Source organism: Eublepharis macularius, chromosome 5, assembly GCF_028583425.1.
Source record: "Eublepharis macularius isolate TG4126 chromosome 5, MPM_Emac_v1.0, whole genome shotgun sequence".
NCBI lineage: Eukaryota > Metazoa > Chordata > Lepidosauria > Squamata > Eublepharidae > Eublepharis > Eublepharis macularius.
Window position 1 is genome coordinate 152,422,538 of NC_072794.1, and position 72,089 is coordinate 152,494,626.

The following is a 72,089-nucleotide window of genomic DNA, read 5'->3' on the forward strand; positions in this document are numbered from 1 at the left end:
TTATGTCTAATCCTTCTTCCTCTTCCCAGAGAAATCAGGGGATAGATCCTCCTGCATTTAAAGTGTTTTTGAAATAGGTTAATTCTCAACACTTCAGTGGTACTAGATAAGCCATTACAAATAAAGGTCTTCAAAACTGTTTACATTTACACACCAACTTCTTGTCTCCAACAAAACAGGAGATGACACCGCTCAGCGTCTCAGAATTCCCCCCACCACATATTAAGCAGAGCTATATCCAATCCAATTCTGAATTTAATAAGAACATCCAATGGGAAAAGAGGCATGCACCAAGTGTTAATATTAATTTGCCTCATTTACAAGGCATATTAACTGAAAAGGTATAAAGGTAATCCTAAAATAACTGTCCTTTGTCCAATTTGTATCTGTCTTTTGTCCTTCATTTGGATCTTTCTGTCTCTAGGGTCCTTTGTGGCCCAAGCCTTTTTTTTTTAATCTTTCACTTTTTCTGGTTCTTTGTCCATTTGGATCAAATTGTGCTTGGTCCTTTTTGGATCTGAGTTTCTTTTTTTCTCTCGGCTCAGGCCCGTCTGCTTGTTTTCTTTTCTCCCAGCATGCCTACTCTTATGTACTCCTTCCCACTATTTTTTTTTTTTGCTTGCCTTCTTCTCTAGAAACATTTTGCTTCATTTTTCTGAGCAACTCACTGGTCTATTTCTGCTCTTTGTTTTTCCTCGCACTATATGAATGCAGTTTTTAGCCTTTTTCCAAGGCTCTGTACATATATGTCTATTTTGAGTTAGTAAAAGTAAACATTTTTATATCAGAAGTTGTAGGTTGTCTAAGTGATTCTTTTGAAGTTGGTCAGATGATGTTAATTCCCTAATAGAACGCTGCCACTTGAGAGAGTTATGATGAGATCTTGCTCTCCTTTGTAAGTGGCATGTTACCCCCAACAACCAGGGATAGCCATTCCAGTGGACCCCAGTATACATGGGAAAGATCCCGGTATAATAGTTCATATGGTAGTGTTGTGTTGGTTTACACTTAGGATGCACTCAAAGGCACACCTCTAGAGGCCTGGGGACAAACTTGGGTAGACATTTGGGTAACACATGAGAGGATATTGCATCAGTGAAAGCATTTGCCTCCTGAATTTTTCCCACCCACTGAAGGGTTGTTGTTGTGTTCTGATAATAAATTTGCTTCCCTCTTGGTTCACAGATGGTGAAGGTAAACCTTCATTTTCCCCCCAGGCTTGAGTCAATTGGAACTGTGATGTCATGACAGCATCTCCCTGCTTTCCTGAGCCCACTTGCTTTTTCTACTCAGGGCACAACTATAAAAGTTCAGCCCAAGGACATGCCTCCATTTCCTAATGCTGGGGAAAACCATTTAAGAGAGCTGTGAGGGACTGATTCTGGTCAGAACCACCACAACACTGGCAGAGGGGCTCCTGTCTGACCCGCAAATGAAGCCAGGGTGTTATATACCAACACACACCCTCAACATCATTTCTGAGTAGGAAAATTGGTGTGGTCAAGGTAGGAGCCCCTCCTTCCCCTGTGCCATGGTGGTTCTGACCAGAATCAGGCCCCTACAGAGCTCTTAAATGGCTTTTCCTAACAGAAAATGGAAGTGAATCTCTGGAGTGTATCTTGGATAGCATCATATCTATTTATGCCCTTAGAAACTAGGTGCTGCCAGGACATACCTCTCATAATGTCTCCATGAGACAACCCACAGAAATGTTGTTCAATAGGGGTGTGTACTGGAAAAAAAATCCATTTCAGTTTCAAATCTGGGGTATCTGAATGAACAATGTACCATTTTTGTTTTTTCTCAAGTGGGGCTTTGCTGGCTTGGATCTAATCCATTTGTTTTTTTCATTATGAGTTTCGGCCCTGTTCTTTGCAGTGAAGGCATCCAGGCTTTTCATGGCAGCTGTTTTTGCTCTTAATGGTACAAAAATCTCACAGAACACAGACCTCTCTCTAAACTATTGACTCACTGAGTTTTTCCTCAGTTACACATAAGAACAATGGACCCTGAAAGAGGTGAGCATTGGCAGATGCGCGCTATGGAGGGCAGTTGGCTGGCAAATATGTAATGGGGTGGTGGTGGCAGCATTAAAAACAATCCTGCTTTATGTTCACCCCCCAGTGGCACTTTTCTCCCAGTGACCACCTGTCCAATTGCCCTGATGTGGATTGGGGAGACAGACCAGTGCCTGGGTAGATCTACAAAACAAACCAAGATGCATATTACCCCTTAAACAGATCTCCTCAGATGTAAATATCATGTTATTCAATAGTGATTACTCCTAAGGAAGTACCTTTAGAACTGCAGTCTATGATTAAAGACTCCCTTCCAAACATTTCCAAAGCTGATAGGTCTTGGCCCTTGTAAGGACCAAGTTGGCAGGGAGAACATGCCATTGGAGTAAGCTCCCAGAGGTTGCCCACCACCGGCAGGCACCTCAGGAATGTGTGCCGCATGCACACTCCCAACTGGTTCAGGGATGTCACGTCCAGAAGTGACATCACGCCGGCCACGGGAATGTTCCTGTGCTTCATTTGGGGCCGATTTGCGTCCCAAGCAGGCTGAATTGGTCCCATGCAGAGCTCGGGACTGCTCTCGCAGCTGGCATGGTGACATCACTTCTGGAAGTGACGTCATCACTCCAGCCCTGAAGCACATGCGTGCAAAGTACATGTGCAATCTACACACTACAGGCACGAAGTAAGTGCCAGGTCCCCAACCCTTCCGATGGGAGGATAGAGGGACCTGGCAGACCTAGTAGGCACAGGGGAAAAAATGCGCTCCCTTCCTGCCAACAAAGATAGTTAATAATTTAAGGGTTCTCTCCGTTTGGGTTGGTTGGTGAATGCTGTTAAGGAAAATAAGATGCTGCTGTGAGGGCTCAGTGTCTGCCTGCCTGCTGCTGCCGCCACTATGAAGAAAGGTCCGAAACAAAACACACAAATTTTTTGGTGGGTGGGTTTTGTTATAATTTGGTTTCCTGGATTTGGTTCACCATTCCAGAAGCTGCTTTAATGAAACAAAACAGCAATTTCCATGTGTATTTCCAGCTTGTTTGTTCCATTTTGCATACTCTTTACTGTCCAATGGTCAAAAACAGAAACAGTGCCAATTATCGATGGTGTAAAAGTGTAATAATGCAATTTTCAAATCATTAAAATGGTGACGACAGCATGCAGTTCAGACATTTTGACAAATGAAACTCTGCTTTCCACATACACCAAAATAACATCATCATAAGGACATGGTGAAATAGTAGTGCAAAGACAGTCCACAAACACCAGAGACTGGGTTTCTATTCTACACAAAAGCAAAAAAAAACCCACAACAAATTAGCTCTTGGGGGGCGGGAAATCAGGACAGTAACAGGGAAAGAAACAGAGAATAGTGACTACGATGTAATCTGGAACCACTGTTCATGCACCAATGATGGTATTTATTTCACATTTGATTGGTGTGGTACCCACCCTGAGATATGTGTATTGAGGAACTGAGAATAAATATATTTTAGCAAGGCATTTCATTTCAGACCAGCTACTGAATAGAATTATGTATAAGTTTAACCCAGAGCCTTCCTTCTGTGATACTGGAACAACTTCTGGCATTTGCATTAAAAACTTTGGGAGCTTACAAGTGACTTTTTGCATTTGAGCCTTGGATTATAATTATTGTTTGATTCACATTTGTATAGCCAGGATTCCATATTCAACAGTGGTGCATTGCTGGCTTTATAAATGGCACTTAAAATACTGATTGTCAAATACTGGAAATTTCCACTCCTTTACAGGAGTGATTTTATAAGCCTAACACATTTTAATACCAAGACCACTTGCATAACACACTAATATGATGAGTCCTTGCAAATGATCATTTCCTGTATAAAATCTCAATAAAGTCCTAAATGCCTCTGTTTTATAAGTTGTCATCAGATTTTTCCACTTTTATCTCATGGTTCTTTTAATAGGCATTATGTATATTGTTTTAAATTGTTTTGTTGCGCTTTCCATCTGTTTACATTACTTTTTGAATCTTTTTGTGCTTTACAGGGTCTTTTTTAGATTTTGTTATTGTTGTAAACAGCTTTGCAGATATTTACTCAGAGGGTTAGGGGCTTAGAGGCTGCTAACAGAGAGGTAGGGTACAAATACGTTAAATGAGTAAAAATAGACAGCACCTCCAAACGCTCACTGGAACACACTTCAGATATTGTTAGAATGCTCATGCTTAGATATCTACAATGCAGTCAGCAAGGAATACTCTTAGGCAATATTACTCATTTGAATAAGAACTCTGGCTTAATTTCTGGTATCTACAGTTGGAAAGAACATAGTGAACTATTTGGTGAACTGTTACATGTGAGCATCAGGATCCAAGCTTCCTTTCTCTAAGCCCAGAATATATTTGTGGTATAAGCCCCCCCCCTCAACATACTTACATACAATCATATTTCATGCATATGGTTCCTGCTGTTTATGCTTAGCAATTTTGTTTCCTTATTTTTAGTGGGTCATAAACTAACTTTGTGGATATGGAAAAGAAGGCTAAAAATATTTTAACTAATTAATTGTTTAGAAACTCTCTGTTCATTTCCCATTATTTCCACTTAAAATGATTATTTATACCAAGACTGGGAAAGATCTAAGGCTGAGACCTTAGATGTGACTCAAAGTTGTTGCTTAACTCAACCCCCCATTAGATAATATACTGTGTAATTTTTGTTTCTTTCTCATTTTAGGGACTTTTTAAAATGAAATGCAGTCACTGCATTGAATCACCCACAGTTTCAGAGTGGTAAATAAAATGTAGTGATACCAATGTTGCTCAGGGGAAAGAGCGGCATTCAGTTTAGGGTTACCAGCCTCCAGGTAGTGGCTAGAGATCTCCCGGAATTACAACTGGTCTCCAGGCCACAGAGATCAGTTCACCTGGAGAAAATGCCTACTTTTGCGGTAGACTCTGTGGAATTATGCCATGCCAAGGTCCTTTTCCTCCCCAAACCCCACTTTCTCCTGTTTTCTCCTGGTTTCACCCTCCCAGATCTCCAGGAATTTCCTAACTTGGAGCTGGCAACCCTGATTCAGTTGCTTCTGGCTTGAGACATTTAAAAATTTCACATTCAAGTTCAAATGTCTATCTTTTTTTAAAAAAGGAAATATTGGTTCCTGGTTTGGTCTGTGCTTCCTCTCTCTGTAATCGGGAGGCACTGCAAGTGCTCCGGTCCTGTGGAGAGCAATCCCTCCCAGCTTTTCTTTGTTATATTAAACTTCATCTATGTTGGGAAGAAATGATTAAAAGATCACTCTGATCTCCCAACCATTTCTGAGCATTGCGCTCCATGTGAAGTCTATTTTTAGAGGAGAAAAATTGGTATTGATAGGAAAATCTGTAAAACATGTGCAAAAGCCGTCAGAGAAATCATATCAAATGCATAACGGATAGACTAGAGAGCTATAAAAACAGCTCTCTCACTTACACGAAGGAAACAGTGGGGTGTCTAGTCCTGATCAAAAGCTGGGGGGAGGCAAACTCATTAATAGAGATAACAGTAAGAAGTGGATGTTTTAACATATGTGAATGCCTAATTCAGGAATGCCACTCAAAAACCCATTACTCATCTCCTGCTGGTGCTGTTATGGAGGAGAAAAGATCATTCACGTAGGCCCAATAACAGTCTCTGAACTGATAACGAAGGGAAAGGATAGATACAGTCTGGAAAATATTTGACCTTCCTCAAACTTTCAAGATGTAAGAGTTTAGAAGCAGCAGATGCATTCTAACAGTTTGAAATGTTAATAGAGTTATTCATTTGACATGAAGAACATCACCAGAATCCCAAACTTGCTTTCATTAGGGAATGTTATTTTTAAGTATTTTGAATATTGAATGTACTGAATAACAATATTTCAATATTTTAGAATACTATTTTTCTTCATTATCATTATCATTATCATCAACAATATTTTATTTATATACCACCCTTCAGGACAACAATGCCACACTCAGAGCAGTTTACGAAGTATGTCATTATTCTCCTCAGGACAATCACCCTGTGAGGTGGGTAGAGCTGAGAGAGCTCCAAGAAGCTGTGACTAGCCCAAGGTCACCCAGCTGGCTTCAAGTGGGGAGTCAAACAAAATTCTCCAGATTAGAGTCCCATCACTCTTAACCACTACACTAAGCTGTCTCTCAGGGAGTCCCCCAGAAATTTTTATTTGGGTCATTAGCAGTTCATATTTTTAGTTAAAGTTTTGTGTTTGTTTTCTTTATTGTTCACTGTTAACTCACCTGAATTATTTTTGTTATTTTGTTATCCCTAGACATCCGTGGATGGACTGGTGGCAGAAGTAGCCAATAATTCCTTTTTTTTCAGTGTAGGCTGGTTTGCCAACTATAGAAAGCTGACCTGGCCCCTCTTACATCTGTGCTTTAGTAACATCTTCACTGGTCTCCTTTAACACACTGTCCAGGGGGCTGTGTTTGAAGATGGTTTCGAAGTAGCATTGTTACGGGGAGAGTAATTTCTTTTTTTAGATATAGACATTGATTCTTCTTATTCTCTTTTATCCTCTTTTAAAGGAGGGATTTCTCTTTCATTCTTCTTTGATTTTACTTTGAAAATAAATAAATATACAAATTCAGCCATTGTAGTTGCTTTATGTTTCTTTCCAAAGGATGTCGCTAGCAGGAGGATAGGATGATTTGGGAATAGGATTGCCAACTCCAGGTTGGGGAATTCCTGGCAATTTGGGAGATTTAGGAATGAAGCCAGGAGCCCGGGGGAGGGCAGGGGCTGGGGACAGCTGGGTATAATGTCATAGAGTCCACTCTCCAAAGCAGGATTTTCTCCAGAACTGCTCTCCCAGAATTACAACTAGAGATCAATTGTGATTCCAGTAGATCTCCAGGCTCCACCTGAACATTGGTAATCCTATTTGGGAAGACATTGCAGAGTGTGCTTAACTTTCACACTCAGTAAAACAAAACACTGACAACTTCTGTAAAATTATGCCACTTGCTTTAACTTTCTGTTTACAGGAGCTGGTGGAGGATTGCAATACAGCCAAAAAAATGAGGTATTGATTCTTGCAATATGGTGGGAGACTTAAATCTCAGGACCAGTGCTGTGCAGTTCAGATGAGTGAACACTTAATTTGAATGTGCATAAGAAGCTCTAAAGTTATTAGAGATTGACTGATGTGCGGCTGGTGCATCAGGACATTGGGCTGTGGAATCCTTAATGAGCAGTGTATCCTGTTCGAATGATACATTCACATCTTTCAGAGCAATAGCCTTAGACAGTGTGTTGTAGAAGGTGCAAGGATCAATTTGAGCCAGGTCTATTAATAAGAGTCTTTACAGAGATGGAGGCAAAAACCCTGCTATCTTTCAAATCTGCCAGAGGAGGCCTTTTGACCTGCTTCAGGGATTGGGTCCTAATGGAATCTAGGCAATGTTTTCTGACTGATTGGGCTCTAATTATGTTGATACAGTGTAGTCTAATAGTGTGTTTGTAGGGATAACTGGTGAGCACCCTGAACCATCAAAAGTATTCCAAACCTGCTGATCATTGGCAGTGAAGCCAGGGTGGGGATTTCTATGGTGCTGAAAGGCATCTGCCAAACCTAAAGTCATTTTACCAAGGCCGTTTCCACATGGCTTACCTGGGCTCGTGACATCCCAGTAGATCACGCAAAAAATGCAGAAGATCGCGTTTGCTCGTGCGAGATTTGCGCGACATCGTGCGCAAGCAAACGTGATCTTCCGCGTTTTTTGCACGATGTACCGGGACATCACGAGCCCAGGTAAGCCGTGTGGAAACTGCCCAAGTATAGAAAGAGAATATGAGACTTGGAATCTCTCACCATTTTCCTGAGTTTCAATCCTGGGTGATGCTGCCCACCTCAGCAGCCAGCTGAACTGCTCATAGCATAGCCCATGCAGAAAAGTATATGCAGACCAACATGGCCAACTTGATTTATTCTCCAAGCATAGTCCGCTCTGAAAAGCATATGCTGACCTTTGAAACATGTCCATTTTTGGGTACCAGGACAATATATTTTTGTGGTTGCAGAGATGGGATTAGAAACTACAATTCCTCGGAAGCTAGGCAAGATGCATATGTGATGCCCATTTGACAGTCTGGCAGCCACAGATCAGCACAGATTGACCATGTCATATGGTACACAGAACTATCTAATGGGTAAGCCTTGTCTCAAATGTCAAACCTGTTTCTTTTAATAATATGCCTCTTAATGCTTAGAGGTTGTAGCCAGTGTTTGTGTGTGTGTGGTGGTGGGGGGGGGGACTGTGGTAATGTGGTGTCTCATGGTGTACTTGTCATGTACGCAGTTCAGCATGTTTGAGCTATTCAGATGCAGCTGAACACTGTTGAATGTTCATCTCAGGTGATCGCTTCCTGTGAGTAGGATGCTCACTGATCCAGTGGATGAGCAGGCATCCCTGATGACCCACTGTTGCTTTAACATGGAGCTCTTTCGTTGCCCCTGATGCTTGGAGAAAGGCACTCAGGAGTCTTTGACACATCAGAAACAAACTACAGTGGCACATTCCTTAAATATCACATGGAGATCTTTATCAGGACCTGAGGAATAAATCAAGGAGAAGATAATGGGAGGTTAACACAAAGGTTAAGTTCTACCTGTGGTTATGAGGACTACGCAGTGCTGCAGAGCCAGGACAAGAACTGAGTAATTTACTCTAGTATAAATGCAAGACCTTCTTGTGAAATAATGTGCAATTTATATAGGAGATCAGCTCAAAAGCAATTTTTAGAATATTTATTTCTTCTTTGAAATATGTATGAGTGGGCTTGCAGGTATCCTTTAGATTGTAAGAATGACTTGTATGGGAGAGATAAATCCCTCCCTCCCTCCCTCCCTCCCTCCACACACACACACACACACACACACACACACAAATTACCATCCATTCACCTATCAGCTAGAAATTGGGCAAATAAAGGATCAAGCTAACAATGATGAGATTTGAAGGATATTGGTGTTGCTTAAGTTCAGACTGGTGTTAATGGAATGGAACTGCTAGTTGAGTAGAATGGACACCTTTTAGGCTGTATCTGTGAGTGGTATTGCTATAAGCAGCAGAGGTAGATATAGGTTGGGGAGGGCTTTGAGGATATAAAGATTTTATCTGAATATCAGCTATTATGCCCTGAGTTGCACAGTCAAGGAGAACAAGCAAGAAAGTTATGTATAGGGCAAGGGCAGAATCCTGTTTGGCACAATGTAAAGATCATTTTGGTTGCTTCAGAATATTTAAAGCCAGTCTTCTAGCAAGCAGAATGGAAGTTGGCTGAACATTCAGTAGCTAAACATTGTTCTTAGTATATTATATATGACATAGAACTGCACATTTCCTCCAAGAAATGCATCCAAGAATAGTAAGATGCATCAGAATGTTTCAAATAAAGATGCAATCCAAAGTGTCTCTACTTTAATAAAACAAGTAATGTAGGTTGAAAGTTGTTTTCCAAGAACTAAGCAGAGACATAAGGGTGTCAAAACAAGAAGTATGAGATCCTCATGATTATGATGGTAGTCAAATATAGGCCATTTCTACATGTTGTTAAAGCAACAGGCTACTTACTCAATGCTGGTGGGTTTTTTTACAGATTCCAGATGCCTCCGATTTCAAAGCGGAAGCAGGCAGTTTGCCTTTCGTCTGATCAGCGTCCTTGACCCGGCACAGGAAAGAGCGGGAAATCCCGGTCTCAGAAAAGATGCTGATCAGATGAAAGACAAACTGCCTGCTTCCGCTTTGAAATCGGAGGCATCTAGAATCTGTAAAAATAAAACACCAGCATTGAATATGTAGCATGTTGCTTTAACAACATGTGGAAATGGCCATAGACACCCTCAAACGAGGGTGATGCCAATAGTAACTGGTTGTCTAATCGTAAAGACTCTGAAATGAATAGAACTGGTGAGGAGGAGGCCATAAAAATCTTGACTTTGTATAAAATGTTCTCGATTGATTTATCCGTCCATTGAAAAGTGTATTTACTGTCCATCACCAATCATTTTGAGTACAAGTAAATGGGAGCAGATAGGCTCAAGCACATCACAGTCAAACTTACATAACTCGAGGGGCAACCACATGAGTGAGAAAATAAAATACTATAATCAATTTTGTATTTTATCCTGACAGAAGCGTGTGCTTAATTGAAGTAGCGTAAAATGAAGCACAAGTTCTGTGTTTGTGTGTTGTTTTTATTCAGAAATCATTAGCATCCCTGCACAACACATGAGCTGCCTGGCATGTGCATACTTCTTCAGTTCTCTACTTGTTCTATATTTTGCTACATCAGACAGTCTATTGGCATTCTTCCACTGATCTACTGAAATATTCTGAGATCGTTTTTGTTGACGTGTACATTTAGATGCCTGTTTTATATAAATTCCAGATACATTACAATCCTGCAAATGTAATACTTTTATCATGATAAAATTGGGATGCAAAAAATTCTGCACATTCTCTGGTATGAAGCAGTTTTATGGGTCAAGTGGGTTCTTTTAAGCTGTGAAATGAAACCATAGCTGCTAAATATGTTAAAGTTACAGATTAACTTTGAAAGAAAAGAGATTAGACATGGGCACGAGCATTACGAATGGGGAAAAAAACCACGAATAGACCATTTTTCTGTTCACGAACAAGCCGTTCGTGAGGCTCCATTCTAAACAAACAAGTGGTTGTTACAAGCCTCAGTTGTTGCCTTTGGGCCAAGCTACACATGACGAATGACACTTGAACGGCAAGTGTATTTCTCCCTGTTCACTTGCCCTCCACTCAATCCACTTGCCAGGCAAGTGTCTTTCGTCATGTGTAGCTTGGCCCTTCGTCAGCCGTTCATCAGGCCAGACAGTCTGGCGCCTTTCAATCAATTCCCCTGGCAATGCAGGCAGGGACTGAACTCTGTCTGAAATCCTTCTGGTTTTCCTTCTGTCTTTAACCCTTCAAAGTACTTCCAGCAGAGAGTCCTGTTTTTGCCACTGTGAAGAGAAAATGACAGCAAAGGGGGGGACCCGTGGATCATGCCTTTATCAGGGTGCAAACTCTCTGAAACTTGGGGGGGTCTTCAGAGGACAGTGAGGTCTATTTCCTCTGCAAATTTGATGGGTATTGGACATTGGGAAGGTCAGTTTGTAACTCCTCAATTAAGTTCCAGAAGACAGTCCAGTTTTTGCCACTGTGAAGAGAAAGTGACATGAAAGGGGGAGACCCATGGACTCTCCTTTCCCCGGCTCAAGTTCAGCTAAGTCCCAAGGGGGCCATTCTGGCTCCCACGAACCTCCAACTACAAACATGTTCATGAGCATGTCATGTCTGTCGATGTTCGTGAATCCCTGTTCGTGGATGGCAATGAACAACAACCATCGCGTTCAGTTTTTTTCCTGTCCGTGCCCATCTCTATTAACCACTACACCAAACTAACTTTGTGAAAAGTACCCTGTCTTAATGGCTAATTTTCATAATCCTCTGTCAACAGATAAAGGAGAAAAGAGTTGCTTTCCTTCCTAATAGGGAAGGATCAAGGGACATGGGTACAAACAGCAGTTCTCCTACTAAGATCCCCTAATTATAAGGTAAATAAATACAATCTCTTCTTTGAATTGGGTTCATATGAAAGGAATGAGATGGAGTTTAGTTTATTACCACAGCACAATTCCAAGTTTAAGAAGATTGTATAGAACTGGGCTGTTTAAAGAGGTAAACCAACTTTTGGTTGTTGTGGGTTTTCCGGGCTGTATTGCCGTGGTCTTGGCATTGTAGTTCCTGACGTTTCGCCAGCAGCTGTGGCTGGCATCTTCAGAGGTGTAGCATCAAAAGATAGAGATCTCTCAGTGTCACAGTGTGGAAAAGATGTTGGCAGGTCATTTATATCTAACTCAGCTCGACATGACTCAGCTCAACCCCACCCCTCCTGAGTAGATATAAATGACCTGCCAACATCTTTTCCACACTGTGACACTGAGAGATCTCTATCTTTTGGTGCTACACCTCTGAAGATGCCAGCCACAGCTGCTGGCGAAACGTCAGGAACTACAATGCCAAGACCACGGCAATACAGCCCGGAAAACCCACAACAACCATCATTCTCCGGCCGTGAAAGCCTTCGACAATACATTAAACCAACTTTTGTTTACAAGTGTTCTATGGGTTCCCAATAGCTTTACATGTAGATGAACCCTCCAAATACACATGCTTGTTACATGGCTCATGGTGGCTGCTGTGAAGGTAGAGTGTGTATACTTGGCATTGCCAGTGAGTTAGTTGTGTTCTCCTGGCTACAGCTAGAGAAGAGTGGAGAATTTAAATAAGAGGAATGGAGCATGCATTGTTATGAAAAAAAAAGTTCCAGGGGCAAACAACAAAGAAACACATCTCTCATATTTATAACTCCATATGAAAAAAGAGGCTGCAATTGAGCAGTGTAATGATAAAGCTTTATGGGAAATGTTCTTACCAGGTTCTGAACCTGAACCTGATTCTTGTTATACTTGAATTCCCGAGAAAAGGCAGAAAGGCCAAGTTAACCAGCATGAAAAGCAAATATCACAGCATATGCAAATATTCTTCCCAAGCCTGTGTGATTTTGACCCTGACCTTTGCCTCTACAACAACTCTCATGGGAAGGAAGCCAGAAATTCTTGGTGAAGCAGGCAAAGAACTTGTAATGTGTGAGTTCATTGAAGGTAAAAACTCATCTCTTAAATAATTACCAATCATGTTAAAAATGCAATTCTAGAGTCTAAGTCAGTTTTTGTTTTTCAGAAACAGGGCATGGTTTTGCAAATGCCCTAGCTATGCATGGTTTTTAGCATTCATGCTACCTCATTTGCAACTGAATGTACAAAGTGCCTGTGGAAAGAGCACTTAAACAAACACGCCATGAAAAGCAATGCAGTTCTTTGGTCTTCTCAGGCCTTTAATAGCAGAATATAGTGGGAAAGTGAAGGGGAGAGGAAGAGGGAACTTATTCACATTCTGTCTGACTCAGGGATGCCAGGTCCTCCACCATGCTCCATTCACCTGGCTGGCAGGAGGCATTCAGGAACAGGGGAAGCAGGCCTGGAGGCATGAATGTGAAGCATACATGTGTGCCCTGTGTCACCCAGCAATGTCATTCTTGGTGTAACCTGAAAGCAACATAGTGACATAGTATATTGTCGAAGGCTTTCACGGCCGGAGAACAATGGTTGTTGTGGATTTTCCGGGCTGTATAGCCATGGTCTTGGCATTGTAGTTCCTGACGTTTCGCCAGCAGCTGTGGCTGGCATCTTCAGAGGTGTAGCACCAAAAGACAGAGATCTCTCGGTGTCACAGTGTGGAAAAGAAGTTGGCAGGTAATTTATATTTACTCAGGAAGGTAGGGTTGGGCTGAGTCATCTTGTAAGAGTTTCCCAGGGTGTGGAATGCTAATGGAGGGAGGCTTAACTGTATCCTGAGGATGTTCTTTTGCATATGGATTGGTGCTTGATATGCTAATCTTCTCTGCAGGTCTATTGTCGGGTATAGAGTGTTTTGTTAGCCTGGTGTTTTTCAGGACTGGAAACCATGCTCTATTCATTCTTAAAGTCACTTCTTTCCTGTTGAAATTGTGCTTACGCTTGTGAATTTCAATGGCTTCCCTGTGTTGTCTGACAAAGTAGTTGGAAGTGTTGTCCAGTATTTTAGTGTCCTGGAATAGGATACTGTGTCCTGTTTGAGTTAGGCTATGTTCAGCTTTCTGAGTTAGCTTTCTGCTATGGATGGTTTCAATATAGGCAGATAAAGGACTTATATAACTCAGATCGTTCAAAAGATGGAATTAAATGGAAAGATTCCGAACTGGAAGAAGTTATACTACAAGAAAGTAAGAAGAAAATTTCAAAAATTTATAAAATACTCTTGAAGTGGTATACAGAGGATGAAGCTGTTAAAGTCCAGATGGTGAAGTGGGCTATACATTGTCAAAGAGACATAACAAAGGAGGCATGGGAATTTTTGTGGAAAAATACATTGAAGATTTCAACTTGTACCAGTATCAAGGAAAATGTTTTCAAGATGATATATAGGTGGTATTTGATGCTAAAAAAAATAGCTTATGGAAATGCTAAGATGTCTGATAAGTGTTAGAAATGTAAAAGTCATGAAGGATCATTGTATCATATGTGGTGGACTTGTGAGGTCGCTAGGCAGTACTGGGGAGATATTTTAGAAGCGATAAATGAGATTTTGCAGATTTCAATAATAAAGAACCCAGAACTCCTGCTGGTGAACTTAAATATGGAAGATGTTCCTACGCAATACAGAACATTGTTATTTTATATGACAACAGTGGCAAGAATTCTATATGCGCAGAAATGGAAAGTGCAAGAAATACCATCTGTTGGAGAGTGGATACAAAAGTCGCTGTACATGGCGGAAATGGACAAAATGACAAGAGAGACCAGAATTCTGAAGAATTTTTCAAGGACTGGGGGAGATTGAATGAGTATTTGGAGAAAAAGTGGGACATGAAGGGGAAATTATGGCAATTTGAAAGTTATTAACTGGGGAAACTACTAGGGATAGGGATCTTTACCATTCAAAGTGAAGTTTTAATTATTGTTTAGTTTAAATTTTTAATAGATTTGATTTTAATGGATATCATTTAGTTTATTAACAAAATAGGAGATAATAATATATAGAGGCAATAGATAAGTAAGATATAGAATAAGATATGGGTTGGAAAGCTGTTGGAAGTCTATGAAAAAGGGGGGAGGGAAAGGGTGGGGGAAAAGTGATATTTAGGTTTTTAATTGAAAATTATATTTGTAATTTGTACTCACCTAATAAAAAATTTTATAAAAAAAAAAAGAGAAGGTGCGGTTCACATATCCGTCTTGCATGGTCTACTAATGTTTTTATTATGCCTCTTTTCTGTCGAGGGTGATGATTGGAGTTTTTGTGTAAGTACCGATCCGTGTGAGTTGGTTTCCTGTAGACCTTGTGACCTAACTGAAAGTTTGCTTTGCGGATGACCAAGGTATCTAGAAATGGAAGTTTACCCTCGGTTTCTCTCTCCATGGTGAATTGTATGTTCAGGTTGATATTGTTGAGGTGGTTTAAAAACTCCATCAATTCTTCCTCACCATGGCTCCAAATGATAAAGGTATCACTCACGAACCAGAACCAGACTGTAGGTTTGTGGGGTACTGATTCTAGAGCTGTTTTTTCAAAATGTTCCATGTAGAAGTTTGCTATAACTGGGCTGAGAGGGCTTCCCATGGCCACCCCATCCATCTGTTCATAGAATTCGTTATCCCATTGGAAGTAACTGGTTGTTAGACAATGGTGGAATAAGGCTGTTACATCCTGTGGAAAAATCTGATTAATAAGTGCGATTGTGTCTTTTACCGGAACCTTTATCAAGTGTCTGGTTTGCAATCCTTCTAATTCAATGTGTAATTGGGATGTATGTAGTTTCACGAGAGAGATGTATACATATGCATTTAAAGTACTTTATAAAGTAAAGTACTTTAATTTAGAACTGTATTTCACAGACAGGAAATAAAGGCTGTGAAGAAGCGAGTCTAGGCAAAACAGGAAAAAAACCAAAGCCGGCGAACCCGTTTCCAATCTCCCGCCAGGAGTGTCCTTCGGGGCAACACGATGGGGTTGGAATACTTCACCACATATAAATTCTGTGGTTTGAAATACGTCTGTGAAGTAAAAACAGATGAGTAACTAAGCTATGGATTCTTTAAGTGTACATTAATTGAGTGTAAACACAAGATATGGATTCTTTAAGTGTACATTAATACGTCTGTGAAGTCAAAACTAGGGGTGTGCAAGCCAAAAATTTTCGGCTATAGCCGAAAGTAGAAAGCCGAAAGAAGATTCTCTATCGTTGAAGCCGAAAGCCGAAACAAGAATCTCATTCGGCTTTCGGCTTTCGGGATTCTTTCGGCATTCTTTCGGCATTCTTTCGGCTTTTTTCTATGGGAAAATGCCTCCGTCTTCCAGGACGCCTGGAGGAGGCATTTTCCCACCGAATAAGCCCAAAATTGGTGGGGACCTTACTCTAACCCTTCTCTAACAACCACCCAAGTTTCAGACAGATTGGACTTTGGGGGGCCATGTTATGCCCCCCCAAAGCAGGTCCCCCATCCTCCCATAAGAAAGCGAAGGAGCAGCATATTGTTAGCATGCTGCTGCTAATCTTTCTTCATTATTTCCTATGGGGAAAAAATGAAGAGGCAGGCTTCCTTTGCCAGGGGTGGCATTTTGCATGCAAAATACCCCCCAGCCCTCAGGGGCCCTTCTCCCACCCCTCCTCCCACCCCCCACCAAGGCTCAGCCTGCTCCCACTTGGGGGGGTCATTTCATGGCCTCCCCAAGTAGGTGCTCTAATCTCTCTACCACTGACAGCTGGGGGAGGCTTGTCTTGCCAGGGGTGGCATTTTGCATGCAAAATGCCCCCCAGCCCTCAGGGGCCCTTCTCCCACCCCTCCTCCCACCCCCCACCAAGGCTCAGCCTGCTCCCACTTGGGGGGGCCATTTCATGGCCTCCCCAAGTAGGTCCCCTCAGCCCCCAAAGTCCACCCCTCACAGCCCCACACAAACCCAATTCCCCCCCAGCTGCCACACACAGACCCAAATCCCCCCAGTAGCCCCTCACAGACCCAAATCAACCCCCACCTGCCCCACACCCATAACCCCAGGAACAGGCTGGCAAAGGCCAGCCCTCTCCCTTTGTTCCCTATGCTGGGAACTTCTAAACTCTCTTTCCCTGGGCAATTCTGCACAGCCCAGGGGTGCCACAATGGTGGGCACACTTCTGAGTGCCAGCTGGTCCCTGTGAAAGAGCACCTGAACCACAGACACCCTCCCTCAAATTCCCCCACCACCTACAGAGATGGCTGGCCAGCCAGCCCCATTGTTCCCTATGATGGGAACCAACTGCACAACAAAGAATAAAACAAGAACAACACAAAATAAAGTTTTAAAAAAATTATTTTCTCCCTTCCAAAGTACAAGTAGGCAAAGCATTATGACACATTACACCAGCAGTCCCCCACACAGAAAAATTAAAACAAAACTCACTTAACATCAGAGAATCACAAAAAACGATTCCTGTCAAAAACACTTTATTTCTTGAACAGCTTTAGGTTACACAGCAGGGGGGAACACCAAAGGGCATGGCAGCACTATCTTACACAAAAATAACACAACTCACTTAACATCAGAGAATCACAAAAGCACAATTCCTGTCAAAAACACTTTATTTCTTGAACAGCTTTAGGCTACACAGCAGGGGGGGGGGACACCAAAGGGCATGGAAGCAGTATCTTACACAAAAATAACACAACTCACTTCACATTAAAGAACCACCCCAAAAAATTGCTGTCAAAAGCACATTATTTCTGTAACTGCTTTAGGTTACACAGTAGGAAGGCACCACAGAGCAGGAAAGCAGTGTACTACACAAAAATAACACAACTCACTTCACATCAGAGAATCACACAAACACAATTGCTGTCAAAAACGGTGAAGTGGGTTGTATTATTTTTTGTAGTACATTGCTATCATGCCCTGTTGTGCCCTCCTACTGTGTAACCTAAAGCTGTTCAAGAAATAAAGTGTTTTTGCCAGGAATTGTGTTTTTGTGATTCTCTGATGTTAAGTGAGTTGTGTTATTTTTGTGTAAGATAGTGCTGCCATGCCCTTTGGTGTTCCCCCCTGCTGTGTAACCTAAAGCTGTTCAAGAAATAAAGTGTTTTTGACAGGAATTGTGCTTTGTGATTCTCCGATGTTAAGTGAGTTGTGTTATTTTTGTGTAAGATACTGCTGCCATGCCCTTTGGTGTGCCCCCCTGCTGTGTAACCTAAAGCTGTTCAAGAAATAAAGTGTTTTTGACAGGAATCATGCTTTGTGATTCTCTGATGTTAAGTGAGTTATGTTATTTTTCTGTGTGGGGGACTGCTGGTGTAATGTGTCATAATGCTTTGCCTACTTGTACTTTGGAAGGGAGAAAAAAAAATTTTAAACTTTATTTTGTGTTGTTCTTGTTTTATTCTTTGTTGTGCAGTTGGTTCCCATCATAGGGAACAATGGGGCTGGCTGGCCAGCCATCTCTGTAGGTGGTGGGGGAATTTGAGGGAGGGTGTCTGTGGTTCAGGTGCTCTTTCACAGGGACCAGCTGGCACTCAGAAGTGTGCCCACCATTGTGGCACCCCTGGGCTGCGCAGAATTGCCCAGGGAAAGAGAGTTTAGAAGTTCCCAGCATAGGGAACAAAGGGAGAGGGCTGGCCTTTGCCAGCCTGTTCCTGGGGTTATGGGTGTGGGGCAGGTGGGGGTGGATTTGGGTCTGTGAGGGGCTACTGGGGGGATTTGGGTCTGTGTGTGGCAGCTGGGGGGGAATTGGGTTTGTGTGGGGCTGTAAGGGGTGGACTTTAGGGGCTGAGGGGACCTACTTGGGGAGGCCATGAAATGCCCCCCCCCCCCAAGTGGGAGCAGTCTGAGCCTTGGTGGGGGGTGGGAGGAAGGGTGGGAGAAGGGCCCCAGAGGGCTGGGGGGCATTTTGCATGCAAAATGCCACCCCTGGCAAGACAAGCCTTCCCCAGCTGTCAGTGGTAGAGAAAAGAGCACCTACTTGGGGAGGCCATGAAATGGCCCCCCCAAGTGGGAGCAGTCTGAGCCTGGGTGGGGGGTGGGGGGAAGGGTGGGAGAAGGGCCCCTGAGGGCTTGGGGGCATTTTGCATGCAAAATGCCACCCCTGGCAACACAAGCCTCCCCCAGCTGTCAGTGGTAGAGATTAGAGCACCTACTTGGGGAGGCCATGAAATGCCCCCCCCAAGTGGGAGCAGGCTGAGCCTTGGTGGGGGGTGGGAGGAGGAGTGGGAGAAGGGCCCCTGAGGGTGAGGGGGCATTTTGCATGCAAAATGCCACCCCTGGCAAAGGAAGCCTGCTTCTTCATTTTTTCCCCATAGGAAATAATGAAGAAGATGAGTAGCAGCATGCTAACAATATGCTGCTCCTTCGCTTTCTTATGGGAGGATGGGGGGACCTGCTTTGGGGGGCCATAACATGGCCCCCCAAAGTCCAATCTGTCTGAAACTTGGTTGTTTGTTAGAGAAGGGTTAGATGAAGGTCCCCACCAATTTTGGGCTTATTCAGTTGGAAAAGGCCTCCCCCAGACGTCCAGGAAGACGGAGGCATTTTCCCATTGAAAAGCCGAAAGAAAGCCGAAAGAATCCCGAAACGTTTCGGCTTTTTTCTTTCGGCTACCCGAAACGTTTCGGCATTCCCCGAAACGTTTTGACATTCCCCGAAAGAAGCCGAAACATTTTTGTTTCGGCATTCTTTCGGCATTCTGAATGCCGAAACGCACATCCCTAGTCAAAACGGATGGAAGAAATCGAGATGTGGATTCTTTAAGTGGATTCTTTAAGTGTACATTGCTTGAGTCAATCCTTTTATATTTATGAATTAAACTGAAGTTGGATTGAAGATTGGGTCTGTTTGGACTTGGTGTCCCCCTTGGTAGTCTGAGATGTGGAAACAAGGCAATAGGGTTATCAGGTCCCCTTACCATACTAGCAGGAGGCTGGGGACCTGGGGCTTACCTCTGTTGTGTCACCAACATACTTTTTTCGTGCATGATGAAGTCACTTCTGGGTGATGTCACTTCCGGGTTTGTTGGAATAGGTGACTCGGCCTGCCTTTGGACACTGGGGTGGGGTGGGGGTGCTGCATGTCTCTTTGAATGTAAGTCTAGCAATCTGCCACTCTCTTGTCTAAGGTGGGAATGCCTACTGACTCCTCCTCTCTTGCCTCGGTGCCTCTTGGGAAATCTCTCTCTCCCTCATGGCCTTTCCAAGGAGCAAGATGTGAATCATCAAAGCTCCCTGGATCTTTTGTCCACAAGCCCACACCTACAACCTTTGTGCCTAATTCTCATGCCGTGGCATTAGAATAGGGAATGTAACTCTTTAGATTAGGATCTTTCCTTTCTTATTACCAGAAGATATTGCTATGGAAGAAATCTGCTACAATAAAACTGTAAGTTCTATCTTTCTATGATTTTGTCTGAAGACTAATAAATTAGCATGTTTTTAAGAGTTTAAACGCTTCTGCCTAAATAACTCTGCTGTTACTCTACTATGTTACTTCGCTAAGTTACTAAACTAAACCAAATTAAATATATATTCCCAATATGGGTGACATCATAGCATGGGAGCAAGAACATGTACACACTTCACAATAGGCCACTTTGGGAGGGCAGGTAAATCTATGGCCCAGCAGAAGCTTCAAGTTCAGAGGACGTATATGTTTCAATAACAGTTGCTTAGGGGGCGTAAAAGGAGGAAGTTTTAGCTTCTATGCTCTATGTGTGCAATCTTCTGATGATTAATCTGAGCAGTAGTGGAAGAAAAAGAAAGGGGGGGGAAGGCTCCTGCCCAGTCACTGGATCTGAGCCTAGTCACCAAGTTACTTAGTCCATGTATAACCTGGAAGAGAAAATGAGTAGCTGTAGGAATTGCTAGAAACTCTATGGTAAGGCCATGTAGTTTTACCATAGAGTTGCTGTGTTTCCTAGAACTACCCATTGTCACTACCCAGAGTGTCACTGCTCAGAAGTAATATAGTAATGTTGCTGATGCCAAAAACCTCTCCCCATGTTCCTAACCCCCCAACCCTCCCATTGGTTGCGAGGCTAGGCCTAGCAACCCTACTTCCCAGGATCACTGCTTGGTCACTGTGGGAAACTGGATGATGTATATTGGTATCTTTTTTAAAAAAGATAGCTGATGGTTTATTGTTACTTTATTGTTAAAAATATGTTATAAAGTCACTTTTCATACCAAGTCAGGTTATCTCAATCTTCTATGGCAATGTGAAACAGGTTTAGCATTAGGTTGTGAATGGCTTGGTGGGCTCAGTTTTCATTTTGATCTCAGCAAAGTCAAACCTGGTGGTCCCTGAGGGAAATGGGAAAGACTTCCTTGAGAGTATGGAAGACCACTGCCAGTCAGAGTAGATTATACTGAGCTAGATAAGTGTGATTTGGTACATATAGTCCCTTTATATGCCCAGACATGTAAGTTACCTCTCTGTCAGATTTCTTTAGAAGTAGGCTGTGGCACAAATATCATAACACTTGTTTTGCACATAAAAGGTCCTTGAAGGTCCACTCTCACGTACTTTGTGCTGTGAGTTAGATCCAACATGTTTTTTATGCTGGTGAAACAAGGAGGACAAGTCCTCTTTAACCACCCCAAAGGGCTAAGCTTTGAATTGTGAGGCTTACGTGGGGAATAGCCAAGTGATACAGGGGCAGTAGAAAAGAGGAGAATTGGGAAAGACTGGTTGGATCCAACTCCATGTGTGCTGGAATTTGTACAATAACACAACACATTACGTTATGTATTGTCTGTTTTTTAAAAGTTATCATATAGCCAAGGTTAGAGTCAAGTTGTGATCTTCAAGTGTGCTTGCTGAGAGAAAATAAAAACAGAAAATGTCACCACACCAGTCTGAGCAAGCCTAAAATAGGAATTGTTGATTAGATTTTTCATGTCTGTATCAGTTTGAGTTTATTGTTTGTGTCTGTGTATCAAGATGCAATAACAAACTTCACTATGGGTCAAAGCCATAGTCTTTACACACGCAAAGCCTTGTATTGATTTAATGTTAAATAAACAATGGAAAAGCTCTAGATTTAACAATTTCCTGTATTTATGAAAACCAAGCTACAAAAGTTGTTTAGTGCCCATAACTTTTGTAAGTAGCAACCTCATTTTAGGGTTATATTATTTTAAACTCCTTTTGACTATATTAGGGTTGCCAGCTCCATGTTGGGAAATTCCTGGAGATCAGGGGGGTGAAACCTGGAGAAACCTGGAGAAAGTGGGTTTTGGGGAGGGAAAGGACCTTGGCATGGCATAGTTCCATAGAATCCACCCCCCAAAGTCGCCATTTTCTCCAGGTGAACTGTTCTCTGGGGTCTGGAGACCAGTTGTAATTCTGGGAGATCTCCAGCCACTACCCGGAGGCTGGCAACCCTAGACAAAATGGTTTTTTACTTCCAGAGCTGCTGGCTGGCTGCATAGTTCAAATCAATGGGTTGGATCTCATGATAGGTTTCTGCTAACAGGAGGAGAATTTTTGCCAATTCCCCCTTCCACTGAAGATCTCCAACTCATTATTGTGGCTGTTCCTAAAGGCTGTCCGTCTTCCTTCAGAAGTAACATTTCAAGGAATAATTTTGGCTCCAGTGGAATGGGAGAGTCAAAAACGTGCCATTTTGCTGATAGAAATCCTTTCTGTTTCTTTATTATGTGAATCAAACCTGTGATTATTTATTTTAATGCATTTTCGACATAATTTCCCCATTTCCCACATAAGATGAATGCATTTCACAATGTTATTTTTGCATCAATAAATCAACATTATATAGTATCTGCATATTGGGCTGGATTCTATGCACATTCTTCCAGTGCATGGGATCTAGCAAACAGCTTTTTGGATCAGATGAAAGTTGCATAGAAACCACTCTGTGGTAAAAACATGTAAAAATAGGGAAACAAGTATATGGACCACTGAGAGAGAGAGAGAGAGAGAGAGAGAGAGGGAGGGAGAGAAGGAGGGAGGGAGCATGTCACACACACACACACACAAACACACGCACACGCACACACACACAAACCCTAATATTGAAAAATGGAGTAGGGAACCCACCAATCACTGAAAAAAGAATGTCCATATATAAAAAAAGAAACAATTGGAGAATATTTGCTTGTCCGTTAATGAAATCTGTTTGATGACTATACTGCCAACCCTGCTAGGGGGCTTGCCCGCCCCTTGAGCAGGTGGCAGCCGTTTGCCCCACTGCAAGGATGGAGGCAGACAGCTACAGCCTCCGGGCATTCAGCCTTGGGGGCGGAGTTTTGCAGCGTTTTCTGCCGCTCCGCCCCCGTGGCTTCAGTCTTGCCTCGTGCTCGGTGGAGGCAACACGTTGCGGTTTGCTCCCCGGCACGAGGCCTTGGCGCATAGGAACGGCAGGATTCATCGCTGCCTGGCTAGTGAAGGCTTGGTTGGGCGGAGGGGTGGAGATTGCTCTCACCTCTGCTCGTGCAGCGACCGGCCGTTTGCCTTTGGGTTGCCCGGTTCACTCGTCCGGCGGGCGGTGTGGATTGGGCGCGGCGGGAGGTTTCATCCCCCCTGCCGTTCTGGTGGCAAGGGGGTCGGCGGGCGAGTCTGTGTGTCTTCCCCCCCCCTCACGCTTGTCCGGTGCTCTTAGGAGCGGGGTGGGAGTCGCGGGGTAGGAGCGGCTTTTCTCCGCCCCTTTTTGGCCTGGTCGCGATTCGGCCCGGTGTACGGGCTGGGCACTCTGCGCGGCCCTTGTTCGGCCCCCGAGGACTTGCCCCATTCCTTGCCGCCGCATTGCTTTGCTTTCGGCGGCGGGGGTGTGTGCGCGGATTTCTCCTCGTTGCTGCCGCGGCTTCCCTTTTGGGCTCGAGCCTGCGGCCGTTTGGCACCCCCTTCCCCCCCCCTCTCGCCCGGCGGTTGGGGGCGTGCATTTGGGGTAGGTTTTTGCCCCGGTGCAACTGGCTGGCTCTGGGGTTTCATCGGTTGCGCGGCCATTTTGCGCCTGGCCTTGGCGGCCATTTTGGGGACGTTTTTAGTAAGCAGCCATTCTGGGCTCCATTGGGCTCCTTGAGCTGTAATTTCTGGGCCTGGATCCTTGCTATCTTCCGGCTTCATTGGCCGTATTTGGGGCTGTGTGTCTGATTTAGGCTTGGTTAGAGCAGCTTGGCACAGTGGTTAAGTGGTCTGGCTGTGAATCAGTTCTCTCTGGTTCAAATCCCACTACTGCACTGTAGCTTAGTGGGCGGCCGGTGTCGGTTCTGGGCCCCCTGGTGTTTTGTCTTTAGCTACCATTCCTTTTGGGTTCATTTAGGATGGGACCCAAGAAGGGTACAGGTGTGTCTAAGGGCAAGCAACCTGCTAAGCGCCCACCTAAGCGCGCTGCTGCTGCCTTATCATCAGATGAGGAGGATGATGTTCCTGCAAGACGCGATATTCTAGCGAGGATTGCTGCTTTAGAGCAGGCACGGGCATCTTCCGCTCAGTCAGCTGAACCGGCAAGTAAGAGACCCGTGAGAATTGCGTCTAAGACTGCATCGCTTAACGATATTCTCTCTCGTTTGGCGGCTTTAGAAGGGGCATCTCCTGTTGGTACTTCGGCTCCATCTACTTCTGCGGCTAGTCATATCGTCGAGGATGAGGTGGCGGAGGCAGCAGCCACGGAGGTAGAGGGGACCTGGACCCAGGACGCTGGACAAGTGGCTCTGGTAGTGCAACCGCCTGAGGCTGAGGGTAAGTGTCCTTGGCCACAGCAGCCGGGCACCTGGCCCTGGGGTCAGGTGCAGCAAGGCACACCACAGTCCGCAGGTACACACACTAATTCCTCAGTTGGTCCATCTTGTTCTGGTTTGTTGCCCGACTGGAGCCATTGGAGTCAGACCGCTATGCCGGGGCAGTCGCCCGGCACGGCTAGTTGGGTGCCCCCCTCGGCACAGTTTCAGGGCATGGGCCTTCTCCCGCCATGGGGGTCTTATTATGGGGTTCCCTGGTCTAATTATGGTTCCGTGCCTTATAGGGCCCTCCCAGTTGGGGACACGGCTATGCCATTAGGTGATCATCTTACCCCGGCCACTAGAGAGAAGATCCTACGCGGTGATTATGTGGATGTCTTTACCCTTCTCTTCAGAGATCTGGAGAAGAAGGATAAAGAAGATCTGGAAGACCGTGACAAAGAGCGCATCAAGAGGCGCAAGATAGACAGGACGTGGCATAATTGGCTTCCGGGTTTTTTCATATATGCGGGAGTCATAGCTAGGGCGCAGCCCTGGAGGGCTGCCCCACTTTTCCAGTACATGGACATTATTTATAGGGCTCACACGGAATTCTTAGGGGCAGCCTGGCTGCAATATGACGAAGAATTCCGGATGCGGGCGGCCCTGAACCCATCTTTGCCTTGGGATCAGATCCACCAGCACCTGTGGTTGCAACTGATGACCCCGGCTAAGTCTTTCGTTGGGGACAGATCAGATAGTGGCCATATTGTGCAGCGTTCAGCACAGGCTTCTGGGGGTGTTGCCCAGGGTTCTTACGGTTCCCGCGCCTCGGCGGGGTAGTCGGTTCAGCCCCGGCTGCTTTGCTTTGAGTTCACCTCTAAAGGGGTTTGCAACCGTAAGAACTGTCGATTCGGACATGAGTGCCCGACCTGCCGGGGCCCGCATGCCCTCAATGCCTGCAAACGGCAGCGGCCGTTTGGAAAGAAAGGGGGTGGCCCCTCAGGGCAGCAGGGGCCTAGTAAAGGGCCCCAGCCCAATAAAAGTGAGGGTACTTGAGGCCATGCTGGCCGATTACCCTAACAAGGCCGACGCCCAGTTTTTGTTACAAGGTTTTTTGTTTGGTTTTCGTATACCTTTTCATGGCCCCAGAACTGCCTCCATGTCAGATAACTTGCGTTCGGTTATTGGCATGGAGGATGTTGTGCGGGCAAAGATTCAGAAGGAATGTGCTGAGGGCAGGGTTTTAGGCCCTTTTCCCTCCCCTCCAGTTCCTTGTTTGCGTGTTTCCCCCCTGGGAGTAGTGCCTAAGAAGGCAGCGGGTGAATTCAGGCTTATTCACCACCTGTCTTACCCCCGGGGTGGTTCTGTCAATTACGCAATTCCCGAGCATTTATGCTCGGTGCGTTATACATCCTTTGACCAGGCGGTCAAAGTGGTTAGACGTTGTGGTCGGGGTGCTGAGATGGCAAAATGCGACATCAAGTCGGCATTCCGCCTTCTCCCTGTTCACCCCGACGACTTTGAACTGCTGGGGTTTGCCTTCGAGGGCAAATTTTACATGGATAGAGCCCTTCCCATGGGTTGCTCTGTTTCCTGTGCAGTGTTTGAGCGTTTTAGTACGTTCCTGGAGTGGGCACTACGTCGCAGGCAGCGCTGCCGTGACTCCGCCCACTATTTGGATGATTTTATCCTGGTTGGGCCCCCACACACTGGTCAGTGTGCCCGCCTCTTAGAAGATTTTGTACGCTTAGCTGGCGAGTTGGGTGTTCCCTTAGCACACGAAAAGACGGAGGGTCCCACGACGGTCTTGACCTTCCTAGGGATAGAATTAGATACCGAGCAGCAGACTTCGCGGCTGCCCTTGGTAAAGCTTCGGGAGTTACGGTCTCGATTGCAGACTCTATTGAGTAAGCGGAAAGTTTCATTATTGGAGCTTCAGCAGGTTGTAGGTCACCTTAACTTTGCTTGCAAGGTGGTGGCACCAGGAAGAGCCTTCTTAAGGCGCCTTTGTGATGCGATGGGGTCACTTCGGCTTCCGCATCATAGAATTCGGATTTCTCCAGGTATGAAACAGGACTTGGAAGTTTGGTCCCAATTTTTGGGCAGTTTCAATGGTGTTTTGTTTTGGAGGCAGGAGCTGTTGTTGGAGGGTGACCTTCAGGTTTCTTCTGATGCAGCGGGCTCCATTGGTTTGGGAATTTATTTCCGCGGGCACTGGTGTGCTGCACCGTGGCCCGCTGGCTGGAGGGAAGCTGGCCTGTGCAGGGATCTTACATTTCTTGAGTTCTTCCCGATCCTGGGGGCTGTTTACCTGTGGGGCGGGGAAATGGCCAACCACTCCGTGCACTTTTGGTGCGATAATATGGCAGTGGTGCAGGTGGTGAATTCCCTCTCTTCTAGATCCCCCAGGGTAATGAAGCTGGTCCGAGCATTCACCTTACGGTGTCTGCACCTTAACATTCTTTTCTTAGCCAGACACGTGCCCGGGTTAAATAATGAGGTGGCAGACGCCTTATCTCGTCTGCAGATGGACCGGTTTCGACAGCTTGCCCCAGAGGCGGATTTGCTGCCCGCCCCAGTTCCTTTGGAGCTCTGGAGGATTGGGAATCCGAGGCATCCAGAGCTATACAGTTAGCTCTGGCCCCTAGTACCAGGAGAGCCTACGACAGGGCGGTGAGGTACTTTGCGGAGTTCAGGCAGCTGTCTGGTCTTCCGCAGGCATGGCCAATTCCAGTGGAGCATGCCGCTCAATTCTGTGTTGCTCAGAAAGGTAAGGGGCACAGGGTTAAGTACATTCGTAGTCAGCTTGCGGCTTTGGGTTTTGCTTCAAAGGCTCGGGGCCTGGTCGACCCCACCGTGGACTTCCGCATTAGGAAGATGCTTGAGGGGTGGTCTAGGGAGGCTGTCGTCATGAGGGACGCCAGGCAGCCTATTTCCCCTAGTATTCTGCAGGGTTTGAGGGCCATGTGGCCCCTGGTCTGCAGTTCCCCTTTTGAGGAACTGTTATTCCATGCCGCTTCCTTGATAGCATTTTTTGGAGCTCTCCGAATCAGTGAGCTCGTTCCCCAGTCCCTTAAGGATGCTTCTGGTCGTGCCATCTCCGCTTCTGATGTTAAGATTCAGGGCGATCGGGTTGTGATCCGCATTAGGCGTTCTAAGACCGACCAGATGCAAAAGGGGGTAGATTTGTCGATAGGACAATGCGCAATTAAAGATTTGTGCCCAGTTGCGGCTTTGAGGAAGTATTTGAGAGCCCGGGGCACAACGCCCGGGGCACTGTTTTGCCATGAGAATAATTCCCCGCTTACGAAGTACCAGTTTTGGACTGTCACAGGCAGGGCTCTCTCGAAGTTGGGTCTAGAGGGGGTCAAATTTGGGACCCATTCTTTTCGTATAGGTGCGGCTTCCACGGCTGCGGCGATGGGGTATGCGGGAGCCGAGATTCAGAAGGTGGGGCGTTGGCGCTCCTCCGCTTACAAGTCTTATGTGAGGCCTTTGGATGGGGGGCAGTCTTGCTGACGTTGTTTTTCTTGCAGGTGCTGTGGCGTGGCGCGATAGGATTCGCATCCTCATATGTGGCCATAGTATGGTTTTTTGGGCGGCGCACCAAGCGAAGAGGACGCGGATCGGGTCCCAGCTTGGACTCAGCCGTTGGGCCACAGTGGAGTGGCGTGGCAGAAGAGGCCTGCGTTGGGCAGGTTTGCTGCCGCTGTTGTTTGAGGGCCGGAATCCCCCTCCCCCACACATTCTGGTTGTCCATTTGGGAGGCAACGATTTGGGTATGATGAAGGGCGTGGCCCTGTCTTGTCAGGCACAGGATGACTTCCGTGAGATTATGAGAAGATGGCCTGGTGTCCTGATTTTTTGGTCGGCGATGCTTCTGCGCCGGGTATGGCGAGAAGCGTTGGACCATAGGGCTGTAGAAAGGGCGAGGCGGATGGCCAATAGAGCCCTGTTTAGAGCAATGACAAGGGGTCTTGGGATCTATTTGCCCCATCCGCAGATACGGGCCGAGTCTGCAGACCTCTACCGAGGGGATGGGGTACACCTATCTACCAGTGGTAATGCCATATTTTTGAATGACCTGCGGCAAGGGCTGCGCCTGGCATTAAGCCACTTGTGGGGCGCCGAGGCCTAAGCAGAGGCTTGGCCTCTGCGGTGGCAGGGTGTTAGTTAGGGAAGAATCTGTAGCGGGCCGGTGAGCACCCTTGGCACCTCCCCATTGGTGGGGAATTGGGGTCTGCCAGATGTGGCTGGCTGCCGTACGGCCCAGTTGCGTGGTTGGACGCCCTGGTGGGGAACCCCTGGACAAGCCAGTCTCCCCCCGCTGCCGTACGGCCGGGTGGGGGAGCTTTACAGGGGTGAACCACTTCGCCTGGCCAGGCCGGGTCCCAGCCATTTTTGTGATGGCTCGCACCTGGGGCAGCGGGTGTCTCGCCCAGACAGGTCAGGGCGGGGTAGGAGGCGACCCCAGGGCCTGACCTGTACCGCTAGTTAGGCCCTTGCCGTAGTTAATGTTTCCTGGTTGTTGTTTATTAATAAAGCGGCCCATTTTATAATCCAAATACTGTGTCTGTCTCTTATTCCTAATAGTGGGGCAATACTGCCAACCCTGCTAGGGGGCTTGCCCCCCCCTTGAGCAGGTGGCAGCCGTTTGCCCCACTGCAAGGATGGAGGCAGACAGCTACAGCCTCCGGGCATTCAGCCTTGGGGGCGGAGTTTCGCAGCGTTTTCTGCCGCTCCGCCCCCGTGGCTTCAGTCTTGCCTCGTGCTCGGCCCACCCACCTCTCCCTATTTCAGTGCGGGATTAGCCGGTTGCCTATTTGGAGCCAGGTAGGAATTTTTCTCTCACAGTTCCCGATTGGCCTGGGGGCTGGAGTTTTTTCGCCTACCTCGCACTGTTTGGTGGGGGAGGTTAATTGGTTTGGTGGGTCTGAGTTATTGCCACGGGTGGCAGGGTGTTAGTTAGGGAAGAATCTGTAGCGGGCCGGTGAGCACCCTTGGCACCTCCCCATTGGTGGGGAATTGGGGTCTGCCAGATGTGGCTGGCTGCCGTACGGCCCAGTTGCGTGGTTGGACGCCCTGGTGGGGAACCCCTGGACAAGCCAGTCTCCCCCCGCTGCCGTACGGCTGGGTGGGGGAGCTTTACAGGGGTGAACCACTTCGCCTGGCCAGGCCGGGTCCCAGCCATTTTTGTGATGGCTCGCACCTGGGGCAGCGGGTGTCTCGCCCAGACAGGTCAGGGCGGGGTAGGAGGCGACCCCAGGGCCTGACCTGTACCGCTAGTTAGGCCCTTGCCGTAGTTAATGTTTCCTGGTTGTTGTTTATTAATAAAGCGGCCCATTTTATAATCCAAATACTGTGTCTGTCTCTTATTCCTAATAGTGGGGCAATATAGTTATTGTATGTTTTGATTATGATCTAAACTAATATGTATTGAGACTGGAAGGCAACTGCAGTGCTTCAAACAGTCAACATTTATTTAACAAATAACCAGTAATAGGGAACAATGACTGCAGCCATCTCTAACTGGCTGTAACTGTCTCTTCACAGGCTCTCTCAGCTCTAAGAAGAATGTGTGGCTCTGCCCCCCAAACTACAGTGGCTCCCACCGTCCAAATAGATAACATAAACCATAGGCTGGAGTACATGGAAAGGTATAATGGTATTCATTCATGCATTCATTCATACTTTATCAAATCTTGCTCTCATCACCATTCAAATTGGGGTACAATCAAACATAATATATGCATGTATTGTTGAAGGCTTTCACAGCCGGAGAACGATGGTTGTTGTGGGTTTTCTGGGCTGTATTGCCGTGGTCTTGGCATTGTAGTTCCTGACGTTTCGCCAGCAGCTGTGGCTGGCATCTTCAGAGGTGTAGCACCAAAAGACAGAGATCTCTCAGTGTCACAGTGTGTCACAGTGTGACCTGCCAACATCTTTTCCACACTGTGACACTGAGAGATCTCTGTCTTTTGGTGCTACACCTCTGAAGATGCCAGCCACAGCTGCTGGCAAAACGTCAGGAACTACAATGCCAAGACCATGGCAATACAGCCCGGAAAACCCACAACAACCATAATATATGCAATAAATAACAAACCCCAAAGGTAACACTTGACAAAGCAGAAGTATTAAATAAACAAAATAAATTAACTTATTTAATAATATGTAAAATACTGTTTTCAGCCATGTTGTATACCATGTCCATTTTCTTCTGCTCCTCTGCCTTCTTCTTCCAATCATGTCTCGTTTCCAGTCCAGCATTTATGCATCTTCCACTCCTTGGGGCATTGTATTTGGGTTCTCTGTGAGGTTTCCCTGTGCTTCCTTCTCACTGTTCCTGGCTTTCTTCCTCTTCCTATCTACTTGAATCTTTTGTTTCTTAGGCAACTTGGAATTCACTTACTCAAGAATATAATATGTGTTGAGCAATTAGAATACTTTTAAATATTTCATGAAATTATCATTCTTATAATTACTAGTCATGTTCATAACTGCATTCCACTTCTAAGTGGAAATTAAAATATTGGGTTGCAAAACTGGAGTAGCAGCACTACTCTGCAAATAACACAACAAATTGGATTGTTCCATGTACAATGGTGATTCCATATAAACAAGGAAAGATACACATTTTTGAACATGCATATTTCCAACCAAGGTATACCAGTCTGCAAAGGGTGCCCCAATCTGGTGTGCTCCCATAGAGGCATATGTGTTGTTCACTGAATACATTTCTGGATAGCAACACTGGAAATAACTCTGATGTATATACAGCAGGAGTTCATATTTATTAATTTATTCAGAAAATGCATGCTTTGGCTTTTAGATGCATGCTCAATGCAGCTTAAAACAAGCAGATACAATAATGGATAAGCCAGAATCCTGCAATGAATCAAAATCCCATCTCCACACATATCATGAAAAGCGTAGACAGAGTATCTCCTCCATCATTGCCACTTTCTCAAATCAAAGCCTGTTGAAAGCAGACAACCTCCCCCCCTCCGCCCCCTGGAAACTTTAAAGGAATGAGGCCAAATGCACATCCTGATGAATGGAGTTTCCAAGTCTTAGTGCCATGAGCAAGAAGGCCCCATTTCACATGGCCAACTACTGAATATGTGCTGGTAGGCAGTGGAACATGGAGTACAGTCTCTTCACCTGACCACATGTACAGGTGGGTTCATGGAGGAGGAGGTGGTTCTTGAAGTGTTCCAATTCGGAATCATTTCGGTCTTTAAAGATCTTAAGCGGAACTTGGGGCTGGACATTAAAATGAACTGACCTTGGATCAAAGTTGCACTGATATGATCAGAGCAGCTCATCCTTAGAGAGCTCAATTCTAGCCCAACTGAAATTTCCTATACTTTTCAAAGAAAGACTCACTAGGGTGGACTACAATTGCCTGGTCTACGTAACGTCAGTTATGGTTGGTATATAAATTGGTAGAAGGTGCTCCCGGCTGCAAGCAGTACCCGGGAATTCATGAGTGAAGCTTATTAGAAGTGAGCACGAACCAAAATATGAACCAAAGTTCATCACGAACCAGGCCAATTTATGGTTCATGAACCAGCAGTTCATGGGAGCTCATTTCTCATGAATGAATTTTAGCCCGGTTCATTTGTATTTCAGTTCGACACTGCACACTGCCTGGCATCGATCAATTGGGCTCTCTGCAGATCTTCTGCTGACCCGGAAGTGACTGGTTTGCGAACCAGGGCAAGTTCATGAAAGTTCGTGGTTCGCAAGGATCAGAATCTTCCCGGTTCATGCCCATCTCTAATGCTTATTTAAGAAGTAAACCAACACTGCAAGCCCTGCTCCTTATAACCCCACACAACACAGAGTCATACTTACAACAGGCACTACTAAAACCATAGGAGAAGCTGCTGTAGAGAGCTGCTGTAGTACAGTGGTTAAGTGGTTCAGTTGTGAATCAGCAACCCACTGGTTCGAATCCCACTACTGCTATGAACTCAATAAGCGGCCTTGGGTAAGCCACTTCTCTCAGCCCCAGCTCCCCAACTGTATTGTGGGGATAATAACACAAACTTATTCAACACTCTGGGTGAGGTACTAATCTGTCTAGAAGAGCAGTATATTATTATTATTATTATTATTATTATTATTATTATTATTATTATTATTATTATTATTAAACAGGTGGAAGCACCCCGAAATTCCTCCATCTTTCCCAGAATCAGCCACCGGTGAGATTATTCACCCTACCAGCTTGCACTAGAGACCATCAGAGAAAGTGGCATCAACCAGGCACTCCCCATTGTTCCAGTTTCTAATTTCTGTTACTGAGATGAGATGAGGAAGCATCCAGGCATATTTATATCCATCCTGGTCCAGACCCAATTAAGAATTCTCCCATCTTCCAGATACTAATGGTCTTCAGAGGGGCCTTTAGAAAAACAAAAAGCAACTCCTCCCCCTTTGGAAACTTTTTTCTAGTTTCCAACTCTTCCTTCTGAGACAATCAAAGGGAGAGGTGGCATCTTCAAGGCACGCCTCCACTGCGCCTAACCCAGTGGATAATCCCCTCTCCCTACCTTCCGATGTCCATTTCTGAGGCCTTCACTGGGTAATGAGGAGGCAGCCAGGCAGCATCCTTTGTGCCTGTATCCAGTTCTGTCTTTATAGAACTATCACTTAAGGTAAAGGTAGTCCCCTGTGCATGCACTGAGTCATTATCCACCCATGGGGAGACGTTTTCTTGGCATTTAACATTGTTTTAATTGGTTTACTATCTTTTATGTAAACACTTCAAGAATCTAAACAAATAAATACATATACACTATGTTTTATTGCGGCCCTAATTGTGAGCTAAAGTGGTTGATGAACACATATAGAGGAGTTCAAGAGTAATTAATTTGCGGTAAGTGACCTTGAGAAGGAAACTGGAAACTTAACACATCTCTGAACCCCATGCAAGTGCTGAATACTCGTCTCTGCCACCTGAACTAGTCATCAATGCGAAGAAAAATGTTTCTATAGAGATTCAAATCACTCAAGGAATAAAAAAAAGTCTCTCTTGAAAAGCTTCCTGCAACTGTTTAAAAAGCCAGTTGTTAAAGGAGTGTGGGATGAGTGAAGCAGAACCATTTAATCAGGTTTGCCACAACCTTAGTAGTCCCAGATGAATCTCAGAACTTTAGAAATTCGGGAGGGGTGAGGGTAGGGAGGAAATTTTGCACAATGAGCCTGTCAACCATTGTGTGATTCCTAAATGACTTTCTTTGAGTATTGCATTTTAAGGATGCCAAGGTATCAATAGACCTGTCTGGAATCTTTACTAAACTGAAACTATAGCAGATGACTTTATGTTCATCTTTTCTATGATGAGACGCCACATAACAGCTAGCCTACTTTCTGGCATTATAAATCAGATAGGCTAGTTTGTTACAACACTGTTTCTAAAGAAATATCTGAAGAGGTGTGTGAATGGTTTTCCCACTTCCTGTGGAGACAGACCAGAGCAATCAATTGCAGATAGTAATAAGCATTTGTGCTCTTACTGCAGTTTTTTGGATTTTTTAAAAAAATAATAATTGGCATTTTAATGAGATTTTGGAGTTCAAAGCCATTTTTCTGAAATGGATGAGATGTGTTCAGAATTCTCTATTATTGCTTTTTTATTATGAAATTTTGTAGACAATGCTTTTACATGTATAGATTGTTGCACATTTTTGATTCCTTCAGTTTGTTCATAACTTACACTACCAATGCACATATGTAGATTGAAAAAGCCCTACATAGTCCTAATGTAATTACATATATACTTCAGCAAATTAAGATTCTGGAGTTTTATCAATGCATAGGAATCATCATGCACTAAGTAAAATAACATACAAAAAGAATTTTGTACTTATGCATCTTTAGATTGCTCTTTTTTCCCTTGCCAATGCACACATGCACATCATTAACATATGCAAATGAACAGAATGATGCTGAAAGCAAATTGCACATGCTCCAGCTTGAAAATTTATATTTTAATTCTACACCAGAATAAAGGAGGAATGTCAGACAGAGTGAATTTCTGAAACAATGAAGGAATGAAGCCAGAATATCGTAACTGTGTTTGTGTTTGTGTGTGCATGCATGTGTGTTAATCTTACTATTCCCTTAGTTGGGGATTTCTGGCATCATGGTGCCATGAAACGGAGTCATGACGGGAAATCGTGCCATGAAGATGCCATCGTTCCATGAGTTTTGCGTGATTTTGCGCAATGGTTAAGACATGTGGAAATGGCCATGGTCGACTAAAGCCAAGAAGGACATCCAGCCTGGGGGTGCACATATGGAAACTTGCTTAGAAGTGTGGGCCTCTCTCGGTAGATAAACGCACTTGTAGGTAATCAGTGCATTATGGGTTGGGTGGTCAGAGCTGATATATGACTGTAAGTCCTTGTGGCAGTCACATGTCAAATATCATGTGTAGTTGGCCATTATCTTGTCAGTCACAAAAGGGTGCCATTTCAGAGTTCACTAGAATAAAGGCAAAGAGATTAAATGAGAGGAGCCGCAACAACGGTTTTAAGCCTGCTTTTTGATACATTCAAGATTAAATTGCAAAAAGAGTAATGGGTTGGATCCTGTGATTTAATACTTCTAAGGGCCAAGCTACACATGACGAATGACACTTGAACAGCAAGTGTATTTCTCCCTGTTCACTTGCCCTCCACTCAATCCACTTGCCGTTCAAGTGTCATTCGTCATGTGTAGCTTGGCCCTAAGTGAGAAGTCTTGTTCTGAAGGAAGAAGCCTTACTCTGTCAGAAGGATGTTGGATTATACAATAAGTGTGGTGTCATGGATAGCTTGCCAGACTAGGGTCTAGGAGTCCTAGGTCTGAATCCTCACTCTCTTCTGGAAGCTCACTGGACGATGCGAGCCAGTTACTCTTCGTATAGAGTCGGAGTACATATATCGGGGTCAGGTTCTCCACTCTGTGTCAGATGTAGCACAGTTTTACATGAGTTGAGGGTTCTCTTCAAGTCCAATACAAATGATGTGAAGTTGCTGAGCCAATCTACCTCACAGGGTTGTTGTGTTGATAAAATGGAGGAGGGGAGAATAGTGTTGTCTGTCACTTTTTGTACCCTTTGGGAGAAAAATGGGCTATAAATATCTAAATAAATATAAAATATTGTCCTCTCTGCATTTCCTACAGGGTATCCCAGCTGCCAAGCTTGCACCTGTATCCAATCTTGTGAAGTATTTAATATTTTGCATTTTTTTAAAATACACACTACCTTATATTCACTGTGCTGTGAGGTCACTGCATCATCAGTTTTGTAGATATTACTTTAATTATGTGAATCATGCAAACCAATATGAGCATTTTTTAAAAAAAGAAAGCCTTTCAAATAATTAATAAATGCCAAAACAATTCAGTTCGGCGCACCGATGCACTCTCCATTTGCTTCAGGTATGCTCGCTTCTGTATCGGAAGGCAGAAATCTGGAAAATTAAAGGAAGGAAGACTTCGCTTTAAATATTCATTTCAAAAACCTTCTGTAACTAAGGTAAGGTGTGAAAAGGGGAAGTACAGTGTCTTCTGTCTTACAAATAGCAGCAAGACTGGTTAAGGCAGGCTGGAAAACAGACATAAAGAAAATTATTCCCAGTACATTACACCTGACACTTTTATAAGTGAAGAGCAGACATTTAAGGTGAGACGATTTTCCGGCTGGTTATTCAAAATGGAGGATTCCATGTTTGTCTCGGAGGAAAATATAATAAAAAATACTTCAGCTTTCTAACATGGTTATACAAAGCCACCACATTTCTGATTTGTGCATTCATTCTAATGCTCTTCAAAGAAAGGTGATTTGTCTTTTAAATGTGTTCGGCGTTTATTTTATCAGCATTATAAAATGCCAGGTCTGAGAGATGAGTTCTTTCTCCGGACAAAATAGCTCACTGTGCTGCTCTCCAGAGCAGTTTCTTCACAGAAGCAAATTACCCATCTGTTTCAGATTTGAAGGGGTGTTCTGGGCATAAATTGAAAGAAGTGTACCTGTTTGACTGCAAATGCATATAATGCTGGGTATTCGGATATTTGGGCTATATATTATTCCAGTTCAATATCACCAGAATTATAATTGCAGTGCAACACGGCCTGCCTTTTGGCTGCAAAGCTGCCTAATGCTTTCTGAACAGAACACTTTGGGGGTGAGCTTGAGGAATAGCATTACTGGGATTCATTTAACAGTTGTTAAACTGAACATGGGTTTAGAAAATTGAATTGAGCTCAATTATTTTTCTTGTAGAGGAGCAGAGGTCAGTGCCCTTTCATACTTACTACTGTAGTACAGGAGTACTCTCTCCAGCTTCTTCCCACACCATCATGGTGATAGTTAGAAGCCTGCAACCATGTGTGTCAGACCAGTCCAATGGGTTATTTCAACTCCAAATATCTTTTGGTTGGGAGTGAGAACTGGCTTCATCAGTGCTATCTAGGGTTGCCAGCCTCCAGGTGGTAGCTGGAGATCTCCTGGAATTACAACTGATCTCCAGGCAACAGAGGACAGTTTCCCTGGAAAAAGTGGCTGCTCTGAAGGGTGAAATCTATGGCATTATACCCCACTTAGCCCCCCTCCCCAAACTCCATGCTCTCCAGGCTCCACCCCTCCAAATCTCCAGGAATTCTGCTGCCTGGTTTGCAACTCACACAATCACTGCTAGTGATCAAAGCGGTCTAATTCTCACTTCAATCATAGATTTCTTGTTAAACTAAATGGGTGATGTATTGTCGAAGGCTTTCATGGCCGGAGAACGATGGTTGTTGTGGGTTTTCCGGGCTGTATGGCCGTGGTCTTGGCATTGTAGTTCCTGACGTTTCGCCAGCAGCTGTGGCTGGCATCTTCAGAGGTGTAGCACCAAAAGACAGAGATCTCTCAGTGTCACAGTGTGGAAAAGGTGTTGGCAGGTCATTTATATCTACTCAGGAGTGGTGGGGTTGAGCTGAGTTATCCTGTAAGATAGTTGTTGTGGGTTTTCCGGGCTGTATTGCCGTGGTCTTGGCATTGTAGTTCCTGACGTTTCGCCAGCAGCTGTGGCTGGCATCTTCAGAGGTGTAGCACCAAAAAACAGAGATCTCTCAGTGTCACAGACACTCTCAGTGACACTGAGAGATCTCTATCTTTTGGTGCTACACCTCTGAAGATGCCAGCCACAGCTGCTGGCGAAACGTCAGGAACTACAATGCCAAGACCACGGCAATACAGCCCGGAAAACCCACAACAACCATCGTTCTCCGGCCGTGAAAGCCTTCGACAATATATCCTGTAAGAGTTTCCCAGGGTGTGGAATGCTAATGGCGGGAGGCTTCACTGTATCCTGAGGAGGTTCTTTTGCATATGGATTGATGCTTGATGTGCTAATCTTCTCTGCAGGGCTATTGTCGGGTGTAGAGTGTTTTGTTAGCCTGGTGTTTTTCAGAACTGGAAACCTTTTCCACACCTTTCCCACACTGTGACACTGAGAGATCTCTGTCTTTTGGTGCTACACCTCTGAAGATGCCAGCCACAGCTGCTGGCGAAACGTCAGGAACTACAATGCCAAGACCACGGCAATACAGCCCGGAAAACCCATAACAACCATAAATGGGTGATCATTGGCGTGTTAACTTGTTGTTTGAAGTGTCTCTGAGGAGACATTTTTTGAGAGAGATTAGGGGAAATTCATTCAGAGAAACTCATTCTCAAACTGAAACCATTTGTGTTCAAATGAGTTTGGAGAGAGCTATTTAGTCAGCTCCAGTCATCATGATCAGACGAAGGATTATTAGAGCCAGTTTGTAGTGGTTAAGAGCTACTGGAATCTTGCTCTTTTCTACTGATACAGACTAACATGACTACCCATCTTGATCTATCTCAGTAGGACAGAAGGAAATTTGAGAACATTTAACTAAATAGGATCTAGGTGGAAATTCTGGTCTTCTTCTGTTTGCACTTACATAGCCTCAGCTTGGCCAGAGAGTCTTCTAGCAGAGGAGGAAGGTTGAGAACATATTTTGACAAGCTGAATGAGCTCTGGGCTAAACTTTTGTTCCTCATCTGTTACAGGTAGTTAACATGGGCATGGCTGAAAGTGTGAGCTGTTTTGTGGGCCAAAGAGCTCTTAGCTTTGTCTCTTAGCCTATCGCTTGCAGCCTGCAGCCCTGAGTGAGCTGGCCCAGGGGATCTAGCACCAGCTCAGGAATTAGAGTAGTGGTGTACATTTTTCTTGGTTCATTTAAATTATATTTTACCTGGGCTTTTTTTTCTGGTGGATAGCTGTTTTGGTCTGCAATAGAACAGGAGGACTAGAGTCCAATAGCACCTTAGAGACCAACAAGATTTTCAGGGTATGAGCTTTTGAGAGTCAGCACAGCACTCCTTTCTTGAGACCCAAATAGGAAAGGAGATCACTTACTCTTCAAAAACTCTTCCCAGGGTTTCCAGGTCCCACAGTGAGGGCGGGAGATTCCCCCACTCCCATCCCCCACCACTGCCTCTTAACTGGCCAGCTGTGGGGAGGTATGAGGAATAGGAATGGGAGCTCCAGTGCATGCTCTTGTGCGCTCCAGGATCTTCATTGTTGAGCAGAGAATGGCATAATTCCTAGTGCGACAAGGAAGGGAAGGCCCCTGTGTGGGGGTATTTGTTTAAAATCAGCCAGGGGAACCTGGCAAACCTATCTGAAATTCCTGTGGTCTCTAAGGTGTCACTGGATTCAAATATTGTTTTATTAATGATTTCATTATGGGAAGAATGATGAACAAGACTGGTGTGGAGGAGGCAGGATTACAATAGAAAAAAATTAATTATTTATTTATTTCCTTGGCAGGTTTTAACATCCATGTTTAATGGTATCTGCTGTTTGGATGTTACAGCAACAGCATATCCTGTCTTTCGCAGCACATACATTAAATTGGAACCTAAGCCTCATAGCTTTCTGTAAAGGCAAACTTTTTCTTCTTCGAAGAATTCCTGTTACAGGGGAGCGCGTTGCGATATTTTTGATCTCAATCCATGTCTGAAATTTTCTATTTTGTTTTGGATTGGAAATAACTGAAATAAAACAAAGCAGTCTTGATATTTCAGGATTTCTGAAATGCATCTCCCCAAGAATATCAGGATTGTTTCATAAATATAAGGTATCTGCCCCATTATTTCATATTGGGAAATAAACTCCATTTTCTGAAGCAGTGTTGTGTCTGTGGGGAGGGAAAGGATCAGTAGCAGAGGCAGCAGTGATTGCAAGAACTATTTTTATAGGAACACACACAGACAACTAACTGAACTGGCCTGACCTAGGCCTCTACAACTCTAACCCCTCCTTCAGCTATGGCCAGAAGACCCGAGTCTCTCCTTCTGGAGGGCTTCAGGGAGTTATCTTTAAACCAATAGTACCAATGTACCACAAATAGCTTTTAACCAAATGGCACCAACATTTCAGGGATCCTAGCCCTCCTTTTCTACCAAAGTTTCAAGTTAATTGGACAAAGAGGTCAGATTTTAGGGACCCCTGAAGAAAGTGACCCCAGCCTTTCAGCTTTGTCTCTGTACTTATGAGTGGGAAAAATACATGTTTACTTCAGGTCGACTGAACCAAATCCTTCACCCCATTACTCTCAAAACTGGAGGAAATCTACGCCTCCCTTTCTACTAAATACCACCTCTCCCCCAACTTACCAAAAATTAGACAATATTCTGCTGCTAAATTACTGAGTTCCAATGATAAAGCCCGCAATTTCTTTCCTTACCAAAATCTGAATTTTGCTATCAAACCTTGAGCCTCGTTAACAAAACATACTGTTTGAAAGCTCTATAATTTGAGTGTATGTGAACAGGAAAAAAATGATTATTGTATTATAGTTTATTTCAGCTGCAATATTTATTCTGAGCCGTCATTTTGATTTGTAGAGAAGTACAGCTGTGAAGCTTTTTTCAATGCTTCAAGAAGTCTAATGATTTAAATTGAATACTTGCTTCCCTATCGCTGCCATTTGCAGCTGTGTGACCAGGGACTAAAATGGAAGGATTTACTTCTGGAAAGAGCCTCAAACTTTGTGTGTCGGAGCCTGAGATTCATTTCCCATTATCAATTGTATTACTTAAGAGTAGCCATGATGGATCAGGTCAGCATCCACCTAGTCTAGCATCCTGTTTCCTGTGTGTCATGTCTACATACCATTCATATTGTACAGTGCTCATAACCGGCAGTCTGGGAGCGGGAGAAGGGAGGGTGACAAGACCTCCCATAACAGAGCAACTTCTACCAACATCCACGGGATTACAACCTACCTCACCCCAGGGGATGGGGTTAAATAGGGTCCCAATGGGGACAGGAGTACAATCAAGTCACCTACACATGGGGGGCTCTACTGTACAGCACCCTTACAAAACGCAGAGGGGTCAGGCGCCGCACCAGCCAACCCCTCTCTTTCTGCCACCAGCAGCCCCTTTACCTTAAAGGGACTATGCAGCAAATCAGATACCCCCAGGATTTCTGGGGGATCGAATGCCACAGCCCCTCCCCATGGCCCCAATCCTAAGGCAAGTGACAGCTCCCAGAACAGGGGCCCTTGCAATGGGGCTGCCACAAGGGTGGTGAAACCTAAAAGCCAGATTTGATGGAAACCTTGAGGACGTGGGGTTCTTCATTGTACAAACCATGGAATTTTTCCAGGACTGGGGGCACTTGTTCCCAAATGACCATAGCAGGGTGAGCCACTTAGGGTCCTGATTAGGGGGCCCTGTAGCTGAATGGTACGTAACCCTCTATGAGTTGGGAGTGCCCAAATTACATGATTTGAATGCCTTTGTGTGTGCTTTAAGACCCCAGTTCGAAGATCCTCTGGATGAGGAGAGGGCCAGGACAAAGCTAAAGACAATAAGGCAAGGGCAAAGACCCATCCGTGAATACTCAGCCGAGCGCTGGTCGCTCAACTCTACTCTCTCATGGATCCCCTTTTCTCGTTCGATTGGTAACTATCACCCAACCCTACAATTCTCTCCCTCAGTTTTCCTCCCTGTGTTTCTAGTTAGCTGTCTGTGTGTGCTGTGTGTTTTGTGTGCAATTGATCTTTATCATTTTATAAATAAAAACTCCTTTGGTTGAACATCTGGATGTTCATTTAAAGAGTTTTCTGGAGGGACAGTCCTCATATACAGAGGTGTAAGATCTCACAGTTACCTACCTCTTGCTGCCTCTCCTTACACGATAATTACCACCAATGTGCAAGGAGACCCCATTAGAGTAACATAAGAGATAGTGTAATTTCATCTTCAGGGAGTGCCCATTTGGAAACAGCTACCACCAAACAGACTCAGAACTTCTCAACATTTTCTGATTATATTTTATATATGATATTATATTTAATCATTTATACACCTTTCTCACTGAGATCCAAGGCGCCCCATGGCATCCATTTTGTTATGGTACCACTAGCTGTTCTCAAAATTCTAAAAGTTCGGACAGTCTCAAGAAAGTTGAGGACTGTAGCTTCAGATTCTACAAAAGAGCTGCTATAGCATAGTGGTTAAGTGGTTGGGATGCAAATCAGCACTCTGCTGGTTTGAATCCCACTACTGCCATCAGCTCAGCAGGTGGCCTTGGTAAGCCACTCCTCTCAGTCCCAGCTCCCCAGCTGTATTGTGGGGTTAATAATACACTGACTTTGTTCACCGCTCTGAGTGGGGGCACTAATCTGTCTAGCAGAATGGTGTATAAGCACAGTTATTAATATTAAATATGTCAGCATGTGCCATCGCCACACTGTGGCTAATTTTCCCTTAGGAGAGGCTTTAGTGATTAATACCGGAAGTGTTTGTTTGTTTGTTTTATTTAGAGCTGAGCCAGATTTTTGTATATGAGCCTTTGGGAGGCAAAACTGTTCCTTTTAAAGGTGTGAAAGATCATCTTTAAAAACTAGAGCTTTCCCCTATTCCATTTCTTTTTATATTTGTTTAGATTTTTCAACAGTTCTGGTTTTCCACTTTTTGTTATTAGTTTTGTACATTTCTCTTTATTATATACATATGTTGCATTATTTATATATGCAATTGGTTTGATATGGTATTTATCTATGGCAGCAGTTAATATATGTATAATTTATAATGTGATCTTTCCAAACAATTTGAAAAAATGCTTTCAGTTCATATGGAAAATTTGGTACAAGGACATAGAAAGTGTAGCCCATGTAAAGAATCATGGATTTGACTCCTACAAAAAAAGATGTGAAATTGAAATGGAAGGAGGTGGGTGAGGTTGAAATGGTAGCGATGAGAAAATTGAAATTGCCTGTACGGAAAAGCCTCCACTTTTCCAAACAGTTTTCTCTTGTTTGAAACTATTATTCCCTTTTGGCCATTGGTGCATTTAATTTATGTTAACCAAGTTTCCTCCTCCTCCTCCTCCTCTTCCTCTTCTTCTCAACACGATCCTAGCCACTCAAGGATCACAGCCAACCAGAAGCTCTGTCCTTCTTGTCGTCATACCAGAATGGGCACTGGATGGTGCATTAGGAAGGTGCTTCGAGATACTGATAGCAATCAGAGTGATATGGTATAGAAAGACAACATCCACACTTGGATGCACAACAATGTATCTCATCTTGACATCCCCCTCCCTTTTTTTTTGCTATGCTTTATGGCTTTCAAAGGGGGTTAGACATGGAGGATTGAGTCATCAATGGTAACCAGCCCTGAAGACTAAATTGAGCCTCCATGTTCAGAGGCAGAAACTCTCTAAATAAAAGAATTGGGGGCAACAACTGGCAAAAGCCTTGTCTCCATGATCTGCTTAACTAGATGGAGATTTGGATTAATCCAGCAGGGCTGCTCTTCTGTTTTCTTACACACCCACCTTAATTTCATTTGATGATAATGTTGTGTCCAGATGTATTCCTCAGTACTGAACAAATTGCTTGGATTAAAATGGGGTGGGGATTGGAAAAATGCCAGAATAGATAGATAATGCCGTTCAGTGGAACCATCCTAGCAGCCTGGCTTCTGATGATGCTTCATTTACACAGTTGCCCTGGGCCACCTTCTGCCCATATGATCAAAGCCCCTCTAGTTCCTTCTCTCTCTTGCATTTCTCCAGCCGGTCTCCTCTCTCCGTAACCCAGACATTAACTATGCAAGTGCCTTTGAAATAAGACGGCTGTGAGAGTCACATGGCTCCTGAGCTTCTCTTTAGAGACAAAATGGTTGGCAGAAAGAATGGGAAGGGCAGATGTTTTCCAGCTAAAAGTGACAACATCTCCATCTGTTGGCAGCAGTTCCCTGCAGTTTCCAAGCACTGGTCCTCGCATCTTCAAATATCTAACAGATGGTGAGCTACAAAGTGTCTAAACTACTTTGAAGCTGGGAAGAAGAATGTAACAGCAAAGAGCAGATTCATTTTTTTTAGATGTATACAAGCAGTTACAGGATGCGGAATACCAGACTCTCTTGCTGTATTAATATATATTTTTTTTTTCAAATACAAAGTCCAGTGCAAATCATTCCTCAAAAAAAAAGGTCATAGGTGGTTCAGATGTCCTTCCAAACCATGCCTTGGTGTGCTATTGGTAAGCTTCAGACTCACGCACACCAACAACCTGAAGTTGTATACACTACCCACCTGAAACTGTATAAAATGATTCAAGGACTTTACCAGTTTTCTGTTACAAGATATACCTGGAGCCCAACCTCTTGCTGTCTCTTACCATAGAAGATTTAGGAAAATGGAATGGGGTGATAGCAAGAGCCCTGCAGGGTAGGATGAAGCAGATCTATTTCAGCATTGCTTCAGCTCTGAAAGACCTACATCTTATTATAACTTCGTATCCCTCCCATGTCTGAGTATTTAGACTTTTAGAGTCTAATTCTGGATACCCTTCCATTTTAGAGTTCTCCCTTATTGCTAGTAGACATGGGCACTAACAGCATTATGAACAGAAAAAAACCACGAACAGCCTGTTTGTCTGTTCACGAACAAGCCGTTCATGAGGCTCCATTCTAAACAAACACGTGGTGGTTGCAAGCCTCGTTCATTGCCTTTGTCAGCAGTTTGTCAAGCTAGACGGTCTGGGGTCTTTCAATCAATTCCCCTGGCAATGGCAGGGACTGAACCCTGTCTGAACTCCTTCTGGCTTTCCTTCTGGCTTTAACCCCTCAAAGTACTTCCAGCAGATAGTCCTGTTTTTGCCACTGTGAAGAGAAAATGACAGCAAAGGGGGAGACTCATGCATCATGCTTTTCCCAGGGTGCAACCTCTCTCAAACTTGGGGGGGAGGGTCTTCAGAGGACAGTGAGGACTATGTCCCCTGTAAATTTGGTGGGTATTGGACATTGGCAAGGTCAGTTTGTGGGGTGTTTAAAGGGCCCTGCCCCTTGCATGTGGCATAAAAGGGCCTTTTAAACTATCAGCTGGCAGGCGGCAGGGGGGAATTCCCCCTACCACCTGCCAGCTGATAGTTTAAAAGGATCTTTAAGGGGCCACAAACAATGAACAATGAACAACAAATATGTTTGTGAACAGGGACAAATTCGTTACTGTTCGTTTTTCATTGTTTGTGGATGACAACAAACAACGAACAGCTTGTTGGTTTTTTTTTCTGTTCGTGCTCATGTATAGTTGCTAGTTCTGTTTTTTGCACCTGGTCTCTTTAAAAATAAAACAGTTTTTTTTTTAATTTTAATGGAAGAATCTATTTTGTTGGGACAGCCATTTAAAGCTCCAAAACTTCAAATTGCTTCTGTGGGTTTTAACTTTTTGTTTTCTTTTTTTTAACAATGAAAGTTTTAATTTTTCTGTTTCATAATTTTTGCCACTTTATTGATTACCTGTCTTGGGTCCCAGTTATCTGGGAGAAAGCAGGGTTTATAAATGTTTTAACTGACCAACTGACTGACAGATGGACGGACTGACTGACTTGGGCTGGACTGTGTCTCCAACAATTTTACAAAGTTAATCACTACATCCATCTAATCTGGGAACTTTCCTAGGTTTTGATCGGGTTACTAGCTATTTCCATTCCCGTTCAAAATGTATGGATCATCTGCAGTTGCTCACAAAATCTTTAAATCTCATAAAACTCATCCATTTGACCTTCCTGTGGATTTTTAAAAAATCTATATAAAAAGCTGTAACATTGAACAAACTCCTCCAATACTTCTAAATTAGAACTCACGTATCAGTTATTGTTTCTTTTACAGAAGGAACTGTTCTCATCTTTTGTACTTTAAGTACTTTCTTAGCTTGAAATTTATTGGCTTCATTTTTGGAAGGATTTGTGTATCGTGAATCTCACAGATTTTTCCCTATAAAATACATCCTTAAAGCATAACTTATTTCTTCTTATTTCCAATCACCTATACTATATGTCTTTTTTTGTGCTGTTCTTTCATCCATCTTAGTTCTAATATTTCTTTTATTTAGCAAAATCCATAAAAGGAGCAGATGTTAATAAAATGTCTTTCAGTATCTCTCTTACAGTATTTCTATCTATGAGCCTGCATGTTGTTTGTAGAAATAATTACCTTTTAAAAAAAGAAACTCAATTTAATGGAATTATTTTTGATGAATCAACAACCTGTAAATCATGTACACTGTTTACCAAACTGAAGTCATTACTTTTATACATACTAGCACATTAAGATATTCCCTTATAAATCCTTATGCTAGCATGTTGGCATGTTATGCTTTAACCATTTAGCTCATATACCTATTGGAGTGAACTTCTCTATCAGCTTCATTGCTGTAAGTAAAGAGACTTGATATTCCATTTTTCAATAGGGATGTAACAGACTTTGCTGTTAACATGTTTGATAGGCAAGAATATCATGTTTGACAGCCATGATCACTCATCAGCCAAATGTCTGACCTGCTGCTGAATTGCAACTGATAAGTTAGCTCAAGACAATGTATCCATTTGGATTGAATCAAGACCTAGGCTTCTGGTCTTATTACCAACACTGATTTCTCACACCCACTACCCCTCTGCATATCCCACCCTATCAAATCATGCCTGCTATTGTCATTCACTGGCTATTGTCGTTTGGCTTCTGTAATCACTCCACTCTCCAAAATATAAGGACAGATGGACTCACATTCTAGCTATTTCTGAAGAAGTGAGCTGTGACTCACAAAAGCTCATAGCCTACCACAAATTTTATTAATCTTATAGATGCTACTAGATTCTTGCTCTTTTCTACTGCTAGAGACAGACTAACACAGCTACCCATCTTGAAATGTTTGATACATTTGCCTGTATACTGTTTGCCCTGAATGGCTGTCAATTGAAATACAAAGAGGGACCACAGTGTATAGACTAAATGGAGCAACCTTGCCAACTTTGTCATAAACAGAAGCCTGTGTTGCTCCTAGAAAAATGTGACTGGTGTTTTTGTGATTTTAAGAGTGCTTCCTCATTAAGACTGTTTCAAAAATGTGATGCTGAATATTGTCATGCTGAATGCTGAATGTGAACAGCACTATTTAAGCTGAATTCCTTAAGTTGACTTTGAGGAAGACGTCATTTGAAATGAGATTCCACCTGGGTTCTCATCCGTTTCAACTTGGATTCAGTTTCAGCTTGGACTCATTCAGTCACTTTTTGAGAACCACTTAATTTGGGCTCAAGTCATCACAATTTTCAGAAATTTTCTTCTTGTTTCCTGTATATGATTTGTTAATGCTTTGTATAAACATTGCTTAAATAATTTATGCTTCTGATGTAATGTATTAATATAGCTTTGCTACAACTATAAAAATCTCTATGTTATTGTTTTTGGTCACTGAATGGCTGCCAAGCAACATTAACACTGCATTGTAGCTGTGGTGTAGAGTTCCTTTTCCTTACTTTGTTGGAGATTTTTCATCTGTGCAGTAGGTAAGATAGATTCTACCTGGAGTCATGGATGGTCTGGTCAGGTCAGGAGTAGATATGGGCATGGAACACACACAACACCCCCCCCCGGAACCATGGAATTGGACCAGTTACGAACTGGTTCATGGTTCGTGGGGTTTAAATGCCCCTTTCTGGCCTTAACAGCGGCAGGGGAAGGGACATTTAACAGTTTAAAGGGCCCTTTCCTGCCTTGCAAGTGGCAGGTCCCTTTAAACTATCAGCTGGCAGGCGGCAAGGGGGATCCCCCCCTGCCACCTGCCAGCTGATAGTTTAAAGGGCCCTGCCAGTGGCAGGGCCCTTTAAATTGGCCAAACATGGCCTCCTTGCCCCTCAAATGGCCACCACAGCAGCCATTTGAAGGGCAGGAAGGCCGTTTTCAGCCTCTTCTGTCACCCCGCAGGCCCCCAGGGTGGTGGAAGAGGCCGAAAATGACCTTCCTGGCCCTCCTGGGAGGAGAGGAAGGATACTGCTCTGCAGGATAAGGTAAGTGTGGGGCTGGGGCTGCGGGCCGGGGGTTAGGGGGGCTGGGGTTTGGGCAGTTTAAAGGGCCCCTGCCACCTGCCAGCTGATAGTTTAAAGGGACCTGCTGTAGCAGGGCCCTTAAAGGGGCAGTTTAAATTGCCATTTCCCTGGGGGAATGGCCATTTAAACTGCCCCTGTAAATACGACCCAACAAACCAGCATGGAAAGGAGTTTCCATGAACCCTGGTTCGTGAACCCCGAACCGGCCTGGTTCATGGGTTTTTTTGGGTCATATTTAGGTTCGTGCCCATCTCTAGTCAAGAGTAGACTGGGATGTTCAAAAGGTCCTGGAATGAGCCAGACTAAGGAGCCTGTGGCATCAGCTTATCCATTGCTTCCTCTTTCAAACTGACAGCAGTACAGGAAACAACAGATAAGCTGACACTAATTACTTTTTTTTTAATATTTTTTTTTATTTTTAATTACTAACCTCAAAAACTACAAAAAAGGGAAAAAGGGAACAGGGGGAAAGGGAAGAAACAACATATAAAAAACACACACTACATCTACAAGTATTGCATTCCCTTCATAATACAATTATTTAAAGTTAAACTTTCTAATATGCTCTTAGATTGGTAGATCTTATAAAATACGAACTACAGTCAGGATCAGGTCTTCTTCCCCCCACCCCCTGCGTCTCGGTCGCAGCTCTCTCTGAACAGCTACAGTAGCTGCGCTCACTCCCTCCTCCCCATTCCACCCTTCAGATTCTAAATCCTCTCCTTGCTGGAACTCTTGATGATTAAACACAAAGTCCCTCAGCTGTACTTCCGATGTTATCTTGTAGGCTTGGTCTTTATAACTGAACCAGATACCTTCTGGAAATAACCATTTGTATTTTATTTCACGCTTCCTCAGAAGAGCTGCAAACCTTTTATATTTGAATCTTCTTTTCCGAGCTAAAAATGGAACGTCCTTCAATATCTTAACCTTGTTACCCAGAAAGTCCAAGTCCACATTGTATGAATTATATAAGATGGTGTCCCGAGTCTTCTTAGATGAAAAATCGATAATAATCTCACGATGCAGCTGACGCTTCGTTGCATATTTTGAAGATGTCCGGCGGACTTCCAGAATATCACTTTTTAACTCTTCTTTAGTTGCCTTTGCGGATGACGCCAAAAGTTCTGACACCAAATCCTTTAAATTTTCACTTTCCTCCTCCTTCACATTCTGAAGACGCAATACCGTCTGAGCACGATCCACTTGTAACCCTATCAATTGATTCTCCAAAAGCTTTACTTATTTGTTTGTTGCTTTCATGAGTACTGCGTTTTCCTGAGCAGACTGCTCTGCCCCAGACGCTACGTCTTTAATGGTTTTCACTTCATTCTCAACTGAGCCAACCCTTTGACCGATTTCATTTAGCTTATCAACAAAGGGCTTCATAGCTTCAACGACTGACCGTTTAACCACCTCTTCAAGAGACTCTCCTTTCCCCTGCAAAGCAGCCGAAACAGATTTGCCCACAGCAGGGCTCTGCTTTTTCATCGCCATCTTAGCGGGGGGGGGGGGGAGTCCACCAACTAAGTTCCAAAACTCAATGAAAGGGAAAATATCTGAAACTTCTTAGCTTCAACTCCCACCAATCCTTTGCATACGCTTGGAATGACAGAAGGGATTCGCTTACTTACAGGTTTTCACCTTAATTCTGCTTGTTGCCGTTCTCCATGGCCTGGCAGCATGCGATGTGCTGCACAAGTCTGCTGGCCTCCGTAGGAGCAGATGAGCAATTTACCCCCTGCATCAACTTCAGGGGGCTCTTCCCACAGCGCTCCGGACCCTGACCCCCTCACTGGGAGTCCTGGGGGTTAACCCTTGCAGGTCAACCACCCAGTCAGGTTGCTCGGGTGCTTCCTCCCGGACCTGCGGAGAGGAGCATCCGACATGGCTGGGAAAACGAAACCGAATCAAGCTGACACTAATTACTGTTGCTATTGATGTAATGAAGTGCCCCTTGAGAAGCTGGCAACTGGTTCTTGACTGTGCTTACACCTGGCTAATGGTGACCCCCTGGGGTGACAGCCCATCCTGAAACATCCCTGAGGTTTTTTTTTTAAAACCTTTATTGTTGCTCTTTAAAAATCCGTATTACAGAGATTGCAATTTACAATAATAACAATTCAATATAGAAATACAATATAACAGTGTGCAAGAAATGAAACTTCCCTGAGTTAAGTGGCCAGTCCACCCCTGGGTCAGGTCATTAAATGATGTGTATGAGGGAATACTGAACCTTGCAATGCTGTGAGATAATGTGCATGTGTCAAATAACATCAACCAACACAGGCTTAACTTAACACCAAGCACTAAGAGTTTTGAAGAGAAAATATAGTTTTCAGGCTGATTGATTTGGTCATTGTGAATTTAAACAACTGGCTCTTGATCTTTGTGCAGCGACAACAGGAGAAGGAAAGCAGAAATCTCATCAGGTTGAAAATGCAAATGCATGAAATACAGCCAGTCACACCATGTAGCACTTCATGAATACATGAAAAGTAACACAATAATCAAGTCTGATATGTTCACAATCAGCTGAATGGGAACAAACAAGCCTTACTACAAATATGCTTGCACACAGAAGTAGTGGGGTAGAGAAGGGAATAAGACAGTCTTATTCCTCTAAGTTTTACAATATGGTTGGATAGATAGTGACCAGAGGTGGGCATGAACTGAAATACAAACCAAAATTCGCCACAAACTGGGCTGGTTCATGGTTCGCAAACCAGCAGTTCATCAGAGCCCATTTCTGATGAACCGCCACGAACTGTAGGCCAGTTCGTTTGGTTCATTTTTGGTTCGTCACTGCAGACAACCTGGCACCAATCAATCAGTTTCCTAGGCAATGGAGGGATGGGCTTTCTGCAGCCCAGGAAGTGACCACCTGCTGCCCCAGAAGTGACCTTTCTGCTGCCCCAGAAGTGATGTTTTCATGAACCAAACAAACCAGTTCACAAACTGGGGAAAGTTCATGGAAGTTCGTGGTTCGTGAAACACGACAAACCATGAACCACACAGTTCAGTATTTTCCCAGTTTGTGCCTACCTATAATAGTGACTTAAAATCTCTCTCCTCTTCCTCTTCTTTTTTCTCTTCCTCCTCTTTGAAGTACAAATGAAACAATACTATTTTTTAAGAAGGACATTCAATCTTCCTCTCTGCTTCATTTTCTCAGTATGAGATAGCCCCATTGTGTGGGCCCCATCTGAATTTGGACCCTGAATGCTTGGGAGATGAGTTCCCAGTCGGGTGACATGTGGCTGATGGTATGTGAGTTCAGTCAAGGAAACCCAGGCCCACCTCTCAAAAACTTGCCTTGTCTAATTTGCACCCCCACAAAGAAAGTGATTTTGTATCTGTCACAGTGTACGCTTGATTTGTTCTTTATAAGTGTTGGTTACTTCTCATGTTACATTCACCATATGTACTTCTGAATGTGTGATTGAAGCCACATGTTTATCCAAATATCAGTCCCTTGTTTCATTTATAAAATGAGCATGCATTGGCTCTTACTTAAAACAGGTGTGTGTGTGTGTACATGTAACCCTTGTCCACTAGAGGGAGATAGACAGTTGGGGTATTCCTTATAAGGAAAAAAAGGCGCAATTTTCCCTGAGAGACTGGAGGGCCTGAAACTGCAGGAAGAAGCACTCTTTCCTCAGAAACACTCCTTCGTATGAACTCTCTATTAATGTTTTAGGACTCCTGTGAAGAACAGAAGGCATCTCAAAGTAGAGCACAGCTACAAGTTGCTGCAATTCAAGGGACCGACCACCATACAGAAGTCAGAAAGACTGAGACCTGGGTCTGCTTGAGTAAAACAGGCCTGTTTTGTTACATGATTGTTGTTATATATGCTTTATTATTGTATTGTTCCAAATAAGATGTTTTTTCCTCAAGTTTGTTCGTTGTAATCTTTTATAAATGTAAGTGTCACAAGGTGGGATCACACTGTTATAGACATGAACTCTCCCTAGTTCTCAAATTAGATAAATGTATTTATTTGATATTGACCTTGAACAAAACAGGTTACATACACGCAAGATATGCATACGTTCACTGTAATGTATGAACAGGGCTACTATCTGAGTATGATCCATTTAAAAGTTTTCCTGCATTGCCCCCATATAAACATGAATAAATGCATGAGGGTTGTACATCAGAACTTCCTAGGGGATTGTACCCTCTGAGTTTACAGTCTGTGGCTTCTAAGCACCTATTATAGCCACTGCAGCCATCACAAATGCATTTCAGCCAATATTCTCCTCACTCTTTTTCTTAGGAATAATAGTCTGTCCCCATCTTCTGTTTCACAGACTGGCTTATGCTTGCACTTCAGGCAGCCGGAAAGATGGAGATAATTATCCAGACAAAAGTGCTTGCATAAATGCTATCCTCATGTTTAAACTACAAAAACGATGAGCCAAGGCAGCTTGTAATTTTATAAGTTGAAGTGTTTCTTCCTCACCATTTTCCCTACCAGCTACAGCCTTTATCTTTGTCTTGAATACCTACTGGTTTGACACCTTGGCAGATCTCCCAGCTTGTGGTCTGAAAGGCTAAGGGGTACAATGTGATCTTATTTATTCTCAGTTTCTTAAAGTGATAGAACGGTAGCTGAAGGACCAGAGATTCAATTTGACAAGTAGAGGGACCTTCCCTTATCATGGTTGCATTCTTCTGTGCTTTGGTAGACAACCATTTGATATATAATGGCTGTCAATAGACTCAAAGGACAGACAGCTGTGTGCTTCTCTGTAGTCTGGCAAAAGTACACCACTTTTCATCTGTCTGTTGCTGGAGGGTATGCATTATGCATTTATAGTTTACCATTTATCTGTTTTTTTGAGTGTCTCCAATTTGACATAGAGTCTCTTGTAAGCGCACCATCTCAAATGATGGTACTGCCACATGTAAGCAGCCCAATAACCTGGCTTAACTGAGGATATCACAAGGGCCAACTTTCACCATTGCAGAGAAATCTCTACCTAGAGATCAGACTGCCCAGTTTTCCCAGAATGCAGTATCTGGGGGGCCCATTTAGGAATAGCCTCCTACCTTTCAGACCACATGTTTTTCTTTCTCAGTTTCACCAACATTTATGTCCAGAGATAGTCTAAAGGACTAGGGTTGCTAACCTCCAAGTTAGGCCTGGAGATCTCCTGGAATTACAACTGATCTCCAGGCTACCGAGATAAGTTCCCCTGGGGAAAAAGGCAAATTCAAAGGGTAGACCCTGTGGCATTAAAACTCTCTGAGGCCCTCCCTTTCCCAAACTGTGTCCAGCCCAGATTCCACCTTCAGAGCTCCAAGATTGTCCAACCCAGGGTTAGCAAACCTTCTAAGGATATGAGGGTCAGTGATGGGATGAGAAACTACTTGAGGATCCTTTATACGCCACCCCATGTTCCTAAGGAAAAAGACAGGAAATAAATGTAATACGTGATATACTTGTTCTGAACTGAGCAACTATACCCAATTCAGTGAGATAAGATGTGAAGTACGGGTGCCAATAGGCACAGATCCCTTTGCATAGAAATAAGGTTTACAGTATTGCTCCACTGTGGAAGTTATTTTGATGTATAAAAACGAATGCTAGCAAAGATGGGCAAATGTTTCACTGATTAAATTGCAATTTGATTACAAATTGCGAGCAGCATTTTCAAAGTATTGTTGAAGGCTTTCACGGCTGGAGAACGATGGTTGTTGTGGGTTTTCCGGGCTGTATTGCCGTGGTCTTGGCATTGTAGTTCCTGACGTTTCGTCAGCAGCTGTAGCTGGCATCTTCAGAGGTGTAGCACCAAAAGACAGAGAGATCTCAGTGTCACAGTGTGGAGAAGAAGTTGGCAGGCTACACCTCTGAAGATGCCAGCCACAGCTGCTGGCGAAACGTCAGGAATTACAATGCCAAGACCACGGCAATGCAGCCCGGAAAACCCACAACAACCAGCATTTTCAAACTTGTGAAAAAGGTTGAGTTTTCCCCTTAATCCCTTGAGTATTCCAAATCAGACTGCAAATGTTTTACGCATGTGTAGGGTTGTGGAATCAGATATTGCCAACCATAAAGCTTGCCTGACTTTCCTGTTATTAGATTGGATAGGCAATATCTGACACAGCAAAGGCTTCTCAACAGTTTTCTGCTCCCCAGTATTTTTCATCTGATAGTTGGATCAGGACTGTTCTTTTGTTGTGTTTGCAGGGTGAGGAATGCCAGTTAGTTAAAAATAGCTTCTCCAGAAATCAATTTCCATGTAGGGAGGATGGCTAGGGGGGTACCTTCTTGAGATGACCATTAAATAAGACCCTTTTGTCCAATTCACTTGACACTTGGAGGGGAAGGGGTCTTTAGGAGAGAAGAAGGACTAGGTTTGCTAATATTTTACTGCCATTTGGTGAAAAAACAGCTGCTCCAGAAAACTTAATATTTCCCCACATGGGAAATAATGGGCAGACAGCCAAACCAACTTTAATGAAAATGGAAATTTTCCCTGAAATTATTTTCAAATGTGATAAATGCACTCTCAGCATTTAATAAAAACAATAACCGTGCCTTTCTGAAATTACAATATAGAATTAAAATGATATTTTTTTCAAGTGCTCTGCACACCCTTACATATGTGTGCTCTTGCCTTTCTCTTGTTGTGTCAAGCCTGCTTGAACACTGCTTTGGCTTGTGTTTTGTTCTCCAGTTGTAAGGAGAGAGTTGAATTTTCAATGGGCTCTTTGTTCATTGATACATTCATGGGTTTTCTTCAGGTTGCTTCAATGTGCTTTCCCACTCCACCTGATGGAGTTCGATTTCTCCCTCTTTGCTGCACCCTTGCTCTGCTTGGCAGGCAATCGTTGAAACATACAGTTAAATCAATCATAAATCATATAAGTAACTCAATCATGAATGTTGTACTTTCAAAAAAATCCTACTCTTCAGTTGTCCTTATTGCTACCACTGTGCAACAGGGCTGCCAAAGAGAGCCAATGTGGTATAGAGGTTACACATTGGGCTGATGTCTGGGAGACTCAGGTTTGAATTCCAGTTCTGCTGGGCAATGTTGGGCCAGTCACATACTCTGAGTCTAATCTACCTCCCAGGGTTGTTGTGAGGATAAATGGAGGAAAAGAGAATGATTTATGCTTCTTTGGGTCCCCATTGGGAAGAAAGGTAAGGTATACAAGAAGCGAATAAATAAATTAAATAAACCTGTTTGAATTGGCAGATTTTCATGCATGCACAGTTTTGCAAAAATCAAATCCAAACTTGTTCAGCAGGAGTTTGAGTCTTGTGGTGCCAGTTTTATGATGCCGAACTGTACAGGCAAAACAATCAGCTCGTGTCTGATTAACCCAGTCGAAAGTGGTAAGTTCAACTGTCCAATATGTTCGTTGCAAAATTCATGACATCCCTAACTTGCATGGAGGTGGTGAAAAATTTCATGGCTTGCCTATTCTGGTACCCGGCTCTCACTGTCGACCAAGTGTTTTAAATTGCATTGCAAGTATGTCACATGCCACACAGAAACTGTAATTCAATCCAGTGAGTTCTCAGCATGTGCCGATGTGATGAATGCTGCTATCTAATTAATGCCTTTGACGCCACAGGTGCAAAAGGAGTGCATACTTTCAGAATGAATCATCATGACTTCAGATGATGCACGACCGCTACCTGGGGTACAGCTAGTCCCAGAAATTTAGGAAATTGTGATCATATGAGTACCTGGCCAGCTGCCGTGATGAATGCCACCACACACTACTTAAAAATTGGTTTTTAGTTGGAAATCAATCATCGATTCAAGTGAATGGGGAAGTCCATATGGCCATCTTTGTTTCTTTTTTGCCAAATAGATTGTCATTGCTGTCAATTTTAGTTCCCCTCACTTTGTTATTGTTGATGATTCTTTTGTTCTTTTCAGGCCATTTATGTGCTATTTGTGACTCATGTTAATATTTTCTGTCATTTATATATGATCCAAAATGAATGCTGAAAATGTATTCTTTTTAACAGGGAAAAAAATCAGCACAAGGAAAGAGAAACTGGTATGAAAATGGACTGGCGTTCAATTCCACAAGAGGGGGGGGAATCAAAATATCTAAATCAAACCATGTAGTTTACAAAAATTCACATTGCCTTTAGTTGAAACAGCAGGAAAAAGACATTTGAAATCAACCACAGAGCATGTCTTAGGTCCCTTTTACACTGTCCCCTTATCTCATTTAGAATCTGTTTCTGTCCCATCTGTTTTTAAGCAGGATGGTAACTTTTTTTCCTGACAGCAAATAAATCCATTTGCCAAATGTGATGGAGCATTTCATCCATTTTGGATCGCACTGCATTTTTCTTCAGAAACTGCCCTTTTTTCTCTTTTAAAAAACCATTTTCCAGTGTATTGAAATAGTGTTTTTAAGCAATTAACTGGTCAGCTTCTTTCTCTTTGGTTAACTTGCTTCCCCACTTTTGTCTTCTGTTGAATGGACTATTGGCTTCTTCCCCCAGTAATGGCTTGATTGCTCCCCCCTCCTGTATTCTTTCTGTCAAAACTTTAAAACTTCCATTTAATGACCGCTATTCAACGACTGATGTGAAAGTGCGGAGGTCCCTTACAAAAAGATCACTGGGAACTGATTACTAGTTGGTTGACTGTGTTACGTGATTGAACAGCAGCTGGTCAATCAGTGTTTATGGAGAGATTAATTTAGAAACCAAATACACTGGAGAGGTGGGGGGTTCACAGAGTGTTAAATGTGTGTATTAGGTGGGTAGCCATGTTGGTCTGCAGTAAAACAACCATAGCACCTTAAAGGCCAACAAGATTTCTAGAATGTAAGTTTCAAGAGCTGAAGCTATCTGACAAAGGGAACTTAACTCTTGAAAGCTTACAGAGCCAGTTTGGTGTAGTGGTTAAGAGCGCAGGACTCTAATCTGGAGAGCTGGGTTTGATTCCCCACTCCTCAACTTGAAGCCAGCTGGGTGACCTTGGGCTAGTCACAGCTCTCTGGAGTTCTCTCGGCCCAACCCACCTCACAGGGTGTTTTGTTGTGGGGATAATAATGGCATACTTTGTAAACCGCTCTGAGTGGGCATTAAGTTGTCCTGAAGGACAGTATATAAATCGAATGTTGTTGTTGTTGTTATTATACTCTGGAAATCTTATTGGTCTTTAAGATGCTACTGGACTCTAAGATGCTACTGATATGTTGGTATAGAGATATCATGTTGTGTTGTCTGAGTTTTTTTAAGGCAAACATGAAATGAAGGGAAGAAATGGGGTAGCAACTTTTGAAAGTGCTTCATGCCTTTCAGATAAAAGGCAAAGCAATTCTGCAGTGCGTTTAATGGAAAGTTTGGGTTTCGAGTGGTTTCCACAAAACTTGGACAAAACATAGAGACTGGCAAGAGGTAAGTGCGCTTGAGCCAACTGTGTCTGAAAGCTTAAAAAAAAACCCTTTTGTTCAGAATTAAAAATGCAGTGCAATGCCCATGTGAAAGGGGCCTTATGCTACATTAACCAGAAGGCAGAAATTGTGGGAGGAATACCAAAGACAACAATACCAAAGACACTCATGCCCGTAAGACTATTTTGTTCTGCTTTACAATGGCTTGGATCCACAACTGCATTTCCGCCTATGGGAAGATTTAACTTTTTCCCACCTCACCCTTCCTGCTGCAGCCCAAAATGACTCCTGAAATGTTGCATTTCAATGGACAATTTTGCTGGGAGGGGAGAGGCAAAAAATGTGCATTTTACAAGTAGCCATGCAGTAGCAGAGCAAAACTGGAGACCAGCAGCAGTTTGGTGTAGTGGTTAAGAGCGCGGGACTCTAATCTGGAGAGCCGGGTTTGATTCCCCACTCCTCCACTTGAAGCCAGCTGGGTGACCTTGGGTTAGCCACAGCTTCTAGGAGCTCTCTCAGCCCCACCCACCTCACAGGTTGTTTTGTTGTGGGGATAATAACAACATACTTTGTAAACTTCTCTGAGTAAGTGTTAAGTCATCCTGAAGGGTGGTATATACATCAAATGTTGTTGTTGTTATTAAAGACCAACAAAATTTCTGGGGTGTGAGAGTCAAAGCTGATGAAGAGGGCTCTAACTCTCGAAAGCTTATTGGAAATCTCACTGGTCTTTAAGGTGCTACTGGACTTGTATCTTGCTCTTTCTGTTCATAGAAACGCTGTAGTGAATCTAAGCCATTGGGAGTATTAGGTTACAGTATCTGGCTGAGAAACTCATACAAAGTTTCAAATCAGCCTAATTTTGTACTACAAAATATCACCTTATCCCAGAGATGTTTTAAATATATATTTACTACAGTAGTAATGGTTTTATTACAATATGACATCTTGGTGACACTGTTAGGGTGACAGTGAAGTGAAAGTTTACTGTAGGGTTCTATTTATTCAGTCCTTCATTTATTGGAAAGACTACACAAAGAAAAAAAAAAAATATCAATACAAGGAAATGTAAAGGAAGGACTGTTTTTAACAGAAGAATTTAGTCCATATTACCACAACCAGAGTGAAATTTCTAGATCTTTCAATCAAGTTAACAAATTGTTCCAATGGTTTGCATGTTGAATCATTTTTTTTAAAAAAATGCTCGCTAAAGAAAATTAGCTTTTTATAAAAAAGAAATCGTAGGAGAATGATTCATCAAGGGTATTGTTGTGTGGATGAGTTTGGTCAAATTTATGATAATCCGTTTTGAGAAATACTTTACAGAGCTTTTCATAAATGACTGTGAATCAGAGCCAGTTCCTTTAGCCGAAGGAAGTATCCATAATGAATATGAACAGGACTTTTGTCAGGCCATTTAAGAATGGGTCATGTTCTCTTTTGAATGTGCAACAAAGGAGAGACTTTGATTTTATATCTCTATGGGCAACAACAAGGGAGGTGGCACCTGGTCCGCTTGAATCCTTGGTGATCCAGGGGTGGAAGTGATGGCCCGATAAGTAGGCTGCTTCTTCATCCCCCCCAGCCTCCCTTTGGGGTCATGGGGACAGGGCAGGCCAGAGGCGGGGGGGGGGGGGGCTTTTGCATGGTCATTTTCCTGCCCCAAAATGCCTCTGCTGTCATGTACAGGGTTTATTGGGGCCTCCTGATGGTTGTTCACCATCCTGTTGAGCCTCTCTGAGGGTCTCCTCACAAGCTTCTGGTGTGAAAGGGCACAGTTGTAGGGTTTCTTTATCCACATCCCCTTCTGCTTCTTTCTGGAGTGCTGTGACCTGGAATACTGCAGACTCTGGTCCCAGCTCCTCCACAGCTTGAGTTCTGGAACCTTCTTATGCCCTGCTGTATCTCCAGTCCAACTCCCTTGTGTCTGCCTGAATTTATGCCTGTTAAAATCTGTGCAAATGGCTGCAGCAGCACCTAGGGGAAGCCTTGTCCCCACCCCTATGGGCCCTTGGCTCTGGCCTAGTGACTGGAGAGCTGCCACTCCTCTGACTGGGTGACCTTAAACCTCTTCTTCCAGGGAGAGGCTGCATGTCACTACTGGCCTGCCTAAGGCTTCCAGGAGGTGGGCTGAACAGGCGGGGCTGAGTCTAGCTGTTCCTGCCACCTGTAAAATGTCAGATGACTTCTGTACAGCCCAAAGTTGATCACTGGAACTGAAAGCATGGCAGCTGAAGGGACTGATTATGCCACTGCTCTGATCTCTGTCAGGTGGTTCCTCAGGTCTTCCTGGCACCCTCACTTCCAAGACGGGTGAGTTTGCTTGGTGGATCCTGACTGCTGGGATGGGTGAGGGAGATGCCAATGACAAGACTGGGCCGGGTGGCAGCCCCACCTCCAGACATTTGCCTCTTCCTTTCCTCTCTTCTGCATCAAACTGAGGGGAGGAATTGAATCAAACAATAACTCCTCGGCAATCTCTCCCACACTCAAGGTTATGCATGAGGAACTAGTCACAAATTATGATGGCCGTTTCCACATGCTGTTAAAGAGACGGTCTACTTACTGAAGGCTGGCATTTCCCCCCACAGATTCCAGATGCCTCCAATTTCAAAGCAGAAGCAGGCAGTTTGTCTAATCAGTGTCTTTTCTGAGACCGGGATTTCCCGCTCTTTCCTGTGCCGGGTCAAGGACGCTGATCAGACGCAAGACAAACGGCCTGCTTCTGCTTTGAAATCGGAGGCATCTGGAATCTGTGAAAAAAAATGCCAGCCTTCAGTAAGTAGACCATCACTTTAACAGCATGTGGAAGTGGCCAAAGTCTTCATGTGTGCTGATGCTGGTTCTGTGAACGGACATGGTCTTGGAGTTCCAGATTTAGAACTTTATTTCCAGGTGTATAACCTGCCTGATTCAGACTGCAAAGGGTTAAAGCAGATTAAGTCTTCTTCACTGGTGTCATTTTCCTAACCTGAAACAGCCGGATGCGGGGGTGCCATTCTCTGCCTTAGGGAAACTTGAATTTAGACGATCAATACATATACATTTTCCCAGTGGGGCAAATATCATCTATCTGGGGCCACTTCAGATAGAGAAAACAGTGCAGGAGGTGGAAGGCTTAAGTTGCCTAAAGGCACTACATTCCCCATATGAATCAAGCCTCCGCATGCCAGTGATTTAAGTTCTAGGCACAGGACCCCCAGTGCACATCTGGTTAATAGGACCAAGGTGGGCATGTGAAGGACACAAGCACTTTGTAATATGTGATGAGGTCAATTTCTGGGTTCTGGGAAGAGCCAGTGATGCTGCTGTGATGTTAGTCAAATTGTTGACCATACAAGACTCAAGTTAAAGATGTTCGAACACAGGCCAGAGCTGACAGTATTGCCCACAGTCTGGTGGCAGTGGTGGCGGCAAAGTCAATGTATTCTTCTACCATCCCTGCACCTGGCAAAGTTTCCCAGACAATAACTTGCCCACCAGAGAGAAAGGGCAGATATCTCAGCAGTGCACTGTGACCTATTTGCAAAGCACTTCATGTATAAAATCAATCACATTTTAATTCAGCTTGGATTCCACGTTAACTGCAGAGTGGGTGGATGCAGCTGTGCCTTCTACTTATTCATATACATTCCTTTCTGCTGGTACAGCCTGACAATGAGATCTGATTACTTGGAAATGTGAAGACCACAACTCGTCTAATAGACTCATGCCCATCCCGGCTAATAAAATCTGCTACAGGATGATCTCACTTATTAACATCATACCAGTAATACCAGGCTGACAGATAGAAAGCCAGCATGTTGTAGCAGTTAGAATGTCAGGCTAGGTCCTGGGAGACCCAGGTTCAAATCCCCACTCTTCCACTGAAGAACGTGGGCCAGTCACGCACTCTCAGCCTAACCTCCCTCAGCGAGTTGTTATAAGGATAAAATGGAGGACAGGAGAATGATGTAAGTTGCTTCGGGTCTCCATTGAGGAGAAACATGGGATATAAATGAAGTAAATAAATAAGTAACAAAGCCAATAGCAGCTCCGTGGAGAGGGGGTGTTGTGAATGTGAAAAATGTGTACATGGATGGGAGATCCATCCCCTTCTCCCTGCATGCTGTGGACACAAAGAGAAAACAGCCTGTGTGTACTTGGGAAGCGCAGAATTCCCAATGAATGTGTGATATGCAGTCCTCATGACATTTCCCAACAAACATGAGCACTTACTGATACATAGATGGAGTTCAAGGAACACATCGTGCTTTCTTCTTAGTCTCTTCCTTCAGAAATAATAATAATATCAATAATAGCAATAATAACAACAACATTTGATTTATATACTGACCTTCAGGATAACTTAACACCCACTCAGAGTGGTTTACAAAGTATGTTATTATTATCCCCACAACAAAACACCTTGTGAAGTAGGTGGGGCTGAGAGAAGCTGTGACTGACCCAAGGTCACCTAGCAGACTTCAAGTGGAAGAGTGGGGAATCAAACCTGGTTCTCCAGATTAGAGTCCTGCCGCTCTTAACCGCTACACCAAACTTTATTTTACTTTACCACACTTTTGTAATTTGTGCCCTAATCTATTGACATTGCATTGGATCACATCCCATAGTTTATATTGTAATACTGTATAATATTGCAGTACATTTTTACATTGTAAGAGATTTTTTAATATTATAATTAATCTAACAGCTCTGAAGTTTCCTCTGTTGTGGACATCTTAGAAAGCCTTTCTTTTTGCCTCAAAGTGGTATATGAACTCCATAAAAAATAAAAATAAAATGCACATCTGCATTCTGATGCAACAGGTAATGGGACTAGAAGTTATTCAGGGTGAAGATTTTTTAACATTTTCCTTCAGACACCTCTGCTAACAATTTAAAACCTGATGGACTTGTAAAGAAGTTATACATAAACCTGCTGGCCAGAATTCAGAACAAAAACAGCCCTAGTTTGTGTGTGTGAATCCTGTGGGAGAGAAGCCAACTAAAGCCGTGGAGAAAGGCAAGCAGCAGGAGCTTTGCCTTGCTCTCTTTTAGCCATAGAAACTTCAAAGCACTGAGGGAGAAACCAAGTGAGGGAGATTCCACAGAGTGTCTCTTTTTTGGAAAGACAATTGGACTTGTAGCTGAAGGGAAGTTTGTCCTAGAGTGGAGGAAAAACATCTCAACTTTCTGAGCCCAAAAACAGAGACAGAAGAAATGAAGTAGTGCTACTAGCAATGAGTTTAATAGAACAACTGGTGCTGCTAAAGACGTGCCTGAAGTCAGATTGAGTTGGAGATTCAAAAGACACTGCGGGTGTAAAGTGAACAGCACTGAGGGAAAGGGGGTTCTTGCAGAACCTTCCGAGGGTAAAACCAGCTTTCAAGAGGAATTTTAAAACTTTGGAGAAACAGTGGGTACACAAAATCAGTTTGTAGGGCTACTTTTGGGACAATTTTCACTATCACATCAGACATACATGTATTTTGAATCTGTCAAAAATGAAGAAATGAGCTCTGAAATACGGTTTTCCAGGATGCAGGAGTACCCTGGAAAAGGGCTGTCAACCTCTGGGAACACTGGGGTTGGGATTCGGTTTCGTTTTCTCAGCCATGCCGGACGCTCCTCTTGGCTGGTCCGGGAGGAAACGACCGGGCACCCTGACCGGGCGGCTGATCCGCAAGGATTAGCCCCCAGGACTCCCAGGGAGGGAGCCAGGGTCCGGGACGTGGCGGGAAGAACTCCCCGAAATCAATGCGGGGGGGAATTGCCCGTTTGTCCCTATGGAGGCCGGCAGACGTGCGCGGCGCCTCGAGTGCCGCCGGGCAACGAGAAACGGCAAATAAAAGAAACAGGCGGAAGCCCGTAAACAAGCGAATCCCTTCTGTTCTACAAGCGTTTGTGAAGGAGAGGTTGATCTGAAGAAGACTCGTTCTTCCCCTTCGTTGAGTTCCAGAATTTTGTTGGCGCCCCCCCCCCCCCAAATGGCAGCAAAGAAGCAAAGTCCCGCTCTCGGTAAGTCAATCTCGGCTACCTTGAAGGGGGAGTCGCTCGAAGAGTTGGTGCGCAGGGCGGTGGTGGAAGCTATAAAACCCTTTGTTGACAAGCTGAACGAAACTGATCAAAGGGTGGGCTTAATTGAAAGTGAAGTGAAAACCATTAAGGCAGCAGCGGGGGGGGGCAGAAAAGTCTGCTCTGGAAAGTGCGTCACTTGTGAAGGCTACAAAAAAGGAGCTGAAGCTGGTTGAGAACCAGCTGATCGGGCTACAGATGGAACGAACGCAGACAATTTTGCGTCTCCAAAACGTGAAAGAGGAGGAAAAAGAGGATCTGTGGGAGGTGGTCTCGGAACTATTGGCGATACCCGCGAGGACGACTAAAGAAGAGGTTAAAAGCGCCATTTTGGAGGTCCGTCGGGCTTCTTCAAAATATGCAATAAAGCGACAGTTGCCTCGTGAGATCATTATTGACTTTTCATCTAAAAAGATTCGGGACACCATCCTATATAACTCATACAATGCGGATTTGGACTTTATGGGTTTGAAAGTCAAGATTTTGAAGGACGTTCCATTTCTAGTCCGGAAACGGCGTTTTAAATATAAAAAGTTTGCAGCTCTTCTGAGGGACCATGGAATAAAGTACAAATGGTTATTCCCGGAAGGAACATGGTTCAGATATAAAGATCAGGCCTATAAGATATTATCAGAAGATCAACTAAAGGATTTTGAGAATAAAAACCCAGAACTCTGCGGCACCGAGAACGAAGAAAAGGAGGAGCCGGAGGGGGGGGAGGAGGAGGAGAGCACCGCAACAGCGGTTGCACAGAGAGAACTGCGTCCGGGACCTAGAAGGGGGAGGAAAGTTTAATCAGAATTTGAAATGTTTATTCTCTGTATGATTAACCACTCCATCATTATCCTATGGAGCTATTTTTGTATTATGACAGTATGAAGGGAAACATTGAAGTGTAGTGTTTAGTGTTTGTAGTTCATTCCCCCCCTTTTTCTTTTTTCTCTTTTTCCACCCCCCTTTGTCCCTTCCCTCTCCCCTTTCCTTGTGATAGTCTTGTGTAGTGCTGTGTAGTGTTTTGTAGTTATGAAAAATAAAAAAAAATTAAAAAAAAAAAGGAACACTGGGGTTGGGGCCTTCTGAGACATCACTCCCAGTTTTACAACAGGAAGTTATGTCATGACTGTCTAGGAATTTCAAAATATCTATGATTTTTACAATAAAGATTTGAAAATTCCTAGCGTCATGACATCATGCCCTGTTCCAAAACAGGAAACATCGTCCAGGTGTCAATTGATGCTTTTCCATTGAGTGAGGTTGCGGGATGGGAAGCATCATTGGGAGGTAATTAGCAACCCTACCAAGTTGAGACATTAGGCACTCTACAAACAAACTACAAGGCCTGTATCTGCTTGAGTAGCAGTGGCATGTACCATACTACTCCTCTAAGAAAAATTACACATCTTCCTTCAGACTATTGAGCCTTCCTGCCAGTTAAGTAACTCACTTAGATTTACCGTTTTCTAGGTGGGGCCGAGAGTTCTGTCAGAATTACAATTGATCTCCAAGATCAAGGTTAGTTCCTCTGGAGGGAATGGCAGGTTCAGAGGGCATTACATCTTTGCTGAGCTCCCTTCCCTCCCCAAACTCCATCCTCCCCAGGCACTAACCACCAACATCTCCAGGAATTCTCCCAGCCGGAGTTGGCAACCCTACTTTGTCCAGAAGAAAAGTCACTTAAGTTGGAGGAAGGCTTCTTAGCTTGGAGGAATGCTTCAAGCTTTGCTTATCTGAGTGGTAGGGCATTTTAGGGGAATTTTCAACAGCTTCTCAGATGCAAAGGCAGTGGACCATGTTATTCCTAGAGCACCTGCCATTTCTATTCATTTTTTAGGCACCTTTCCCTTGCCAGGATCTTGAAAACTGAAATTACGCTGTTTCAGCATACAATGAAGGAAAAATGACAGTCTCCAGTTACTATAGCTGTCTGTGATGGTGTCAGTTAAGTTTTGGGAAGAGATCGTAAGGGATCAGAGCTTCATGATGCAGGGCTCATGATGCAGTTTGGGGGATTCACAGATTGCAGTGTGAGCTGTTCAGATCGGACAACATTATTATGCTGCTGATGTGACATGGGGCTTCCAATTTCAAGACTTTTTTCAAAGCCAAGGTATTTTCTAGTGGGGATGGGTTAGCTCATATCAGCCAAGATATTTCTGAACTGAGCCAAGAGAAGCTTGCCAATCCCCAATTAAAAATTGCTATGAATTCATCATCAGGCCAGGAAAGCAGCATAGACGCAGGATAAGGTGGCAACTTTATCTTAAAATGTTATGCCATTCCAACATACTTGAACTTCACTAGAGCACAACCTATGAGATGCATTTTCCTCATGCCTCCTAATTCCAGTTCTGAACACTCAAGATTGCTGAGCAAAAAATAGAAACTCCCAATTTGGCTCCCTGAGCCTCAACTGTAAGCAATGTTTATCTTCATTAAGTTTCGACATAACAAACCAAATGTTTGAATTCCTTTGGGATTTAGTTTTAGGCTACAAAATCCATTATTATGCATGTATTTAGGTCAGGGAAGAGAGGAAGGTAGTGTTACTTATGGATTTTGAAGTATATCAGATTTAAAAAACAAAATAAAACCATGCCCTACAAATATACTTCGAAATAAGATTCAAAGGTTCCCTACTCTTGAAGTGTAAGGTATGCATATGGGCAGGGCTTTTTTCAGCTGGAACACAGTGGAACGGAGTTCCGGAACCGCTTGAAAATGGTCACATGCCTGGTGGCCCCGCCCCCTGATCTCCAGACAGAGAGGAGTTTAGATCGCCTTCCGTACCACAGAGGGCAATCTAAACCATTTTCTCCTAGGGCAACCCACTGAGTTCCACCCTTTCAGCTCAGAGATACAGTCGTCTTCTGACGTTATATGGTTACTGCAGTCCCGAACTCCCGAACTCATGCAATCTGCCGGCCTCAGCCTCCTGTGGTTAGACTGGGATTACAGGCGCGCGCCACCACGCCCAGCTGATTTAACAGGATAGACTATTCAGCTAGATGCTGTTTATGTGAACAAAAATGTGTTGAGTCAGTTACTCATGTCCTTTTGCACTGTCATTTGTATGCTGGTATACATCAAACATACTTAAAAGCTGTCTTAACTAGTATGATGGATTGTTCTGACTCGCTCAAAGTCTATAGACTGTTGAACGATTCCTTTCATGATGTCACCAAGAAGGTGGCTGAGTTTCTCCATTCTGCCTTGAAGTTGCGTCAAAGGATATCACGGAGTTAAGCTCTAAATGTATTTTTGTATTTGTAATACAGCATTCTTTTAACTTTGTTCTTTCTTTTTTGTAAGTGGATAACTTGAATTGCTGCTATATGCCAATAAAGGCTAACTTGACTTGACTTGAGTTCCACCACCTCTTTCCCCAGAAAAATGGCCCTGCATATGGGATTGGATCCTGTATAGGGTTGCTAGTTCTGGTTGGGAAATTCTTCACTCCAGGTTGAGAAATTCCTCAAGACTTGGGAGCTGAGGCTGGGGAGAGCAGGGTTTGCCCCCCTATTCGGAATGAAGAGATGCACACAAGGCTTGGGTGAAACAGGGCCTTTTATTGACCAAATAATAATAGCTTAATAATGAATCCCTTAATACTGGCAAGGGTATAACTAGTGGTACTGGTTGAGCCAAGGGGTCACCTAGACCTACTCCTCGACCTGTATGGGCGAGCACCCCCTGCCCCAGGCGCAAGCCATCCATTGCATGGCTGTAACCCGGCCGGCCAGGAGAATGGTTCCCCCCTTTAAAGCGCCAAACACCCCAGCCGTAAAGCCCGAGGGAAGGCCTTTTCCAGGGGGTCCCGAGGGCAGTCTGCCCTCTCAGCTGGCAGCCGTAAAGCCTGCCAGCCGATCCAAGACAGACCCCCATTCCCCACCAATAGGGATGTGCCACCGGGTACTCACCGGCCCGCTCTGCCTACCTAAGCTAACCTGCCAGAAACCTAACAACCCAGAAGAACACCTAACTAAACCTGCAGTACAAGGTAGGAGAAAAACTCCCCTCAACAACGGCCAATCCTGCGAGAGGTGAAAAATTCCTACCTGGCCCTGAAAACCAGCGACCGGCTGATCCTGTACTGCATAACATAGGGTGCGGAGGGTGGGATGAGCTTGCAAAGTGAACTGCGTAGGAGGGGAGGCAGGGCAATCCTATAAAGGAACCCGGCCATGCCCCCCCTCCAAGCCCCAGATGCCTGGGAAAGGCTGCAATCTTCCTCCGTGCAGGAGGGCAAATGCTGGCACCAGGGTAAGCGCACCGGCGTGCCCCGGGAGTGCCGTTTTAGGGAGGGGAGGGACCTCAACAGCTATAAAGTCCACCTCCAAAGCATCTTTTTTCTCCAGGGTTACTGATCTTTGTTGTCTGGAGAGCAGTTGTAATTCCAGGAGATATCCAGGATGCACCTAAAGCCTGCCAACCTTACAGTGCAATCCTAAGCAAAGTTACTCCAGTCTAAGCCCACTGATTTCAAATACACTTCAAAATTCTGCTTAGGATTGTTCTGTTAGTCTGGCAAATTGGAACTGGAAGGAATGTGTGGAGTACATAACTTTTTCTTCTCACTGCATGCCCTTCCAAAAGCTATTGCAGAAGGCCAGAGATTCTTGGGAAGAGAATTTGATGCAGAGCAGAGCGGAAGCAGCAGAAAAAGGGAGAACTGGCAGAAATTGTTCCATCCTTTATTGCACAAGTATTTGTTCTATATATGGAAGAGCTTCTGCGAGAGAGGAAGGAGCATTTTTATTGACACCCACTCAAACTTTAGCCCCTTTGCAGTATCCTATTCCTTTACCAAAGGCCCTGTTAGGACTCTAAAGGAACTTGTCAGAGATGCTGTAGGGAAGAAAAAATGGAAGGAGAAAATGTTCACCATATGTGGGGCCCTGACCTGGATAGCCCAGGTGAGCCTGATCTCGTCAGATCACTGAAGCTAAGCAGGGTCAGCCTTGGTTAGTAATTGGATGGGAGACCTCCAGGAAAGACCAGGGTTGCAGAGGCAGGCAAAGGCAAACCAACTCTGATAGTCTCTTGCCATGAAAATCCCACCTGGCATCTCCATAAGTCAATTCTGACTTGAGGGCACTCTCCTCCACCACCATATGTGGGATCCCATGCATGGCATTTCACATATTCAGGTAGCCCAGACTTAAGATTCTTGCATCAATGCATCTCTGAGATATGCAGGTTAGTCACCGTTCTAAGCCCCTTCAAGACAGGATTTTACTGTAAGATCTCTCTCAGAAGGGTGGCTTTTTAATATTCTTGAAAGCACAAATGATGATATCTGAGATGACTTTGTCATTAACGGTACAGCAGGGGGAAATACTCATATATTTGAGTTGTTTAAAAAGAGAGAGAGAGTTAAAAATATATATATTTATAAAATCACCATTAAAGAATATCCCAGATATAAAATAAAATACTTTCACTAAGAAGCATCTCAAACACAAAATCCTTAATGTATTTACATAAACTGTTAATGTGTTTCTAAAATAAAATTCAAATTACACTCATTCTATACTGTTATTCAGTAGGACTGGGGGGAAAACACTTTTACAGGCATAATTTAAAAGGTACTTAGTTTTATTTATAGTTCTACAGGCACTTAAGAGTAATAGGGATATGGCATATTTATAAAAATATCAGTTGTGAAGAAAGTACATTTTATTAATACTCCCTTGATAAGTTGCAAGTCTGTATGAACCTGGAGTATGAAATATCCATTTTACTTGTGTTGTTAAGGTTTCTGAGACTTGCGTCTACTGCTTTCTTATTCTCCGATATTCCATCTATTTTGTTCCACATTTTTTCTTATCCCACTCTCTCCTTTCTTTTTCTTTTTTCTCCTACTCCCTTTTCTTTGGAATTACCTGTTGAATTCACATGGGGTTTGATTAGCTGATTTATTTGTATTAGCAATTCCTACTTTCTTCACCATTTTTATACTTTCCTAGATTTGCCCAATGCTCATTTCATTTCTTTTTTTCACTTTCCTTTTTGCAGGCTAATGTTGACAAGTGAGGATTAATGATCCCTCTTTTTCTCTTTGGAAGAAATGTGAAAGGTTTCTGTAAAAGAACTTCTGCCGGCTGGCTGCAAAAGCAAAGCTTAAAAGCTCTTGGGAGATACATACAGACCTAGGCATGTGCGCTTTCTTTTAACCAGTAGCCAAGTTAACACACTAATCATGTCAGTTAAATCCATCAAAGGGTACAAGATGGGGTGGCGGGGGGAGGATAGAATTCCAAAAATGAACCTTTCTTACTTACGTAGCATGCTAAATACTTGAAAATAACTATGTGGATGTGTTACAAAAGCCCCACCCAACAAAAAAATGACACAAATTGGTAGGCACATGCGACTGACATTATGGAAGCAAGTGGTTCTCAAATGGTAATGTGCCAAATAAGCTACCTACATACTTCTAAAAGCCTACTTACAACAGATGTTTGGGTATTGCATGTTCCCATATATATTTCTGTCCATGCAGGAAAGCAACCTTAAGATCTCACCAACTAACTTAGTTAAAGAGTTTGACAACACCTGAGTCCCACAATAGGACGATGTTTCAGAATTTCAAGCTACTACACTGAGAGATCTACTTACCTCGGAACAGGCATGTATTTATTTATTTATTTCAGGTGTTTTTATCCTGCCTTTCCACCAAAGAGTTCAGGGTAGGGTTCAGAAATTCCCCCCTCCTCCATTTTATCCTGTGAGGCAAGTTAGACTGATGGAAAGAGTAGCTGACCCAAAGCCCAAATGTCATGGCTGACTAGCTCTGGATCTCCCAGGTTCTAATTTGATGCTCTAACTGCTGCACTATATTACCCATCATGGTAATATTGTGTTGGCCAATTAGACACAGTTATAAAGTAAGTTGTAGAAGTCAGTGGTACAGCACGTGCACAGATTGAATCATTGGCTTCTCTAGTTAAAGGATCCTAGGTAATAAGTGTTGGGAAGGACCTTCTCTGCCCGAGACCCTGGAAAGCTGCTGTCAGCCAGCCAATATTGATCTAGGTGGATCAATAGTCTGGCTCAGTTTAAGGCCCGCATATACTTTTCCAGTTGCATTGTACTAAACCACAACCAATGCTTTTACTGGATAATTTTCAAACCATGTATAAATAGCATGTAGTGATTTGTGTGCTTGCTGGCCAAAAGTCTCCGGATGAAGCAGCATGTAAGAAGCGTGCTCCTTCCAGACATTGTCAAGTAGCAGGCACATGAATTTAATGAGGGACTTGGCAGCCACATGGGAAAGTGCTAAAAAGCTGAGAAAAATGACATCTGAGCCAAAGTGATAGACACCAGAAGACTGAGCGAAATATGCAAAAATGTCATGGGAGCATTAAGGCAGATGGGGAATGAAGCATCTGAATAGGAAAATGTCAGCACCGGCCTCATTAGGAAACCTGGCCTGCCAACTGTCAATCTTCAGACCAGAGTTGGAAAGGATACATATGTAAAGAGAGTCATGGGTTCAAACAGTTTGCACACAACCTTGACAAGGGCTGTGTGGTTTTCATTTGAGAAGACATGTAAACTTCACCATGTGTGAATCCCCCTCCTCTGCCTACTATCCCGAGGTTTTCAACAATCAGGGCCCACCACTGTTTGCAAACAGGCAACAGTTGTCAAAAGAAATGCTGTATTTTTAAGGTCTTCCCATGCTCCCAAGCGCTGCAGGGTTTCTCAAACACATTAGGACTTATTTGTATTATCCAGGCATTGTGATTCCTGGTTAGTGAAGCCCCCAAAGCTTTGCAGTAATAGACAAGGATGATAGCTCACTCACCTAGTACAACTTGCCCTTCGAATCAGTGCGGCAATCATTTCCAGAGTTCAGGGGCTCATTAAATAAGTCTGACAAGACTATGATGCTAAGAATCACCGGGAAGTGGCAGGCATGCCTTTCAAATACGGATCATGCCTCACATTAAGAGTGTGTTGGTATCCATGGCTGGCTGTAATTTTATACAGAGAGTCAGATGTTGGAGGCCGTAATAATGCCTTCTTCTGGGAACAGTTCGTATCACAATGAGAGAACAAATGCTACCGTCGTGCTTGGGGATTTGTTCAAAAAAATGTATGAAGAATGCAGTGTGTATAATAACATATACCTCTTTTCTGAGCTTGTAAGTTCATCACCACTTGAGATAAAAAAGACATTTCTTTGTAGTATAAAGAAAGAAAGAAAAAACAGTGTTCATTCTAGTCGAGAGTGAATTTTTCTATGCAACTGTTCTCTTTCTGTGTTAAATAATACAAGTATAACTGACCCCCCCCCCTTTCCTATCAACTCGAAGAGAGTTATCTTAGGAGAGTTGTTACAAGTAGGAAGGAAAGATTACAAATTTACCATTACCTATAGACATCTGTAATTCTTTCAAAATCTTACTGAACTACTCTTCTTCAATGATGACGTCCCAGGTGGTTGGGTGTGCTTTCTGTGTGTGTTTCAACAAGATATCTGGTATCTCTTATAGAATCCTGATGACTGATACTTTTTTTTTTGGTTTGGGGAAAAATATTTCTAGTCCTCAGAATTGTAGGTTAAAACAATCGGAATTGTGAACAATGTTTAGGAAGATTTAGAAGGATAAAACTTCATCGCCCTCAGTGACTCTTAGAATTACTCTGCATGTTATAACCACTATATTGATCACCTTCAAAACCCTTGGCATGGTTGTTATCAGAAGAGGGGCTACAACATGAAGAGAAGCTTCTTCCACTGTTATCAAGGCAGGATGAGCTTGACTGTGATAATTACTCTCATGAACACAGTTTGTCTACTGTTAAAATAAGAACTAGATTTTCTGATAGCAGAAAGATAGC

General features: G+C 43.7%; 1 protein-coding gene across 1 annotated transcript; it reads left to right on the plus strand.

Annotated features, from left to right (window-relative positions):
• The first annotated feature begins 12,684 nt into the window (after window positions 1-12,684).
• On the plus strand, window positions 12,685-29,720 carry LOC129331223 (uncharacterized). The gene is made up of 3 exons (XM_054981641.1): window positions 12,685-12,734; window positions 24,229-24,387; window positions 27,905-29,720. The coding sequence occupies exons 1-3, from the start codon at window positions 12,716-12,718 to the stop codon at window positions 28,504-28,506; spliced, it is 780 nt and encodes a 259-aa protein (XP_054837616.1). The 5' UTR covers window positions 12,685-12,715; the 3' UTR covers window positions 28,507-29,720.
• The last annotated feature ends 42,369 nt before the right edge of the window (window positions 29,721-72,089 follow it).

Coding starts and splice junctions, on each gene's coding strand:
- LOC129331223 (XM_054981641.1), top strand. Junction 24,388..27,904: donor GCAACCGCCTGAGGCTGAGG/GTAAGTGTCCTT, acceptor TTTTTCTTGCAG/GTGCTGTGGCGTGGCGCGAT.